Raw genomic sequence first — 72089 nt, forward strand, 5'->3', positions numbered from 1 at the left:
TTCAGGCATTCAGAACATATAGCACGTTGCTGTAAGCAAGCACATTCTCATTCATAGTTGCAAGTTACTATGTAGGAACATGTTTGTATAGGTATTTCAAAGATGCCCAGAACTGAGCTAAACGTTATATGTCTCAAACTCCTAGAAATAACTTCATGCCATATCTCCCTTACTTCCAGCTAGTAAGGATCACATAATTCCTAACAAAGTTTTGACACAGATTCCCAATTCGGGCATTGAGAACATATAGCACGTTGCTGTAAGCAAGCACATTCTCATTCAAAGTTGCAAGTTACTATGTAGGAACAAGTTTGTATAGGTATTTCAAAGATGCCCAGAACTGATCTAACTTGGTATGTCTCCAACTCCTAGAAATAACTACATGCCCCATCTCCCTTACTTCCAGCTAGTAAGGATCACATAATTCCTAACAAAGTTTTGACACAGAATCCCAATTCGGGCATTCAGAACATATAGCACGTTGCTGTAAGCAAGCACATTCTCATTCAATGTTGCAAGTTACTATGTAGGAACAAGTTTGTATAGGTATTTCAAAGATGCCCAGAACTGAGCTAAACGTTGTATGTCTCCAACTCCTAGAAATAACTACATGCCCCATCTCCCTTACTTCCAGCTAGTCAGGATCACATAATTCCTAACAAAGTTTTGACACAGATTACCTATTCGGGCATTGAGAACATATAGCACGTTGCTGTAAGCAAGCACATTCTGATTCAAAGTTGCAAGTTACTATGTAGGAACAAGTTTTTATAGGAATTTCAAAGATGCCCAGAACTGAGCTAAACGTTGTATGTCTCCAACTCCTAGAAATAACTTCATGCCCCATTTCCCTTACTTCCAGCTAGTAAGGATCACATAATTCCTAACAAAGTTTTGACACAGATTCCCAATTCGGGCATTCAGAACATATAGCACGTTGCTGTAAGCAAGCACATTCTCATTCAAAGTTGCAAGTTACTATGTAGGAACAAGTTTGTATAGGTATTTCAAAGATGCCCAGAGCTGAGCTAAACTTGGTATATCTCCTACTCCTAGAAATAACTTCATGCCCCATCTCCCTTACTTCCAGCTAGTAAGGATCACATTATTCCTAACAATGTTGTGACACAGATTCCCAATTCGGGCATTCAGAACATATAGCACGTTGCTGTAAGCAAGCACATTCTCATTCAAAGTTGCAAGTTACTATGTAGGAACAAGTTTGTATAGGTATTTCAAAGATGCCCAGAACTGAGCTAAACTTGGTATGTGTCCAACCTCTAGAAACAACTTCATGCCGCAACTCCATTACTTCCAGCTAGTAAGGATCACATAATTCCTAACAAAGTTTTGACACAGATTCCCAATTCGGGCATTTAGAACATATAGCACGTTGCTGTAAGCAAGCACATTCTGATTCAAAGTTGCAAGTTACTATGAAGGAACAAGTTTGTATAGGTATTTCAAAGATGCCCAGAACTGAGCTAAACGTTGTATGTCTCCAACTCCTAGAAATAACTTCATGCCCCATCTCCATTACTTCCAGCTAGTAAGGATCACATAATTCCTAACAAAGTTTTGACACAGATTCCCAATTCGGGCATTCAGAACATATAGCATGTTGCTGTAAGCAAGCACATTCTCATTCAAAGTTGCAAGTTACTATGTAGGAACAAGTTTGTATAGGTATGTCAAAGATGCCGAAAACTGAGTTAAACGTTGTGTGTCTGCTCTCCTAGAAATAACTTCATGCCCCATCTCTCTTACTTCCAGCTAATAAGGATCACATAATTCCTAACAAAGTTTTGACACAGATTCCCAATTCGGGCATTCAGATCATATAGCACATTGCTGTAAGCAAGCACATTCTCATTCAAAGTTGCAAGTTACTATGTAGGAACAAGTTTGTATAGGTATTTCAAAGATGCCCAGAACTGAGCTAAACGTTGTATGTCTCCAACTCCTAGAAATAACTTCATGCCCCATCTCCCTTACTTCCAGCTAGTAAGGATCACATAATTCCTAACAAAGTTTTGACACAGATTCCCAATTCGGGCCTTCAGAACATATAGCACGTTGCTGTAAGCAAGCACATTCTCATTCAAAGTTGCAAGTTACTATGTAGGAACAAGTTTGTATAGGTATTTCAAAGATGCCCAGAACTGAGCTAAGCATTGTATGTCTCCAACTCCTAGAAATAACTTCATGCCCCAACTCCCTTACTTCCAGCTAGTAAGAATCACATAATTCCTAACAAAGTTTTGACACAGATTCCCAATTTGGGCATTCAGAACATATAGCACGTTGCTGTAAGCAAGCACATTCTCATTCAAAGTTGCAAGTTACTATGTAGGAACAAGTTTGTATAGGTATGTCAAAGATGCCCAGAACTGAGCTAAACTTGGTATGTGTCCAACTCCTAGAAATAACTTCATGCCCCAACTCCCTTACTTCCAGCTAGTAAGGATCACATAATTCCTAACAAAGTTTTGACACAGATTCCCAATTCGGGAATTCAGAACATATAGAACGTTGCTGTAAGCAAGCACATTCTGATTCAAAGTTACAAGTTACTATGTAGGAACAAGTTTGTATAGGACTTTCAAAGATGCCCAGAACTGAGCTAAACGTTGTATGTCTCCAACTCCTAGAAATAACTTCATGCCCCAACTCCCTTACTTCCAGCTAGTAAGGATCACACAATTCCTAACAAAGTTTTGACACAGATTCCCAATTCGGGCATTTAGAACATATAGCACGTTGCTGTAAGCAAGCACATTCTCATTCAAAGTTGCAAGTTACTATGTAGGAACAAGTTTGTATAGGTGTTTCAAAGATGCCCAGAACTGAGCTAAACTTGGTATGTCTCCAACTCCTAGAAATAACTTCATGCCCCATCTCCCTTACTTCCATCTAGTAAGGATCACATAATTCCTAACAAAGTTTTGACACAGATTACCAATTCGGGCATTCAGAACATATAGAACGTTGCTGTAAGCAAGCACATTCTGATTCAAAGTTGCAAGTTACTATGTAGGAACAAGTTTGTATAGGTATTTCAAAGATGCCCAGAACTGAGCTAAACGTTGTATGTCTCCAACTCCTAGAAATAACTTCATGCCCCAACTCCCTTACTTCCAGCTAGTAAGGATCACACAATTCCTAACAAACTTTTGACACAGATTCCCAATTCGGGCATTCAGAACATATAGCACGTTGCTGTAAGCAAGCACATTCTCATTCAAAGTTGCAAGTTACTATGTAGGAACAAGTTTGTATAGGTATTTCAAAGATGCCCAGAACTGAGCTAAACTTGGTATGTCTCCAACTCCTAGAAATAACTTCATGCCCCATCTCCCTTACTTCCAGCTAGTAAGGATCACATAATTCCTAACAAAGATTTGACACAGATTCCCAACTCGGGCATTCAGAACATATAGCACGTTGCTGTAAGCAAGCACATTCTCATTCAAAGTTGGAAGTTACTATGTAGGAACAAGTTTGTATAGGTATTTCAAAGATGCCCAGAACTGAGCTAAACGTTGTATGTCTCCAACTCCTAGAAATAACTTCATGCCCCAACTCCCTTACTTCCAGCTAATAAGGATCACATAATTCCTAACAAAGTTTTGACACAGATTCCCAATTCGGGCCTTCAGAACATATAGCACGTTGCTGTAAGCAAGCACATTCTCATTCAAAGTTGCAAGTTACTATGTAGGAACAAGTTTGTATAGGTATTTCAAAGATGCCCAGAACTGAGCTAAGCATTGTATGTCTCCAACTCCTAGAAATAACTTCATGCCCCAACTCCCTTACTTCCAGCTAGTAAGAATCACATAATTCCTAACAAAGTTTTGACACAGATTCCCAATTCGGGCATTGAGAACATATAGCACGTTGCTGTAAGCAAGCACATTCTCATTCAAAGTTGCAAGTTACTATGTAGGAACAAGTTTGTATAGGTATGTCAAAGATGCCCAGAACTGAGCTAAACTTGGTATGTGTCCAACTCCTAGAAATAACTTCATGCCCCAACTCCCTTACTTCCAGCTAGTAAGGATCACATAATTCCTAACAAAGTTTTGACACAGATTCCCAATTCGGGCATTCAGAACATATAGCACGTTGCTGTAAGCAAGCACATTCTCATTCAAAGTTGCAAGTTACTATGTAGGAACAAGTTTGTATAGGTATTTCAAAGATGCCCAGAACTGAGCTAAACGTTGTATGTCTGCAACTCCTAGAAATAACTTCAAGCCCCATCTCCCTTACTTCCAGCTAATAAGGATCACATAATTCCTAACAAAGTTTTGACACAGATTCCCAATTCGGGCATTCAGAACATATAGCACGTTGCTGTAAGCAAGCACATTCTCATTCAAAGTTGCAAGTTACTATGTAGGAACAAGTTTGTATAGGTATTTCAAAGATGCCCAGAACTGAGCTAAACGTTGTATGTCTCCAACTCCTAGAAATAACTTCATGCCCCATCTCCCTTACTTCCATCTAGTAAGGATCACATAATTCCTAACAAAGATTTGACACAGATTACCAATTCGGGAATTCAGAACATATAGAACGTTGCTGTAAGCAAGCACATTCTGATTCAAAGTTACAAGTTACTATGTAGGAACAAGTTTGTATAGGACTTTCAAAGATGCCCAGAACTGAGCTAAACGTTGTATGTCTCCAACTCCTAGAAATAACTTCATGCCCCAACTCCCTTACTTCCAGCTAGTAAGGATCACACAATTCCTAACAAAGTTTTGACACAGATTCCCAATTCGGGCATTTAGAACATATAGCACGTTGCTGTAAGCAAGCACATTCTCATTCAAAGTTGCAAGTTACTATGTAGGAACAAGTTTGTATAGGTGTTTCAAAGATGCCCAGAACTGAGCTAAACTTGGTATGTCTCCAACTCCTAGAAATAACTTCATGCCCCATCTCCCTTACTTCCATCTAGTAAGGATCACATAATTCCTAACAAAGTTTTGACACAGATTACCAATTCGGGCATTCAGAACATATAGAACGTTGCTGTAAGCAAGCACATTCTGATTCAAAATTGCAAGTTACTATGTAGGAACAAGTTTGTATAGGTATTTCAAAGATGCCCAGAACTGAGCTAAACGTTGTATGTCTCCAACTCCTAGAAATAACTTCATGCCCCAACTCCCTTACTTCCAGCTAGTAAGGATCACACAATTCCTAACAAACTTTTGACACAGATTCCCAATTCGGGCATTCAGAACATATAGCACGTTGCTGTAAGCAAGCACATTCTCATTCAAAGTTGCAAGTTACTATGTAGGAACAAGTTTGTATAGGTATTTCAAAGATGCCCAGAACTGAGCTAAACTTGGTATGTCTCCAACTCCTAGAAATAACTTCATGCCCCATCTCCCTTACTTCCAGCTAGTAAGGATCACATAATTCCTAACAAAGATTTGACACAGATTCCCAACTCGGGCATTCAGAACATATAGCACGTTGCTGTAAGCAAGCACATTCTCATTCAAAGTTGCAAGTTACTATGTAGGAACAAGTTTGTATAGGTATGTCAAAGATGCCCAGAACTGAGCTAAACTTGGTATGTGTCCAACTCCTAGAAATAACTTCATGCCCCAACTCCCTTACTTCCAGCTAGTAAGGATCACATAATTCCTAACAAAGTTTTGACACAGATTCCCAATTCGGGAATTCAGAACATATAGAACGTTGCTGTAAGCAAGCACATTCTGATTCAAAGTTACAAGTTACTATGTAGGAACAAGTTTGTATAGGACTTTCAAAGATGCCCAGAACTGAGCTAAACGTTGTATGTCTCCAACTCCTAGAAATAACTTCATGCCCCAACTCCCTTACTTCCAGCTAGTAAGGATCACACAATTCCTAACAAAGTTTTGACACAGATTCCCAATTCGGGCATTTAGAACATATAGCACGTTGCTGTAAGCAAGCACATTCTCATTCAAAGTTGCAAGTTACTATGTAGGAACAAGTTTGTATAGGTGTTTCAAAGATGCCCAGAACTGAGCTAAACTTGGTATGTCTCCAACTCCTAGAAATAACTTCATGCCCCATCTCCCTTACTTCCATCTAGTAAGGATCACATAATTCCTAACAAAGTTTTGACACAGATTACCAATTCGGGCATTCAGAACATATAGAACGTTGCTGTAAGCAAGCACATTCTGATTCAAAGTTGCAAGTTACTATGTAGGAACAAGTTTGTATAGGTATTTCAAAGATGCCCAGAACTGAGCTAAACGTTGTATGTCTCCAACTCCTAGAAATAACTTCATGCCCCAACTCCCTTACTTCCAGCTAGTAAGGATCACACAATTCCTAACAAACTTTTGACACAGATTCCCAATTCGGGCATTCAGAACATATAGCACGTTGCTGTAAGCAAGCACATTCTCATTCAAAGTTGCAAGTTACTATGTAGGAACAAGTTTGTATAGGTATTTCAAAGATGCCCAGAACTGAGCTAAACTTGGTATGTCTCCAACTCCTAGAAATAACTTCATGCCCCATCTCCCTTACTTCCAGCTAGTAAGGATCACATAATTCCTAACAAAGATTTGACACAGATTCCCAACTCGGGCATTCAGAACATATAGCACGTTGCTGTAAGCAAGCACATTCTCATTCAAAGTTGCAAGTTACTATGTAGGAACAAGTTTGTATAGGTATTTCAAAGATGCCCAGAACTGAGCTAAACGTTGTATGTCTCCAACTCCTAGAAATAACTTCATGCCCCAACTCCCTTACTTCCAGCTAGTAAGGATCACATAATTCCTAACAAAGTTTTGACACAGATTCCCAATTCGGGAATTCAGAACATATAGAACGTTGCTGTAAGCAAGCACATTCTGATTCAAAGTTACAAGTTACTATGTAGGAACAAGTTTGTATAGGACTTTCAAAGATGCCCAGAACTGAGCTAAACGTTGTATGTCTCCAACTCCTAGAAATAACTTCATGCCCCAACTCCCTTACTTCCAGCTAGTAAGGATCACACAATTCCTAACAAAGTTTTGACACAGATTCCCAATTCGGGCATTTAGAACATATAGCACGTTGCTGTAAGCAAGCACATTCTCATTCAAAGTTGCAAGTTACTATGTAGGAACAAGTTTGTATAGGTGTTTCAAAGATGCCCAGAACTGAGCTAAACTTGGTATGTCTCCAACTCCTAGAAATAACTTCATGCCCCATCTCCCTTACTTCCATCTAGTAATGATCACATAATTCCTAACAAAGTTTTGACACAGATTACCAATTCGGGCATTCAGAACATATAGAACGTTGCTGTAAGCAAGCACATTCTGATTCAAAGTTGCAAGTTACTATGTAGGAACAAGTTTGTATAGGTATTTCAAAGATGCCCAGAACTGAGCTAAACGTTGTATGTCTCCAACTCCTAGAAATAACTTCATGCCCCAACTCCCTTACTTCCAGCTAGTAAGGATCACACAATTCCTAACAAACTTTTGACACAGATTCCCAATTCGGGCATTCAGAACATATAGCACGTTGCTGTAAGCAAGCACATTCTCATTCAAAGTTGCAAGTTACTATGTAGGAACAAGTTTGTATAGGTATTTCAAAGATGCCCAGAACTGAGCTAAACTTGGTATGTCTCCAACTCCTAGAAATAACTTCATGCCCCATCTCCCTTACTTCCAGCTAGTAAGGATCACATAATTCCTAACAAAGATTTGACACAGATTCCCAACTCGGGCCTTCAGAACATATAGCACGTTGCTGTAAGCAAGCACATTCTCATTCAAAGTTGCAAGTTACTATGTAGGAACAAGTTTGTATAGGTATTTCAAAGATGCCCAGAACTGAGCTAAACGTTGTATGTCTCCAACTCCTAGAAATAACTTCATGCCCCAACTCCCTTACTTCCAGCTAATAAGGATCACATAATTCCTAACAAAGTTTTGACACAGATTCCCAATTCGGGCCTTCAGAACATATAGCACGTTGCTGTAAGCAAGCACATTCTCATTCAAAGTTGCAAGTTACTATGTAGGAACAAGTTTGTATAGGTATTTCAAAGATGCCCAGAACTGAGCTAAGCATTGTATGTCTCCAACTCCTAGAAATAACTTCATGCCCCAACTCCCTTACTTCCAGCTAGTAAGAATCACATAATTCCTAACAAAGTTTTGACACAGATTCCCAATTCGGGCATTGAGAACATATAGCACGTTGCTGTAAGCAAGCACATTCTCATTCAAAGTTGCAAGTTACTATGTAGGAACAAGTTTGTATAGGTATGTCAAAGATGCCCAGAACTGAGCTAAACTTGGTATGTGTCCAACTCCTAGAAATAACTTCATGCCCCAACTCCCTTACTTCCAGCTAGTAAGGATCACATAATTCCTAACAAAGTTTTGACACAGATTCCCAATTCGGGCATTCAGAACATATAGCACGTTGCTGTAAGCAAGCACATTCTCATTCAAAGTTGCAAGTTACTATGTAGGAACAAGTTTGTATAGGTATTTCAAAGATGCCCAGAACTGAGCTAAACGTTGTATGTCTGCAACTCCTAGAAATAACTTCATGCCCCATCTCCCTTACTTCCAGCTAATAAGGATCACATAATTCCTAACAAAGTTTTGACACAGATTCCCAATTCGGGCATTCAGAACATATAGCACGTTGCTGTAAGCAAGCACATTCTCATTCAAAGTTGCAAGTTACTATGTAGGAACAAGTTTGTATAGGTATTTCAAAGATGCCCAGAACTGAGCTAAACGTTGTATGTCTCCAACTCCTAGAAATAACTTCATGCCCCATCTCCCTTACTTCCATCTAGTAAGGATCACATAATTCCTAACAAAGATTTGACACAGATTACCAATTCGGGAATTCAGAACATATAGAACGTTGCTGTAAGCAAGCACATTCTGATTCAAAGTTACAAGTTACTATGTAGGAACAAGTTTGTATAGGACTTTCAAAGATGCCCAGAACTGAGCTAAACGTTGTATGTCTCCAACTCCTAGAAATAACTTCATGCCCCAACTCCCTTACTTCCAGCTAGTAAGGATCACACAATTCCTAACAAAGTTTTGACACAGATTCCCAATTCGGGCATTTAGAACATATAGCACGTTGCTGTAAGCAAGCACATTCTCATTCAAAGTTGCAAGTTACTATGTAGGAACAAGTTTGTATAGGTGTTTCAAAGATGCCCAGAACTGAGCTAAACTTGGTATGTCTCCAACTCCTAGAAATAACTTCATGCCCCATCTCCCTTACTTCCATCTAGTAAGGATCACATAATTCCTAACAAAGTTTTGACACAGATTACCAATTCGGGCATTCAGAACATATAGAACGTTGCTGTAAGCAAGCACATTCTGATTCAAAATTGCAAGTTACTATGTAGGAACAAGTTTGTATAGGTATTTCAAAGATGCCCAGAACTGAGCTAAACGTTGTATGTCTCCAACTCCTAGAAATAACTTCATGCCCCAACTCCCTTACTTCCAGCTAGTAAGGATCACACAATTCCTAACAAACTTTTGACACAGATTCCCAATTCGGGCATTCAGAACATATAGCACGTTGCTGTAAGCAAGCACATTCTCATTCAAAGTTGCAAGTTACTATGTAGGAACAAGTTTGTATAGGTATTTCAAAGATGCCCAGAACTGAGCTAAACTTGGTATGTCTCCAACTCCTAGAAATAACTTCATGCCCCATCTCCCTTACTTCCAGCTAGTAAGGATCACATAATTCCTAACAAAGATTTGACACAGATTCCCAACTCGGGCATTCAGAACATATAGCACGTTGCTGTAAGCAAGCACATTCTCATTCAAAGTTGCAAGTTACTATGTAGGAACAAGTTTGTATAGGTATTTCAAAGATGCCCAGAACTGAGCTAAACGTTGTATGTCTCCAACTCCTAGAAATAACTTCATGCCCCAACTCCCTTACTTCCAGCTAATAAGGATCACATAATTCCTAACAAAGTTTTGACACAGATTCCCAATTCGGGCATTCAGAACATATAGCACGTTGCTGTAAGCAAGCACATTCTCATTCAAAGTTGCAAGTTACTATGTAGGAACAAGTTTGTATAGGACTTTGAAAGATGCCCAGAACTGAGCTGAAGTTTGTATGTCTCCAACTCCTAGAAATAACTTCATGCCCCATCTCACTTACTTCCAGCTAGTGAGGATCACATAATTCCTAACAAAGTTTTGACACAGATTCCCAATTCGGGAATTCAGAACATATAGCACGTTGCTGTAAGCAAGCACATTCTCATTCAAAGTTGCAAGTTACTATATAGGAACAAGTTTGTCTAGGTATTTCAAAGATGACCAGAACTGAGCTGAACTTGGTATGTGTCCAAGCTCTAGAAATAACTTCATGCCCCAACTACCTTACTTCCAGCTAGTAAGGATCACATAATTCCTAACAAAGTTTTGACACAGATTCCCAATTCGGGCATTCAGAACATATAGCACGTTGCTGTAAGCAAGCACATTCTCATTCAAAGTTGCAAGTTACTATGTAGGAACAAGTTTGTATAGGTATGTCAAAGATGCCGAAAACTGAGTTAAACGTTGTGTGTCTGCTCTCCTAGAAATAACTTCATGCCCCATCTCTCTTACTTCCAGCTAATAAGGATCACATAATTCCTAACAAAGTTTTGACACAGATTCCCAATTCGGGCATTCAGATCATATAGCACATTGCTGTAAGCAAGCACATTCTCATTCAAAGTTGCAAGTTACTATGTAGGAACAAGTTTGTATAGGTATTTCAAAGATGTCCAGAACTGAGCTAAACTTGGTATGTCTCCAACTCCTAGAAATAACTTCATGCCCCATCTCCCTTACTTCCAGCTAGTAAGGATCACATAATTCCTAACAAAGTTTTGACACAGATTCCCAATTCGGGCCTTCAGAACATATAGCACGTTGCTGTAAGCAAGCACATTCTCATTCAAAGTTGCAAGTTACTATGTAGGAACAAGTTTGTATAGGTATTTCAAAGATGCCCAGAACTGAGCTAAGCATTGTATGTCTCCAACTCCTAGAAATAACTTCATGCCCCAACTCCCTTACTTCCAGCTAGTAAGAATCACATAATTCCTAACAAAGTTTTGACACAGATTCCCAATTCGGGCATTCAGAACATATAGCACGTTGCTGTAAGCAAGCACATTCTCATTCAAAGTTGCAAGTTACTATGTAGGAACAAGTTTGTATAGGTATGTCAAAGATGCCCAGAACTGAGCTAAACTTGGTATGTGTCCAACTCCTAGAAATAACTTCATGCCCCAACTCCCTTACTTCCAGCTAGTAAGGATCACATAATTCCTAACAAAGTTTTGACACAGATTCCCAATTCGGGCATTAAGAACATATAGCACGTTGCTGTAAGCAAGCACATTCTCATTCAAAGTTGCAAGTTACTATGTAGGAACAAGTTTGTATAGGTATTTCAAAGATGCCCAGAACTGAGCTAAACGTTGTATGTCTGCAACTCCTAGAAATAACTTCATGCCCCATCTCCCTTACTTCCAGCTAATAAGGATCACATAATTCCTAACAAAGTTTTGACACAGATTCCCAATTCGGGCATTCAGAACATATAGCACGTTGCTGTAAGCAAGCACATTCTCATTCAAAGTTGCAAGTTACTATGTAGGAACAAGTTTGTATAGGTATTTCAAAGATGCCCAGAACTGAGCTAAACGTTGTATGTCTCCAACTCCTAGAAATAACTTCATGCCCCATCTCCCTTACTTCCATCTAGTAAGGATCACATAATTCCTAACAAAGTTTTGACACAGATTACCAATTCGGGAATTCAGAACATATAGAACGTTGCTGTAAGCAAGCACATTCTGATTCAAAGTTACAAGTTACTATGTAGGAACAAGTTTGTATAGGACTTTCAAAGATGCCCAGAACTGAGCTAAGCGTTGTATGTCTCCAACTCCTAGAAATAACTTCATGCCCCAACTCCCTTACTTCCAGCTAGTAAGGATCACACAATTCCTAACAAAGTTTTGACACAGATTCCCAATTCGGGCATTTAGAACATATAGCACGTTGCTGTAAGCAAGCACATTCTCATTCAAAGTTGCAAGTTACTATGTAGGAACAAGTTTGTATAGGTATGTCAAAGATGCCGAAAACTGAGTTAAACGTTGTGTGTCTGCTCTCCTAGAAATAACTTCATGCCCCATCTCTCTTACTTCCAGCTAATAAGGATCACATAATTCCTAACAAAGTTTTGACACAGATTCCCAATTCGGGCATTCAGATCATATAGCACATTGCTGTAAGCAAGCACATTCTCATTCAAAGTTGCAAGTTACTATGTAGGAACAAGTTTGTATAGGTATTTCAAAGATGTCCAGAACTGAGCTAAACTTGGTATGTCTCCAACTCCTAGAAATAACTTCATGCCCCATCTCCCTTACTTCCAGCTAGTAAGGATCACATAATTCCTAACAAAGTTTTGACACAGATTCCCAATTCGGGCCTTCAGAACATATAGCACGTTGCTGTAAGCAAGCACATTCTCATTCAAAGTTGCAAGTTACTATGTAGGAACAAGTTTGTATAGGTATTTCAAAGATGCCCAGAACTGAGCTAAGCATTGTATGTCTCCAACTCCTAGAAATAACTTCATGCCCCAACTCCCTTACTTCCAGCTAGTAAGAATCACATAATTCCTAACAAAGTTTTGACACAGATTCCCAATTCGGGCATTCAGAACATATAGCACGTTGCTGTAAGCAAGCACATTCTCATTCAAAGTTGCAAGTTACTATGTAGGAACAAGTTTGTATAGGTATGTCAAAGATGCCCAGAACTGAGCTAAACTTGGTATGTGTCCAACTCCTAGAAATAACTTCATGCCCCAACTCCCTTACTTCCAGCTAGTAAGGATCACATAATTCCTAACAAAGTTTTGACACAGATTCCCAATTCGGGCATTAAGAACATATAGCACGTTGCTGTAAGCAAGCACATTCTCATTCAAAGTTGCAAGTTACTATGTAGGAACAAGTTTGTATAGGTATTTCAAAGATGCCCAGAACTGAGCTAAACGTTGTATGTCTGCAACTCCTAGAAATAACTTCATGCCCCATCTCCCTTACTTCCAGCTAATAAGGATCACATAATTCCTAACAAAGTTTTGACACAGATTCCCAATTCGGGCATTCAGAACATATAGCACGTTGCTGTAAGCAAGCACATTCTCATTCAAAGTTGCAAGTTACTATGTAGGAACAAGTTTGTATAGGTATTTCAAAGATGCCCAGAACTGAGCTAAACGTTGTATGTCTCCAACTCCTAGAAATAACTTCATGCCCCATCTCCCTTACTTCCATCTAGTAAGGATCACATAATTCCTAACAAAGTTTTGACACAGATTACCAATTCGGGAATTCAGAACATATAGAACGTTGCTGTAAGCAAGCACATTCTGATTCAAAGTTACAAGTTACTATGTAGGAACAAGTTTGTATAGGACTTTCAAAGATGCCCAGAACTGAGCTAAGCGTTGTATGTCTCCAACTCCTAGAAATAACTTCATGCCCCAACTCCCTTACTTCCAGCTAGTAAGGATCACACAATTCCTAACAAAGTTTTGACACAGATTCCCAATTCGGGCATTTAGAACATATAGCACGTTGCTGTAAGCAAGCACATTCTCATTCAAAGTTGCAAGTTACTATGTAGGAACAAGTTTGTATAGGTGTTTCAAAGATGCCCAGAACTGAGCTAAACTTGGTATGTCTCCAACTCCTAGAAATAACTTCATGCCCCATCTCCCTTACTTCCATCTAGTAAGGATCACATAATTCCTAACAAAGTTTTGACACAGATTACCAATTCGGGCATTCAGAACATATAGAACGTTGCTGTAAGCAAGCACATTCTGATTCAAAGTTGCAAGTTACTATGTAGGAACAAGTTTGTATAGGTATTTCAAAGATGCCCAGAACTGAGCTAAACGTTGTATGTCTCCAACTCCTAGAAATAACTTCATGCCCCAACTCCCTTACTTCCAGCTAGTAAGGATCACACAATTCCTAACAAACTTTTGACACAGATTCCCAATTCGGGCATTCAGAACATATAGCACGTTGCTGTAAGCAAGCACATTCTCATTCAAAGTTGCAAGTTACTATGTAGGAACAAGTTTGTATAGGTATTTCAAAGATGCCCAGAACTGAGCTAAACTTGGTATGTCTCCAACTCCTAGAAATAACTTCATGCCCCATCTCCCTTACTTCCAGCTAGTAAGGATCACATAATTCCTAACAAAGATTTGACACAGATTCCCAATTCGGGCATTCAGAACATATAGCACGTTGCTGTAAGCAAGCACATTCTCATTCAAAGTTGCAAGTTACTATGTAGGAACAAGTTTGTATAGGTATTTCAAAGATGCCCAGAACTGAGCTAAACGTTGTATGTCTCCAACTCCTAGAAATAACTTCATGCCCCAACTCCCTTACTTCCAGCTAATAAGGATCACATAATTCCTAACAAAGTTTTGACACAGATTCCCAATTCGGGCATTCAGAACATATAGCACGTTGCTGTAAGCAAGCACATTCTCATTCAAAGTTGCAAGTTACTATGTAGGAACAAGTTTGTATAGGACTTTGAAAGATGCCCAGAACTGAGCTGAAGTTTGTATGTCTCCAACTCCTAGAAATAACTTCATGCCCCATCTCACTTACTTCCAGCTAGTGAGGATCACATAATTCCTAACAAAGTTTTGACACAGATTCCCAATTCGGGCATTCAGAACCTGTAGCACGTTGCTGTAAGCAAGCACATTCAATACAAAGTTGCAAGTTACTACGTAGGAACAAGTTTGTATAGGTATTTCAAAGATGCCCAGAATTGAGCTAAACTTGGTATGTCTCCAACTCCTAGAAATAACTTCATGCCCCATCTCCCTTACTTCCATCTAGTAAGGATCACATAATTCCTAACAAAGTTTTGACACAGATTCCCAATTCGGGCATTCAGAACATAAAGCACGTTGCTGTAAGCAAGCACATTCTCATTCAAAGTTGCAAGTTACTAAGAGGGAACAAGTTTGTAAAGGTATTTCAAAGATGCCCAGAACTGAGCTAAACTTGGTATGTCTCCAACTCCTAGAAATAACTTCATGCCCCATCTCCCTTATCACCAGCTAGTAAGGATCACATAATTCCTAACAAAGTTTTGACACAGATTCCCAATTCGGGCATTCAGAACATGTAGCACGTTGCTGTAAGCAAGCACATTCTCATTCAAAGTTGCAAGTTACTATGTAGGAACAAGTTTGTATAGGTATTTCAAAGATTCCCAGAACTGAGCTAAACTTGGTATGTGTCCAACCTCTAGAAACAACTTCATGCCCCAACTCCCCTACTTCCAGCTAGTAAGGATCACATAATTCCTAACAAAGATTTGACACAGATTCCCAATTCGGGCATTCAGAACATATAGCAAGTTGCTGTAAGCAAGAACATTCTCATTCAAAGTTGCAAGTTACTATGTAGGAACAAGTGTGTATAGGTATTTCAAAGATGCCCAGAACTGACCTATACGTTTTATGTCTGCAACTCCTAGAAATAACTTCATGCCCCATCTCACTTACTTCCAGCTAGTAAGGATCACATAATTTCGAACAAAGTTTTGACACAGATTCCCAATTCGGGCATTCAGAACATATAGCACGTTGCTGTAAGCAAGCACATTCTCATTCAAATTTGCAAGTTACTATGTAGGAACAAGTTTGTATAGGAAGTTCAATGATGCCCAGAACTGAGCTAAACGTTGTATTTCTCCAACTCCAAGAAATAACTTCATGCCCCATCTCCCTTACTTCCAGCTAGTAAGGATCACATAATTCCTAACAACGTTTTGACACAGATTCCCAATTCGGGCATTCAGTACATATAGCACGTTGCTGTAAGCAAGCACATTCTCATTCAAAGTTGCAAGTTACTATGTAGGAACAAGTTTGTCTAGGTATTTCAAAGATGACCAGAACTGAGCTGTACTTGGTATGTGTCCAAGCTCTAGAAATAACTTCATGCCCCAACTACCTTACTTCCAGCTAGTAAGGATCACATAATTCCTAACAAAGTTTTGACACAGATTCGCAATTCGGGCATTCAGAACATATAGCACGTTGCTGTAAGCAAGCACATTCTCATTCAAATTTGCAAGTTACTATGGAGGAACAAGTTTGTATAGGTATGTCAAAGATGCCGAAAACTGAGTTAAACGTTGTGTGTCTGCTCTCCTAGAAATAACTTTATGCCCCATCTCTCTTACTTCCAGCTAATAAGGATCACATAATTCCTAACAAAGTTTTGACACAGATTCCCAATTCGGGCATTCAGATCATATAGCACATTGCTGTAAGCAAGCACATTCTCATTCAAAGTTGCAAGTTATTATGTAGGAACAAGTTTGTATAGGTATTTCAAAGATGCCCAGAACTGAGCTAAACGTTGTATGTCTCCAACTCCTAGAAATAACTTCATGCCCCAACTCCCTTACTTCCAGCTAGTAAGGATCACACAATTCCTAACAAAGTTTTGACACAGATTCCCAATTCGGGCATTCAGAACATATAGCACGTTGCTGTAAGCAAGCACATTCTCATTCAAAGTTGCAAGTTACTATGTAGGAACAAGTTTGTATAGGTGTTTCAAAGATGCCCAGAACTGAGCTAAACTTGGTATGTCTCCAACTCCTAGAAATAACTTCATGCCCCATCTCCCTTACTTCCATCTAGTAAGGATCACATATTTCCTAACAAAGTTTTGACACAGATTACCAATTCGGGCATTCAGAACATATAGAACGTTGCTGTAAGCAAGCACATTCTGATTCAAAGTTGCAAGTTACTATGTAGGAACAAGTTTGTATAGGTATTTCAAAGATGCCCAGAACTGAGCTAAACGTTGTATGTCTCCAACTCCTAGAAATAACTTCATGCCCCAACTCCCTTACTTCCAGCTAGTAAGGATCACACAATTCCTAACAAACTTTTGACACAGATTCCCAATTCGGGCATTCAGAACATATAGCACGTTGCTGTAAGCAAGCACATTCTCATTCAAAGTTGCAAGTTACTATGTAGGAACAAGTTTGTATAGGTATTTCAAAGATGCCCAGAACTGAGCTAAACTTGGTATGTCTCCAACTCCTAGAAATACCTTCATGCCCCATCTCCCTTACTTCCAGCTAGTAAGGATCACATAATTCCTAACAAAGATTTGACACAGATTCCCAATTCGGGCATTCAGAACATATAGCACGTTGCTGTAAGCAAGCACATTCTCATTCAAAGTTGCAAGTTACTATGTAGGAACAAGTTTGTATAGGTATTTCAAAGATGCCCAGAACTGAGCTAAACGTTGTATGTCTCCAACTCCTAGAAATAACTTCATGCCCCAACTCCCTTACTTCCAGCTAATAAGGATCACATAATTCCTAACAAAGTTTTGACACAGATTCCCAATTCCGGCATTCAGAACCTGTAGCACGTTGCTGTAAGCAAGCACATTCAATACAAAGTTGCAAGTTACTACGTAGGAACAAGTTTGTATAGGTATTTCAAAGATGCCCAGAATTGAGCTAAACTTGGTATGTCTCCAAATCCTAGAAATAACTTCATGCCCCATCTCCCTTACTTCCAGCTAGTAAGGATCACATAATTCCTAACAAAGTTTTGACACAGATTCCCAATTCGGGCATTCAGAACATATAGCACGTTGCTGTAAGCAAGCACATTCTCATTCAAAGTTGCAAGTTACTATGTAGGAACAAGTTTGTATAGGTATGTCAAAGATGCCCAGAACTGAGCTAAGCATTGTATGTCTCCAACTCCTAGAAATAACTTCATGCCCCAACTCCCTTACTTCCAGCTATTAAGAATCACATAATTCCTAACAAAGTTTTGACACAGATTCCCAATTCGGGCATTCAGAACATATAGCACGTTGCTGTAAGCAAGCACATTCTCATTCAAAGTTGCAAGTTACTATGTAGGAACAAGTTTGTATAGGTATGTCAAAGATGCCCAGAACTGAGCTAAACTTGGTATGTGTCCAAGCTCTAGAAATAACTTCATGCCCCAACTCCCTTACTTCCAGCTAGTAAGGATCACATAATTCCTAACAAAGTTTTGACACAGATTCCCAATTCGGGCATTCAGAACATATAGCACGTTGCTGTAAGCAAGCACATTCTCATTCAAAGTTGCAAGTTACTATGTAGGAACAAGTTTGTATAGGTATTTCAAAGATGCCCAGAACTGAGCTAAACGTTGTATGTCTGCAACTCCTAGAAATAACTTCATGCCCCATCTCCCTTACTTCCAGCTAATAAGGATCACATAATTCCTAACAAAGTTTTGACACAGATTCCCAATTCGGGCGTTCAGAACATATAGCACGTTGTTGTAAGCAAGCACATTCTCATTCAAAGTTGCAAGTTACTATGTAGGAACAAGTTTGTATAGGTATTTCAAAGATGCCCAGAACTGAGCTAAACGTTGTATGTCTCCAACTCCTAGAAATAACTTCATGCCCCATCTCCCTTACTTCCATCTAGTAAGGATCACATAATTCCTAACAAAGTTTTGACACAGATTACCAATTCGTGCATTCAGAACATATAGAACGTTGCTGTAAGCAAGCACATTCTGATTCAAAGTTGCAAGTTACTATGTAGGAACAAGTTTGTATAGGTATTTCAAAGATGCCCAGAACTGAGCTAAACGTTGTATGTCTCCAACTCCTAGAAATAACTTCATGCCCCAACTCCCTTACTTCCAGCTAGTAAGGATCACACAATTCCTAACAAAGTTTTGACACAGATTCCCAATTCGGGCATTCAGAACATATAGCACGTTGCTGTAAGCAAGCACATTCTCATTCAAAGTTGCAAGTAACTATGTAGGAACAAGTTTGTATAGGACTTTGAAAGATGCCCAGAACTGAGCTGAAGTTTGTATGTCTCCAACTCCTAGAAATAACTTCATGCCCCATCTCCCTTACTTCCACCTAGTGAGGATCACATAATTCCTAACAAAGTTTTGACACAGATTCCCAATTCGGGCCTTCAGAACATGTAGCACGTTGCTGTAAGCAAGAACATTCAATAAAATGTTGCAAGTTACTATGTAGGAACAAGTTTGTATAGGTATTTCAAAGATGCCCAGAATTGAGCTAAACTTGGTATGTCTCCAACTCCTAGAAATAACTTCATGCCCCATCTCCCTTACTTCCATCTAGTAAGGATCACATAATTCCTAACAAAGTTTTGACACAGATTCCCAATTCGGGCATTCAGAACATATAGCACGTTGCTCTAAGCAAGCACATTCTCATTCAAAGTTGCAAGTTACTAAGTAGGAACAAGTTTGTAAAGGTATTTCAAAGATGCCAAGAACTGAGCTAAACTTGGTATGTCTCCAACTCCTAGAAATAACTTCATGCCCCATCACCCTTACTACCAGCTAGTAAGGATCACATAATTCCTAACAAAGTTTTGACACAGATTCCCAATTCGGGCATTCAGAACATGTAGCACGTTGCTGTAAGCAAGCACATTCTCATTCAAAGTTGCAAGTTACTATGTAGGAACAAGTTTGTATAGGTATTTCAAAGATGCCCAGAACTGAGCTAAACTTGGTATGTGTCCAACCTCTAGAAACAACTTCATGCCCCAACTCCCTTACTTCCAGCTAGTAAGGATCACATAATTCCTAACAAAGATTTGACACAGATTCCCAATTCGGGCATTCAGAACATATAGCAAGTTGCTGTAAGCAAGCACATTCTCATTCAAAGTTGCAAGTTACTATGTAGGAACAAGTTTGTATAGGTATTTCAAAGATGCCCAGAACTGAGCTAAACGTTGTATGTCTCCAACTCCTAGAAATAACTTCATGCCCCATCACCCTTACTTCCATCTAGTAAGGATCACATAATTCCTAACAAAGTTTTGACACAGATTCCCAATTCGGGCATTCAGAACATATAGCACGTTGCTGTAAGCAAGCACATTCTCATTCAAAGTTGCAAGTTACTATGTAGGAACAAGTTTGTATAGGTATTTCAAAGATGCCCAGAACTGAGCTAAACTTGGTATGTGTCCAACCTCTAGAAATAACTTCATGACCGAACTCCCTTACTTCCAGCTAGTAAGGATCACATAATTCCTAAAAAAGTTTTGACACAGATTCCCAATTCGGGCATTCAGAACATATAGCACGTTGCTGTAAGCAAGCACATTCTCATTCAAAGTTGCAAGTTACTATGAAGGAACAAGTTTGTATAGGTATTTCAAAGATGCCCAGAACTGAGCTAAACTTGGTATGTCTCCAACTCCTAGAAATAACTTCATGCCCCATCTCCCTTACTTCCAGCTAGTAAGGATCACATAATTCCTAACAAAGATTTGACACAGATTCCCAATTCGGGCATTCAGAACATATAGCACGTTGCTGTAAGCAAGCACATTCTCATTCAAAGTTGCAAGTTACTATGTAGGAACAAGTTTGTATAGGTATTTCAAAGATGCCCAGAACTGAGCTAAACGTTGTATGTCTCCAACTCCTAGAAATATCTTCATGCCCCAACTCCCTTACTTCCAGCTAATAAGGATCACATAATTCCTAACAAAGTTTTGACACAGATTCCCAATTCGGGCATTCAGAACATATAGCACGTTGCTGTAAGCAAGCACATTCTCATTCAAAGTTGCAAGTTACTATGTAGGAACAAGTTTGTATAGGACTTTGAATGATGCCCAGAACTGAGCTGAAGTTTGTATGTCTACAACTCCTAGAAATAACTTCATGCCCCATCTCACTTACTTCCAGCTAGTGAGGATCACATAATTCCTAACAAAGTTTTGACACAGATTCCCAATTCGGGCATTCAGAACCTGTAGCACGTTGCTGTAAGCAAGCACATTCTCATTCTAAGAAGCAAGTTACTATGTAGGAACAAGTTTGTATAGGTATTTCAAAGATGCCCAGAATTGAGCTAAACTTGGTATGTCTCCAACTCCTAGAAATAACTTCATGCCCAATCTCCCTTACTTCCAGCTAGTAAGAATCACATAATTCCTAACAAAGTTTTGACCCAGATTCCCAATTCGGGCATTTAGAACATATAGCACGTTGCTGTAAGCAAGCACATTCTCATTCAAAGTTGCAAGTTACTATGTAGGAAGAAGTTTGTATAGGTTTTTCAAAGATGCCCAGAACTGAGCTAAACGTTGTATGTCTCCAACTCCTAGAAATAACTTCATGCCCCATCTCCCTTACTTCCAGCTAGTAAGGATCACATAATTCCTAACAAAGTTTTGACAGAGATTCCCAATTCGGGCATTCAGAACATATAGCACGTTGCTGTAAGCAAGCACATTCTGATTCAAAGTTGCAAGTAACTATGTAGGAACAAGTTTGTATAGGACTTTGAAAGATGCCCAGAACTGAGCTGAAGTTTGTATGTCTCCAACTCCTAGAAATAACTTCATGCCCCATCTCCCTTACTTCCACCTAGTGAGGATCACATAATTCCTAACAAAGTTTTGACACAGATTCCCAATTCGGGCCTTCAGAACATGTAGCACGTTGCTGTAAGCAAGAACATTCAATAAAATGTTGCAAGTTACTATGTAGGAACAAGTTTGTATAGGTATTTCAAAGATGCCCAGAATTGAGCTAAACTTGGTATGTCTCCAACTCCTAGAAATAACTTCATGCCCCATCTCCCTTACTTCCATCTAGTAAGGATCACATAATTCCTAACAAAGTTTTGACACAGATTCCCAATTCGGGCATTCAGAACATATAGCACGTTGCTGTAAGCAAGCACATTCTCATTCAAAGTTGCAAGTTACTAAGTAGGAACAAGTTTGTAAAGTTATTTCAAAGATGCCAAGAACTGAGCTAAACTTGGTATGTCTCCAACTCCTAGAAATAACTTCATGCCCCATCACCCTTACTACCAGCTAGTAAGGATCACATAATTCCTAACAAAGTTTTGACACAGATTCCCAATTCGGGCATTCAGAACATGTAGCACGTTGCTGTAAGCAAGCACATTCTCATTCAAAGTTGCAAGTTACTATGTAGGAACAAGTTTGTATAGGTATTTCAAAGATGCCCAGAACTGAGCTAAACTTGGTATGTGTCCAACCTCTAGAAACAACTTCATGCCCCAACTCCCTTACTTCCAGCTAGTAAGGATCACATAATTCCTAACAAAGATTTGACACAGATTCCCAATTCGGGCATTCAGAACATATAGCAAGTTGCTGTAAGCAAGCACATTCTCATTCAAAGTTGCAAGTTACTATGTAGGAACAAGTTTGTATAGGTATTTCAAAGATGCCCAGAACTGAGCTAAACGTTGTATGTCTCCAACTCCTAGAAATAACTTCATGCCCCATCACCCTTACTTCCATCTAGTAAGGATCACATAATTCCTAACAAAGTTTTGACACAGATTCCCAATTCGGGCATTCAGAACATATAGCACGTTGCTGTAAGCAAGCACATTCTCATTCAAAGTTGCAAGTTACTATGTAGGAACAAGTTTGTATAGGTATTTCAAAGATGCCCAGAACTGAGCTAAACTTGGTATGTGTCCAACCTCTAGAAATAACTTCATGACCGAACTCCCTTACTTCCAGCTAGTAAGGATCACATAATTCCTAAAAAAGTTTTGACACAGATTCCCAATTCGGGCATTCAGAACATATAGCACGTTGCTGTAAGCAAGCAAATTCTCATTCAAAGTTGCAAGTACTATGTAGGAACAAGTTTGTATAGGTATTTCAAAGATGCCCAGAACTGAGCTAAACTTGGTATGTCTCCAACTCCTAGAAATAACTTCATGCCCCATCTCACTTACTTCCAGCTAGTAAGGATCACATAATTTCTAACAAACTTTTGACACAGATTCCCAAATCGGGCATTCAGAACATATAGCACGTTGCTGTAAGCAAGCACATTCTCATTCAAAGTTGCAAGTTCCTATGTAGGAACAAGTTTGTATAGGTATTTCAAAGATGCCTAGAACTGAGCTAAACTTCGTATGTGTCCCACTCCTAGAAATAACTTCATGCCCCATCTCCCTTACTTCCACCTAGTAAGGATCACATAATTCCTAACAAAGATTTGACACAGATTCCCAATTCGGGCATTAAGAACATATAGCACGTTTCTGTAAGCAAGCACATTCTCATTCAAAGTTGCAAGTTACTATGTAGGAACAAGTTTGTATAGGTATTTCAAAGATGCCCAGAACTGTGCTAAACTTGGTATGTGTCCCACTCCTAGAAATAACTTCATGCCCCATTTCCCTTACTTCCAGCTAGTAAGGATCACATAATTCCTAAAAAAGATTTGACACAGATTCCCAATTCGGGCATTCAGAACATGTAGCACGTTGCTGTAAGCAAGCACATTCTCATTCCAAGTTGCAAGTTACCATGTAGGAACAAGTTTGTATAGGTATTTCAAAGATGCCCAGAACTGAGCTAAACGTTGTATGTCTCCAACTCCTAGAAATATCTTCAGGCCCCATCTCACTTACTTACAGCTAGTAAGGATCACATAATTTCTAACAAAGTTTTGACACAGATTCCCAATTCGGGCATTCAGAACATATAGCACGTTGCTGTAAGCAAGCACATTCTCATTCAAAGTTGCAAGTTACTATGTAGGAACAAGTTTGTATAGGTATTTCAAAGATGCCCAGAACTGAGCTAAACTTGGTATGTCTCCAACTCCTAGAAATAACTTCATGCCCCATCTCCCTTACTTCCAGCTAGTAAGGATCACATAATTCCTAACAAAGTTTTGACACAGATTCCCAATTCGGGCATTCAGCACATATAGCACGTTGCTGTAAGCAAGCACATTCTCATTCAAAGTTGCAAGTTACTATGTAGGAACAAGTTTGTATAGGTATTTCAAAGATGCCCAGAATTGAGCTAAACTTGGTATGTGTCCAACACCTCGAAATAACTTCAGGCCCCATCTCCCTTACTTCCAGCTAGTAAGGATCACATAATTCCTAACAAAGTTTTGACACAGATTCCCAATTCGGGCATTCAGAACATATGGCACGTTGCTGTAAGCAAGCACATTCTCATTCAAAGTTGCAAGTTACTAAGTAGGAACAAGTTTGTAAAGCTTTTTCAAAGAGGCCCAGAACTGAGCTAAACTTGGTATGTCTCGAACTCCTAGAAATAACTTCATGCCCCATCACCCTTACTTCCAGCTAGTAAGGATCACATAATTCCTAACAAAGTTTTGACACAGATTCCCAATTCAGGCATTCATAACATATAGCACGTTGCTGTAAGCAAGCACATTCTCATTCAAAGTTGCAAGTTACTATGTAGAAACAAGTTTGTATAGGTATTTCAAAGATGCCCAGAACTGAGCTAAACGTTGTATGTCTCCAACTCCTACAAATAACTTCATGCCCCAACTCCGTTACTTCCAGCTAGTAAGGATCACGTAATTCCTAACAAAGTTTTGACACAGATTCCCAATTCGGGCATTCAGATCATATAGCAAGTTGCTGTAAGCAAGCACATTCTCATTCAAAGTTGCAAGTTACTATGTAGGAACAAGTTTGTATAGGTATTTCAAAGATGCCCAGAACTGACCTAAACGTTGTATGTCTCCAACTCCCAGAAAAAACTTCATGCCCCATCTCCCTTACTTCCAGCTAGTAAGGATCACATAATTCCTAACAAAGTATTGACACAGATTCCCAATTCGGGCATTCAGAACATATAGCACGTTGATGTAAGCAAGAACATTCTCATTCAAAGTTGCAAGTTACTATGTAGGAACAAGTTTGTATAGGTATTTCAAAGATGCCCAGAACTGAGCTAAACTTGGTATGTGTCCAAGCTCTAGAAATAACTTCATGCCCCATCTCCCTTACTTCCAGCTAGTAAGGATCACATAATTCCTAACAAAGTTTTGACACAGAATCCCAATTCGGTCATTCAGAACATATAGCACGTTGCTGTAAGCAAGCACATTCTCATTCAAAGTTGCAAGTTACTATGTAGGAAAAAGTTTGTATAGGTATTTCAAAGATGCCCAGAACTGAGCTAAACTTGGTATGTGTCCAACTCCTCGAAATAACTTCATGCCCCAACTCCCTAACTTCCAGCTAGTAAGGATCACATAATTCCTAACAAAGTTTTGACACAGATTCCCAATTCGGGCATTCAGAACATATAGCACGTTGCTGTAAGCTAGCACATTCTCATTCAAAGTTGCAAGTTACTATGTAGGAACAAGTTTGTATAGGTATTTCAAAGATGCCCAGAACTGAGCTAAACTTGGTATGTGTCCAACTCCTAGAAATACCTTCATACCCCATCTCCCTTACTTCCAGCTATTAAGGATCACATAATTCCTAACAAAATATGACACAGATTCCCAATTCGGGCATTAAGAACATATAGCACGTTTCTGTAAGCAATCAAATTCTCATTCAAAGTTGCAAGTTACTATGTAGGAACAAGTTTGTATAGGTATTTCAAAGATGCCCAGAACTGAGCTAAACTTGGTATGTGTCCCACTCCTAGAAATAACTTCATGCCCCATTTCCCTTACTTCCAGCTAGTATTGATCACATAATTCCTAACAAAGTTTTGACACAGATTCCCAATTCGGGCATTCAGAACATGTAGCACGTTGCTGTAAGCAAGCACATTGTCATTCAAAGTTGCAAGTTACTATGTAGGAACAAGTTTGTATAGGTATTTCAAAGATGCCCAGAACTGAGCTAAACGTTGTATGTCTCCAACTCCTAGAAATATCTTCAGGCCCCATCTCACTTACTTACAGCTAGTAAGGATCACATAATTTCTAACAAAGTTTTGACACAGATACCCAATTCGGGCATTCAGAACATATAGCACGTTGCTGTAAGCAAGCACATTCTCATTCAAAGTTGCAAGTTACTATGTAGGAACAAGTTTGTATAGGTATTTCAAAGATGCCCAGAACTGAGCTAAACTTGGTATGTCTCCAACTCCTAGAAATAACTTCATGCCCCATCTCCCTTACTTCCAGCTAGTAAGGATCACATAATTCCTAACAAAGTTTTGACACAGATTCCCAATTCGGGCATTCAGAACATATAGCACGTTGCTGTAAGCAAGCACATTCTCATTCAAAGTTGCAAGTTACTATGTAGGAACAAGTTTGTATAGGTATTTCAAAGATGCCCAGAATTGAGCTAAACTTGGTATGTGTCCAACACCTCGAAATAACTTCAGGCCTCATCTCCCTTACTTCCAGCTAGTAAGGATCACATAATTCCTAACAAAGTTTTGACACAGATTCCCAATTCGGGCATTCAGAACATATGGCACGTTGCTGTAAGCAAGCACATTCTCATTCAAAGTTGCAAGTTACTAAGTAGGAACAAGTTTGTAAAGCTATTTCAAAGAGGCCCAGAACTGAGCAAAACTTGGTATGTCTCCAACTCCTAGAAATAACTTCATGCCCCATCACCCTTACTTCCAGCTAGTAAGGATCACATAATTCCTAACAAAGTTTTGACACAGATTCCCAATTCAGGCATTCAGAACATATAGCACGTTGCTTTAAGCAAGCACATTCTCATTCAAAGTTGCAAGTTACTATGTAGAAACAAGTTTGTATAGGTATTTCAAAGATGCCCAGAACTGAGCTAAACGTTGTATGTCTCCAACTCCTAGAAATAACTTCATGCCCCAACTCCCTTACTTCCAGCTAGTAAGGATCACATAATTCCTAACAAAGTTTTGACACAGATTCCCAATTCGGGCATTCAGATCATATAGCAAGTTGCTGTAAGCAAGCACATTCTCATTCAAAGTTGCAAGTTACTATGTAGGAACAAGTTTGTATAGGTATTTCAAAGATGCCCAGAACTGACCTAAACGTTGTATGTCTCCAACTCCTAGAAAAAACTTCATGCCCCATCTCCCTTACTTCCAGCTAGTAAGGATCACATAATTCCTAACAAAGTATTGACACAGATTCCCAATTCGGGCATTCAGAACATATAGCACGTTGCTGTAAGGAAGCACATTCTCATTCAAAGTTGCAAGTTACTATGTAGGAACAAGTTTGTATAGGTATTTCAAAGATGCCCAGAACTGAGCTAAACGTTGTATGTCTCCAACTCCTAGAAATAACTTCATGCCCCATCTCCCTTACTTCCAGCTAGTAAGGATCACATAATTCCTAACAAAGATTTGACACAGATTCCCAATTCGGTCATTCAGAACATATAGCACGTTGCTGTAAGCAAGCGCATTCTCATTCAAAGTTGCAAGTTACTATGTAGGAACAAGTTTGTATAGGTATTTCAAAGATGCCCAGAACTGAGCTAATCTTGGTATGTGTCCATCACCTCGAAATAACTTCATGCCCCATCACCCTTACTTCCAGCTAGTAAGGATCACATCATTCCTAACAAAGTTTTGACACAGATTCCCAATTCGGGCATTCAGAACATATAGCACGTTGCTGTAAGCAAGCACATTCTCATTCAAAGTTGCAAGTTACTATGTAGGAACAAGTTTGTAGAGGTATTTCAAAGATGCCCAGAACTGAGCTAAACTTCGTATGTGTCCAACTCCTAGAAATACCTTCATACCACATCTCCCTTACTTCCAGCTAGTAAGGATCACATAAATCCTAACAAAATTTGACACAGATTCCCAATTCGGGCATTCAGAACATATAGCACGTTGCTGTAAGCAATCACATTCTCATTCAAAGTTGCAAGTTACTATGTAGGAACAAGTTTGTATAGGTATTTCAAACATGCCCAGAACTGACCTAAACGTTGTATGTCTCCAACTCCTAGAAATAACTTCATGCCCCATCTCCCTTACTTCCATCTAGTAAGGATCACATAATTCCTAAAAGTGTTTTGACACAGATTCCCAATTCGGGCATTCAGAACATATAGCACGTTGCTGTAAGCAAGCACATTCTCATTCAAAGTTGCAAGTTACTATGTAGGAACAAGTTTGTATAGGTATTTCAAAGATGCCCAGAATTGAGCTAAACTTGGTATGTGTCCAACCTCTAGAAATAACATCATGCCCCAACTCCCTTACTTCCAGCTAGTAAGGATCACATAATTCCTAACAAAGTTTTGACACAGATTCCCAATTCGGGCATTCAGAACATATAGAACGTTGCTGTAAGCAAGCACATTCTCATTCATAGTTGCAAGTTACTATGTAGGAACAAGTTTGTATAGGTATTTCAAAGATGCCCAGAACTGAGCTAAACTTCGTGTGTGTCCAACTCCTAGAAATACCTTCATACCACATCTCCCTTACTTCCAGCTAGTAAGGATCACATAATTCCTAAAAGTGTTTTGACACAGATTCCCAATTCGGGCATTCAGAACATATAGCACGTTGCTGTAAGCAATCACATTCTCATTCAAAGTTGCAAGTTACTATGTAGGAACAAGTTTGTATAGGTATTTCAAAGATGCCCAGAACTGACCTAAACTTGGTATGTGTCCAACTCCTAGAAATAACTTCATGCCCCAACTCCCTTACTTCCAGCTAGTAAGGATCACATAATTCCTAACAAAGTTTTTACACAGATTCCCAATTCGGGCATTCAGAACATGTAGCACGTTGCTGTAAGCAAGCACATTCTCATTCAAAGTTGCAAGTTACTACGTAGGAACAAGTTTGTATAGGTATTTCAAAGATGCCCAGAACTGAGCTAAACGTTGTATGTCTCCAACTCCTAGAAATAACTTCATGCCCCATCTCACTTACTTCCAGCTAGTAAGGATCACATAATTTCTAACAAAGTTTTGACACAGATTCCCAATTCGGGCATTCAGAACATATAGCACGTTGCTGTAAGCAAGCACATTCTCATTCAAAGTTGCAAGTTACTATGTAGGAACAAGTTTGTATAGGTATTTCAAAGATGCCGAGAACTGAGCTAAACTTGGTATGTGTGCAACCTCTACAAATAACTTCATGCCCCAACTCACTTACTTCCAGCTAGTAAGGATCACATAATTCCTAACAAAGTTTTGACACAGATTCCCAATTCGGGCATTCAGAACATATAGCACGTTGCTGTAAGCAAGCACATTCTCATTCAAAGTTGCAAGTTACTATGTAGGAACAAGTTTGTATAGGTATTTCAAAGATGCCCAGAACTGAGCTAAACTTCGTATGTGTCCAACTCCTAGAAATACCTTCATACCCCATCTCCCTTACTTCCAGCTAGTAAGGATCACATAATTCCTAACAAAATTTGACACAGATTCCCAATTCGGGCATTCAGAACATATAGCACGTTGCTGTAAGCAATCACATTCTCATTCAAAGTTGCAAGTTAATATGTAGGAACAAGTTTGTATAGGTATTTCAAAGATACCCAGAACTGAGCTAAACTTGGTATGTGTCCAACTCCTAGAAATTATTTCATGCCCCATCACCCTTACTTCCAGCTAGTAAGGATCACATAATTCCTAACAAAGTTTTGACACACATTCCCAATTCGGGCATTCAGAAGATGTAGCACGTTGCTGTAAGCAAGCACATTCTCATTCAAAGTTGCAAGTTACTATGTAGGAACAAGTTTGTATAGGTATTTCAAAGATGCCCAGAATTGAGCTAAACTTGGTATGTCTCCAACTCCTAGAAATAACTTCATGCCCCATCTCCCTTACTTCCATCTAGTAAGGATCACATAATTCCTAACAAAGTTTTGACACAGATTCCCAATTCGGGCATTCAGAACATATAGCACGTTGCTGTAAGCAAGCACATTCTCATTCAAAGTTGCAAGTTACTAAGTAGGAATAAGTTTGTAAAGGTATTTCAAAGATGCCCAGAACTGAGCTAAACTTGCTATGTCTCCAACTCCTAGAAATAACTTCATGCCCCATCTCCCTTACTTCCAGCTAGTAAGGATCACATAATTCCTAACAAAGTTTTGACACAGATTCCCAATTCGGGCATTCAGAACATATAGCACGTTGCTGTAAGCAAGCACATTCTCATTCAAAGTTGCAAGTTACTATGTAGGAATAAGTTTGTATAGGTATTTCAAAGATGCCCAGAACTGAGCTAAACTTGGTATTTGTCCAACCTCTAGAAATAACTTCATGCCCCAACTCCCTTACATTCAGCTAGTAAGGATCACATAATTCCTAACAAAGTTTTGACACAGATTCCCAATTCGGGCATTCAGAACATATAGCACGTTGCAGTAAGCAAGCACATTCTCATTCAAAGTTGCAAGTTACTATGTAGGAACAAGTTTGTAAAGGTATTTCAAAGATGCCCAGAACTGAGCTAAACTTGGTATGTCTCCAACTCCTAGAAATATCTTCATGCCCCATCACCCTTACTTCCAGCTAGTAAGGATCACATAATTCCTAACAAATTTTTGACACAGATTCACAATTCGGGCATTCAGAGCATATAGCACGTTGCTGTAAGCAAGCACATTCTCATTCAAAGTTGCAAGTTACTATGTAGGAACAAGTTTGTATAGGTATTTGAAAGATGCCCAGAACTGAGCTAAACTTCGTATGTGTCCAACTCCTAGAAATACCTTCATACCCCATCTCCCTTACTTCCAGCTAGTAAGGATCACATAATTCCTAACAAAATTTGACACAGATTCCCAATTCGGGCATTCAGAACATATAGCACGTTGCTGTAAGCAATCACATTCTCATTCAAAGTTGCAAGTTACTATGTAGGAACAAGTTTGTATAGGTATTTCAAAGATGCCCAGAACTGAGCTAAACTTGGTATGTGTCCAACCTCTAGAAATAACTTCATGTCCCAACTCCCTTACTTCCAGCTAGTAAGGATCACATAATTCCTAACAAAGTTTTTACACAGATTCTCAATTCGGGCATTCAGAACATGTAGCACGTTGCTGTAAGCAAGCACATTCTCATTCAAAGTTGCAAGTTACTATGTAGGAACAAGTTTGTATAGGTATTTCAAAGATGCCCAGAACTGAGTTAAATGTTGTATGTCTCCAACTCCTAGAAATAACTTCATGCCCCATCTCACTTACTTCCAGCTAGTAAGGATCACATAATTTCTAACAAAGTTTTGACACAGATTCCCAATTCGGGCATTCAGAACATGTAGCACGTTGCTGTAAGCAAGCACATTCTCATTCAAAGTTGCAAGTTACTATGTAGGAACAAGTTTGTATAGGTATTTCAAAGATGCCCAGAACTGAGCTAAACTTCGTATGTCTCCAACTCCTAGAAATAACTTCATGCCCCATCTCACTTACTTCCAGCTAGTAAGGATCACATAATTTCTAACAAAGTTTTGACACAGATTCCCACTTCGGGCATTCAGAACATACAGCACGTTGCTGTAAGCAAGCACATTCTCATTCAAAGTTGCAAGTTACTATGTAGGAACAAGTTTGTATAGGTATTTCAAAGATGCCCAGAACTGACCTAAACGTTGTATGTCTCCAACTCCTAGAAATAACTTCATGCCCAATCTCCCTTACTTTCAGCTAGTAAGAATCACACAATTTCTAACAAAGTTTTGACACAGATTCCCAATTCGGGCATTCAGAACATATAGCACGTTGCTGTAAGCAAGCACATTCTCATTCAAAGTTGCAAGTTACTATGTAGGAACAAGTTTGTATAGGTATTTCAAAGATGCCCAGAACTGAGCTAAACTTGGTATGTCTCCAACTCATAGAAATAACTTCATGCCACATCTCCCTTACTTCCAGCTAGTAAGGATCACATAATTCCTAACAAAGTTTTGACACAGATTCCCAATTCGGGCATTCAGAACATATAGCACGTTGCTGTAAGCAAGCACATTCTCATTCAAAGTTGCAAGTTACTATGTAGGAACAAGTTTGTATAGGTATTTCAAAGATGCCCAGAACTGAGCTAAACGTTGTATGTCTCCAACTCCTAGAAATAACTTCATGCCCCATCTCACTTACTTCCAGCTAGTAAGGATCACGTAATTCCTAACAAAGTTTTGACACAGATTCCCAATTCGGGCATTCAGATCATATAGCAAGTTGCTGTAAGCAAGCACATTCTCATTCAAAGTTGCAAGTTACTATGTAGGAAAAAGTTTGTATAGGTATTTCAAAGATGCCCAGAAATGACCTAAACGTTGTATGTCTCCAACTCCCAGAAAAAACATCATGCCCCATCTCCCTTACTTCCAGCTAGAAAGGATCACATAATTCCTAACAAAGTATTGACACAGATTCCCAATTCGGGCATTCAGAACATATAGCACGTTGATGTAAGCAAGAACATTCTCATTCAAAGTTGCAAGTTACTATGTAGGAACAAGTTTGTATAGGTATTTCAAAGATGCCCAGAACTGAGCTAAACTTGGTATGTGTCCAAGCTCTAGAAATAACTTCATGCCCCATCTCCCTTACTTCCAGCTAGTAAGGATCACATAATTCCTAACAAAGTTTTGACACAGAATCCCAATTCGGTCATTCAGAACATATAGCACGTTGCTGTAAGCAAGCACATTCTCATTCAAAGTTGCAAGTTACTATGTAGGAAAAAGTTTGTATAGGTATTTCAAAGATGCCCAGAAATGAGCTAAACTTGGTATGTGTCCAACTCCTCGAAATAACTTCATGCCCCAACTCCCTAACTTCCAGCTAGTAAGGATCACATAATTCCTAACAAAGTTTTGACACAGATTCCCAATTCGGGCATTCAGAACATATAGCACGTTGCTGTAAGCAAGCACATTCTCATTCAAAGTTGCAAGTTACTATGTAGGAACAAGTTTGTATAGGTATTTCAAAGATGCCCAGAACTGAGCTAAACTTGGTATGTGTCCATCTCCTAGAAATACCTTCATACCCCATCTCCCTTACTTCCAGCTATTAAGGATCACATAATTCCTAACAAAATATGACACAGATTCCCAATTCGGGCATTAAGAACATATAGCACGTTTCTGTAAGCAATCAAATTCTCATTCAAAGTTGCAAGTTACTATGTAGGAACAAGTTTGTATAGGTATTTCAAAGATGCCCAGAACTGAGCTAAACTTGGTATGTGTCCCACTCCTAGAAATAACTTCATGCCCCATTTCCCTTACTTCCAGCTAGTAAGGATCACATAATTCCTAACAAAGTTTTGACACAGATTCCCAATTCGGGCATTCAGAACATGTAGCACGTTGCTGTAAGCAAGCACATTCTCATTCAAAGTTGCAAGTTACTATGTAGGAACAAGTTTGTATAGGTATTTCAAAGATGCCCAGAACTGAGCTAAACGTTGTATGTCTCCAACTCCTAGAAATATCTTCAGGCCCCATCTCACTTACTTCCAGCTAGTAAGGATCACATAATTTCTAACAAAGTTTTGACACAGATTCCCAATTCGGGCATTCAGAACATATAGCACGTTGCTGTAAGCAAGCACATTCTCATTCAAAGTTGCAAGTTACTATGTAGGAACAAGTTTGTATAGGTATTTCAAAGATGCCCAGAACTGAGCTAAACTTGGTATGTCTCCAACTCCTAGAAATAACTTCATGCCCCATCTCCCTTACTTCCAGCTAGTAAGGATCACATAATTCCTAACAAAGTTTTCACACAGATTCCCAATTAAGGCATTCAGAACATATAGCACGTTGCTGTAAGCAAGCACATTCTCATTCAAAGTTGCAAGTTACTATGTAGGAACAAGTTTGTATAGGTATTTCAAAGATGCCCAGAATTGAGCTAAACTTGGTATGTGTCCAACACCTCGAAATAACTTCAGGCCCCATCTCCCTTACTTCCAGCTAGTAAGGATCACATAATTCCTAACAAAGTTTTGACACAGATTCCAAATTCGGGCATTCAGAACATATGGCACGTTGCTGTAAGCAAGCACATTCTCATTCAAAGTTGCAAGTTACTAAGTAGGAACAAGTTTGTAAAGCTATTTCAAAGAGGCCCAGAACTGAGCTAAACTTGGTATGTCTCCAACTCCTAGAAATAACTTCATGCCCCATCACCCTTACTTCCAGCTAGTATGGATCACATAATTCCTAACAAAGTTTTGACACAGATTCCCATTTCAGGCATTCAGAACATATAGCACGTTGCTGTAAGCAAGCACATTCTCATTCAAAGTTGCAAGTTACTATGTAGAAACAAGTTTGTATAGGTATTTCAAAGATGCCCAGAACTGAGCTAAACGTTGTATGTCTCCAACTCCTAGAAATAACTTCATGCCCCAACTCCCTTACTTCCAGCTAGTAAGGATCACATAATTCCTAACAAAGTTTTGACACAGATTCCCAATTCGGGCATTCAGATCATATAGCAAGTTGCTGTAAGCAAGCACATTCTCATTCAAAGTTGCATGTTACTATGTAGGAACAAGTTTGTATAGGTATTTCAAAGATGCCCAGAACTGACCTAAACGTTGTATGTCTCCAACTCCTAGAAAAAACTTCATGCCCCATCTCCCTTACTTCCAGCTAGTAAGGATCACATCATTCCTAACAAAGTTTTGACACAGATTCCCAATTCGGGCATTCAGAACATATAGCACGTTGCTGTAAGCAAGCACATTCTCATTCAAAGTTGCAAGTTACTATGTAGGAACAAGTTTGTAGAGGTATTTCAAAGATGCCCAGAACTGAGCTAAACTTCGTATGTGTCCAACTCCTAGAAATACCTTCATACCACATCTCCCTTACTTCCAGCTAGTAAGGATCACATAAATCCTAACAAAATTTGACACAGATTCCCAATTCGGGCATTCAGAACATATAGCACGTTGCTGTAAGCAATCACATTCTCATTCAAAGTTGCAAGTTACTATGTAGGAACAAGTTTGTATAGGTATTTCAAAGATGCCCAGAACTGAGCTAAACGTTGTATGTCTCCAACTCCTAGAAATAACTTCATGCCCCATCTCCCTTACTCCATCTAGTAAGGATCACATAATTCCTAAAAGTGTTTTGACACAGATTCCCAATTCGGGCATTCAGAACATATAGCACGTTGCTGTAAGCAAGCACATTCTCATTCAAAGTTGCAAGTTACTATGTAGGAACAAGTTTGTATAGGTATTTCAAAGATGCCCAGAACTGAGCTAAACTTGGTATGTGTCCAACCTCTAGAAATAACTTCATGCCCCAACTCCCTTACTTCCAGCTAGTAAGGATCACATAATTCCTAACAAAGATTTGACACAGATTCCCAATTTGGGCATTCAGAACATATAGCACGTTGCTGTAAGCAAGCACATTCTCATTCAAAGTTGCAAGTTACTATGTAGGAACAAGTTTGTATAGGTATTTCAAAGATGCCCAGAACTGAGCTAAACGTTGTATGTCTCCAACTCCTAGAAATAACTTCATGCCCCATCTCACTTACTTCCAGCTAGTAAGGATCACATAATTTCTAACAAAGTTTTGACACAGATTCCCAATTCGGGCATTCAGAACATATAGCACGTTGCTGTAAGCAAGCACATTCTCATTCAAAGTTGCAAGTTACTATGTAGGAACAAGTTTGTATAGGTATTTCAAAGATGCCCAGAACTGAGCTAAACGTTGTATGTCTCCAACTCCTAGAAATAACTTCATGCCCCATCTCCCTTACTTCCAGCTAGTAAGGATCACATAATTCCTAACAAAGTTTGACACAGATTCCCAATTCGGGCATTCAGAACATGTAGCAAGTTGCTGTAAGCAAGCACATTCAATTCAATGTTGCAAGTTACTATGTAGGAACAAGTTTGTATGGGTATTTCAAAGATGCCCAGAATTGAGCTAAACTGGGTATGTCTCCAACTCCTAGAAATAACTTCATGCCCCATCTCCCTTACTTCCAGCTAGTAAGGATCACATAATTCCTAACAAAGTTTTGACACAGATTCCCAATTCGGGCATTCAGAACATATAGCACGTTGCTGTAAGCAAGCACATTCTCATTCAAAGTTGCAAGTTACTATGTAGGAACAAGTTTGTATAGGTATTTCAAAGATGCCCAGAATTGAGCTAAACTTGGTATGTGTCCAACACCTCGAAATAACTTCAGGCCCCATCTCCCTTACTTCCAGCTAGTAAGGATCACATAATTCCTAACAAAGTTTTGACACAGATTCCCAATTCGGGCATTCAGAACATATGGCACGTTGCTGTAAGCAAGCACATTCTCATTCAAAGTTGCAAGTTACTAAGTAGGAACAAGTTTGTAAAGCTATTTCAAAGAGGCCCAGAACTGAGCTAAACTTGGTATGTCTCCAACTCCTAGAAATAACTTCATGCCCCATCACCCTTACTTCCAGCTAGTAAGGATCACATAATTCCTAACAAAGTTTTGACACAGATTCCCAATTCAGGCATTCAGAACATATAGCACGTTGCTGTAAGCAAGCATATTCTCATTCAAAGTTGCAAGTTACTATGTAGAAACAAGTTTGTATAGGTATTTCAAAGATGCCCAGAACTGAGCTAAACGTTGTATGTCTCCAACTCCTAGAAATAACTTCATGCCCCAACTCCCTTACTTCCAGCTAGTAAGGATCACATAATTCCTAACAAAGTTTTGACACAGATTCCCAATTCGGGCATTTAGATCATATAGCAAGTTGCTGTAAGCAAGCACATTCTCATTCAAAGTTGCAAGTTACTATGTAGGAACAAGTTTGTATAGGTATTTCAAAGATGACCAGAACTGAGCTAAACGTTGTATGTCTCCAACTCCTAGAAATAACTTCATGCCCCATCTCACTTACTTCCAGCTATTAAGGATCACATAATTTCTAACAAATTTTGACACAGATTCCCAATTCGGGCATTCAGAACATATAGCACGTTGCTGTAAGCAAGCACATTCTCATTCAAAGTTGCAAGTTACTATGTAGGAACAAGTTTGTATAGGTATTTCAAAGATGCCCAGAACTGACCTAAAGGTTGTATGTCTCCAACTCCTAGAAATAACTTCATGCCCCATCTCCCTTACTTCCAGCTAGTAAGGATCACATAATTCCTAACAAAGTTTTGACACAGATTCCCAATTCGGGCATTCAGAACATATAGCACGTTGCTGTAAGCAAGCACATTCTCATTCAAAGTTGCAAGTTACTATGTAGGAACAAGTTTGTATAGGTATTTCAAAGATGCCCAGAACTGAGCTAAACTTGGTATGTGTGCAACCTCTACAAATAACTTCATGCCCCAACTCACTTACTTCCAGCTAGTAAGGATCACATAATTCCTAACAAAGTTTTGACACAGATTCCCAATTCGGGCATTCAGAACATACAGCACGTTGCTGTAAGCAAGCACATTCTCATTCAAAGTTGCAAGTTACTATGTAGGAACAAGTTTCTATAGGTATTTCAAAGATGCCCAGAACTGAGCTAAACTTCGTATGTGTCCAACTCCTAGAAATACCTTCATACCCCATCTCCCTTACTTCCAGCTAGTAAGGATCACATAATTCCTAACAAAATTTGACACAGATTCCCAATTCGGGCATTCAGAACATATAGCACGTTGCTGTAAGCAATCACATTCTCATTCAAAGTTGCAAGTTACTATGTAGGAACAAGTTTGTATAGGTATTTCAAAGATACCCAGAACTGAGCTAAACTTGGTATGTGTCCAACTCCTAGAAATTATTTCATGCCCCATCACCCTTACTTCCAGCTAGTAAGGATCACATAATTCCTAACAAAGTTTTGACACACATTCCCAATTCTGGCATTCAGAAGATGTAGCACGTTGCTGTAAGCAAGCACATTCTCATTCAAAGTTGCAAGTTACTATGTATAACAAGTTTGTATAGGTATTTCAAAGATGCCCAGAATTGAGCTAAACTTGGTATGTCTCCAACTCCTAGAAATAACTTCATGCCCCATCTCCCTTACTTCCATCTAGTAAGGATCACATAATTCCTAACAAAGATTTGACACAGATTCCCAGTTCGGGCATTCAGAACATATAGCACGTTGCTGTAAGCAAGCACATTCTCATTCAAAGTTGCAAGTTACTAAGTAGGAATAAGTTTGTAAAGGTATTTCAAAGATGCCCAGAACTGAGCTAAACTTGCTATGTCTCCAACTCCTAGAAATAACTTCATGCCCCATCTCCCTTACTTCCAGCTAGTAAGGATCACATAATTCCTAACAAAGTTTTGACACAGATTCCCAATTCGGGCATTCAGAACATATAGCACGTTGCTGTAAGCAAGCACATTCTCATTCAAAGTTGCAAGTTACTATGTAGGAACAAGTTTGTATAGGTATTTCAAAGATGCCCAGAACTGAGCTAAACTTGGTATTTGTCCAACCTCTAGAAATAACTTCATGCCCCAACTCCCTTACATTCAGCTAGTAAGGATCACATAATTCCTAACAAAGTTTTGACACAGATTCCCAATTCGGGCATTCAGAACATATAGCACGTTGCTGTAAGCAAGCACATTCTCATTCAAAGTTGCAAGTTACTATGTAGGAACAAGTTTGTAAAGGTATTTCAAAGATGCCCAGAACTGAGCTAAACTTGGTATGTCTCCAACTCCTAGAAATAACTTCATGCCCCATCACCCTTACTTCCAGCTAGTAAGGATCACATAATTTCTAACAAAGTTTTGACACAGATTCCCAATTCGGGCATTCAGAACATATAGCACGTTGCTGTAAGCAAGCACATTCTCATTCAAAGTTGCAAGTTACTATGTAGGAACAAGTTTGTATAGGTATTTCAAAGATGCCCAGAACTGAGCTAAACGTTGTATGTCTCCAACTCCTAGAAATAACTTCATGCCCCATCTGCCTTACTTCCAGCTAGTAAGGATCACATAATTCCTAACAAAGTTTTGACACAGATTCCCAATTCGGGCATTCAGAACATGTAGCAAGTTGCTGTAAGCAAGCACATTCAATTCAATGTTGCAAGTTACTATGTAGGAACAAGTTTTTATGGGTATTTCAAAGATGCCCAGAATTGAGCTAAACTGGGTATGTCTCCAACTCCTAGAAATAACTTCATGCCCCATCTCCCTTACTTCCATCTAGTAAGGATCACATAATTCCTAACAAAGTTTTGACACAGATTCCCAATTCGGGCATTCAGAACATATAGCACGTTGCTGCAAGCAAGCACATTCTCATTCAAAGTTGCAAGTTACTATATAGGAACAATTTTGTATAGGTATTTCAAAGATGCCCAGAACTGAGCTAAACTTGGTATGTGTCCCACTCCTAGAAATAACTTCATGCCCCATCTCCCTTACTTCCAGCTAGTAAGGATCACATAATTCCTAACAAAGTTTTGACACAGATTCCCAATTCGGGCATTCAGAACATGTAGCAGGTTGCTGTAAGCAAGCACATTCTCATTCAAAGTTGCAAGTTACTATGTAGGAACAAGTTTGTATAGGTATTTCAAAGATGCCCAGAACTAAGCTAAACGTTGTATGTCTCCAACTCCTAGAAATAACTTCATGCCCCATCTCCCTTACTTCCATCTAGTAAGGATCACATAATTCCTAAGTGTTTTGACACAGATTCCCAATTCGGGCATTCAGAACATATAGCACGTTGCTGTAAGCAAGCACATTCTCATTCAAAGTTGCAAGTTACTATGTAGGAACAAGTTTGTAAAGGTATTTCAAAGATGCCCAGAACTGAGCTAAATTTGGTATGTCTCCAACCTCTAGAAATAACTTCATGCCCCATCACCCTTACTTCCAGCTAGTAAGGATCACATAATTCCTAACAAAGTTTTTACACAGATTCCCAATTCGGGCATTCAGAACATGTAGCACGTTGCTGTAAGCAAGCACATTCTCATTCAAAGTTGCAAGTTACTATGTAGGAACAAGTTTGTATAGGTATTTCAAAGATGACCAGAACTGAGCTAAACGTTGTATGTCTCCAACTCCTAGAAATAACTTCATGCCCCATCTCACTTACTTCCAGCTAGTAAGGATCACATAATTTCTAACAAATTTTGACACAGATTCCCAATTCGGGCATTCAGAACATATAGCACGTTGCTGTAAGCAAGCACATTCTCATTCAAAGTTGCAAGTTACTATGTAGGAACAAGTTTGTATAGGTATTTCAAAGATGCCCAGAACTGAGCTAAACGTTGTATGTCTCCAACTCCTAGAAATAACTTCATGCCCCATCTCCCTTACTTCCAGCTAGTAAGGATCACATAATTCCTAACAAAGTTTTGACACAGATTCCCAATTCGGGCATTCAGAACATATAGCACGTTGCTGTAAGCAAGCACATTCTCATTCAAAGTTGCAAGTTACTATGTAGGAACAAGTTTGTATAGGTATTTCAAAGATGCCCAGAACTGAGCTAAACTTGGTATGTGTGCAACCTCTACAAATAACTTCATGCCCCAACTCACTTACTTCCAGCTAGTAAGGATCACATAATTCCTAACAAAGTTTTGACACAGATTCCCAATTCGGGCATTCAGAACATATAGCACGTTGCTGTAAGCAAGCACATTCTCATTCAAAGTTGCAAGTTACTATGTAGGAACAAGTTTGTATAGGTATTTCAAAGATGCCCAGAACTGAGCTAAACTTGGTATGTGTCCAACTCCTAGAAATTATTTCATGCCCCATCACCCTTACTTCCAGCTAGTAAGGATCACATAATTCCTAACAAAGTTTTGAAACACATTCCCAATTCTGGCATTCAGAAGATGTAGCACGTTGCTGTAAGCAAGCACATTCTCATTCAAAGTTGCAAGTTACTATGTAGGAACAAGTTTGTATAGGTATTTCAAAGATGCCCAGAACTGAGCTAAACTTGGTATTTGTCCAACCTCTAGAAATAACTTCATGCCCCAACTCCCTTACATTCAGCTAGTAAGGATCACATAATTCCTAACAAAGTTTTGACACAGATTCCCAATTCGGGCATTCAGAACATATAGCACGTTGCTGTAAGCAAGCACATTCTCATTCAAAGTTGCAAGTTACTATGTAGGAACAAGTTTGTAAAGGTATTTCAAAGATGCCCAGAACTGAGCTAAACTTGGTATGTCTCCAACTCCTAGAAATAACTTCATGCCCCATCACCCTTACTTCCAGCTAGTAAGGATCACATAATTCCTAACAAAGTTTTGACACAGATTCACAATTCGGGCATTCAGAGCATATAGCACATTGCTGTAAGCAAGCACATTCTCATTCAAAGTTGCAAGTTACTATGTAGGAACAAGTTTGTATAGGTATTTCAAAGATGCCCAGAACTGAGCTAAACTTGGTATGTGTCCAACCTCTAGAAATAACTTCATGCCCCAACTCCCTTACTTCCAGCTAGTAAGGATCACATAATTCCTAACAAAGATTTGACACAGATTCCCAATTCGGGCATTCAGAACATATAGCACGTTGCTGTAAGCAAGCACATTCTCATTCAAAGTTGCAAGTTACTATGTAGGAACAAGTTTGTATAGGTATTTCAAAGATGCCCAGAACTGAGCTAAACGTTGTATGTCTCCAACTCCTAGAAATAACTTCATGCCCCATCTCACTTACTTCCAGCTAGTAAGGATCACATAATTTCTAACAAAGTTTTGACACAGATTCCCAATTCGGGCATTCAGAACATATAGCACGTTGCTGTAAGCAAGCACATTCTCATTCAAAGTTGCAAGTTACTATGTAGGAACAAGTTTGTATAGGTATTTCAAAGATGCCCAGAACTGAGCTAAACGTTGTATGTCTCCAACTCCTAGAAATAACTTCATGCCCCATCTCGCTTACTTCCAGCTAGTAAGGATCACATAATTCCTAACAAAGTTTTGACACAGATTCCCAATTCGGGCATTCAGAACATGTAGCAAGTTGCTGTAAGCAAGCACATTCAATTCAATGTTGCAAGTTACTATGTTGGAACAAGTTTTTATGGGTATTTCAAAGATGCCCAGAATTGAGCTAAACTGGGTATGTCTCCAACTCCTAGAAATAACTTCATGCCCCATCTCCCTTACTTCCATCTAGTAAGGATCACATAATTCCTAACAAAGTTTTGACACAGATTCCCAATTCGGGAATTCAGAACATATAGCACGTTGCTGTAAGCAAGCACATTCTCATTCAAAGTTGCAAGTTACTATGTAGGAACAAGTTTGTAAAGGTATTTCAAAGATGCCCAGAACTGAGCTAAACTTGGTATGTCTCCAACTCCTAGAAATAACTTCATGCCCCATCACCCTTACTTCCAGCTAGTAAGGATCACATAATTCCTAACAAAGTTTTGACACAGATTCACAATTCGGGCATTCAGAGCATATAGCACATTGCTGTAAGCAAGCACATTCTCATTCAAAGTTGCAAGTTACTATGTAGGAACAAGTTTGTATAGGTATTTCAAAGATGCCCAGAACTGAGCTAAACTTGGTATGTGTCCAACCTCTAGAAATAACTTCATGCCCCAACTCCCTTACATTCAGCTAGTAAGGATCACATAATTCCTAACAAAGTTTTGACACAGATTCCCAATTCGGGCATTCAGAACATATAGCACGTTGCTGTAAGCAAGCACATTCTCATTCAAAGTTGCAAGTTACTATGTAGGAACAAGTTTGTAAAGGTATTTCAAAGATGCCCAGAACTGAGCTAAACTTGGTATGTCTCCAACTCCTAGAAATAACTTCATGCCCCATCACCCTTACTTCCAGCTAGTAAGGATCACATAATTCCTAACAAAGTTTTGACACAGATTCACAATTCGGGCATTCAGAGCATATAGCACATTGCTGTAAGCAAGCACATTCTCATTCAAAGTTGCAAGTTACTATGTAGGAACAAGTTTGTATAGGTATTTCAAAGATGCCCAGAACTGAGCTAAACTTGGTATGTGTCCAACCTCTAGAAATAACTTCATGCCCCAACTCCCTTAATTCCAGCTAGTAAGGATCACATAATTCCTAACAAAGATTTGACACAGATTCCCAATTCGGGCATTCAGAACATATAGCACGTTGTTGTAAGCAAGCACATTCTCATTCAAAGTTGCAAGTTACTATGTAGGAACAAGTTTGTATAGGTATTTCAAAGATGCCCAGAACTGAGCTAAACGTTGTATGTCTCCAACTCCTAGAAATAACTTCATGCCCCATCTCACTTACTTCCAGCTAGTAAGGATCACATAATTTCTAACAAAGTTTTGACACAGATTCCCAATTCGGGCATTCAGAACATATAGCACGTTGCTGTAAGCAAGCACATTCTCATTCAAAGTTGCAAGTTACTATGTAGGAACAAGTTTGTATAGGTATTTCAAAGATGCCCAGAACTGAGCTAAACGTTGTATGTCTCCAACTCCTAGAAATAACTTCATGCCCCATCTCCCTTACTTCCAGCTAGTAAGGATCACATAATTCCTAACAAAGTTTTGACACAGATTCCCAATTCGGGCATTCAGAACATGTAGCAAGTTGCTGTAAGCAAGCACATTCAATTCAATGTTGCAAGTTACTATGTAGGAACAAGTTTGTATGGGTATTTCAAAGATGCCCAGAACTGAGCTAAACTTGGTATGTGTGCAACCTCTACAAATAACTTCATGCCCCAACTCACTTACTTCCAGCTAGTAAGGATCACATAATTCCTAACAAAGTTTTGACACAGATTCCCAATTCGGGCATTCAGAACATATAGCACGTTGCTGTAAGCAAGCACATTCTCATTCAAAGTTGCAAGTTACTATGTAGGAACAAGTTTGTATAGGTATTTCAAAGATGCCCAGAACTGAGCTAAACTTCGTATGTGTCCAACTCCTAGAAATACCTTCATACCCCATCTCCCTTACTTCCAGCTAGTAAGGATCACATAATTCCTAACAAAATTTGACACAGATTCCCAATTCGGGCATTCAGAACATATAGCACGTTGCTGTAAGCAATCACATTCTCATTCAAAGTTGCAAGTTACTATGTAGGAACAAGTTTGTACAGGTATTTCAAAGATACCCAGAACTGAGCTAAACTTGGTATGTGTCCAACTCCTAGAAATTACTTCATGCCCCATCACCCTTACTTCCAGCTAGTAAGGATCACATAATTCCTAACAAAGTTTTGACACACATTCCAAAATCTGGCATTCAGAAGATGTAGCACGTTGCTGTAAGCAAGCACATTCTCATTCAAAGTTGCAAGTTACTATGTAGGAACAAGTTTGTATAAGTATTTCAAAGATGCCCAGAATTGAGCTAAACTTGGTATGTCTCCAACTCCTAGAAATAACTTCATGCCCCATCTCACTTACTTCCATCTAGTAAGGATCACATAATTCCTAACAAAGTTTTGACACAGATTCCCAATTCGGGCATTCAGAACATATAGCACGTTGCTGTAAGCAAGCACATTCTCATTCAAAGTTGCAAGTTACTATATAGGAACAATTTTGTATAGGTATTTCAAAGATGCCCAGAACTGAGCTAAACTTGGTATGTGTCCCACTCCTAGAAATAACTTCATGCCCCATCTCCCTTACTTCCAGCTAGTAAGGATAACATAATTCCTAACAAAGTTTTGACACAGATTCCCAATTCGGGCATTCAGAACATGTAGCAGGTTGCTGTAAGCAAGCACATTCTCATTCAAAGTTGCAAGTTACTATGTAGGAACAAGTTTGTATAGGTATTTCAAAGATGCCCAGAACTAAGCTAAAAGTTTTATGTCTCCAACTCCTAGAAATAACTTCGTGCCCCATCTCCCTTACTTCCATCTAGTAAGGATCACATAATTCCTAAGTGTTTTGACACAGATTCCCAATTAGGGCATTCAGAACATATAGCACGTTGCTGTAAGCAAGCACATTCTCATTCAAAGTTGCAAGTTAATATGTAGGAACAAGTTTGTAAAGGTATTTCAAAGATGCCCAGAACTGAGCTAAACTTGGTATGTCTCCAACCTCTAGAAATAACTTCATGCCCCATCTCACTTACTTCCAGCTAGTAAGGATCACATAATTTCTAACAAAGTTTTGACACAGATTCCCAATTCGGGCATTCAGAACATATAGCACGTTGCTGTAAGCAAGCACATTCTCATTCAAAGTTGCAAGTTACTATGTAGGAACAAGTTTGTATAGGTATTTCAAAGATGCCCAGAACTGAGCTAAACGTTGTATGTCTCCAACTCCTAGAAATAACTTCATGCCCCATCTGCCTTACTTCCAGCTAGTAAGGATCACATAATTCCTAACAAAGTTTTGACACAGATTCCCAATTCGGGCATTCAGAACATGTAGCAAGTTGCTGTAAGCAAGCACATTCAATTCAATGTTGCAAGTTACTATGTAGGAACAAGTTTTTATGGGTATTTCAAAGATGCCCAGAATTGAGCTAAACTGGGTATGTCTCCAACTCCTAGAAATAACTTCATGCCCCATCTCCCTTACTTCCATCTAGTAAGGATCACATAATTCCTAACAAAGTTTTGACACAGATTCCCAATTCGGGCATTCAGAACATATAGCACGTTGCTGCAAGCAAGCACATTCTCATTCAAAGTTGCAAGTTACAATATAGGAACAATTTTGTATAGGTATTTCAAAGATGCCCAGAACTGAGCTAAACTTGGTATGTGTCCCACTCCTAGAAATAACTTCATGCCCCATCTCCCTTACTTCCAGCTAGTAAGGATCACATAATTCCTAACAAAGTTTTGACACAGATTCCCAATTCGGGCATTCAGAACATGTAGCAGGTTGCTGTAAGCAAGCACATTCTCATTCAAAGTTGCAAGTTACTATGTAGGAACAAGTTTCTATAGGTATTTCAAAGATGCCCAGAACTAAGCTAAACGTTGTATGTCTCCAACTCCTAGAAATAACTTCATGCCCCATCTCCCTTACTTCCATCTAGTAAGGATCACATAATTCCTAAGTGTTTTGACACAGATTCCCAATTCGGGCATTCAGAACATATAGCACGTTGCTGTAAGCAAGCACATTCTCATTCAAAGTTGCAAGTTACTATGTAGGAACAAGTTTGTAAAGGTATTTCAAAGATGCCCAGAACTGAGCTAAATTTGGTATGTCTCCAACCTCTAGAAATAACTTCATGCCCCATCACCCTTACTTCCAGCTAGTAAGGATCACATAATTCCTAACAAAGTTTTTACACAGATTCCCAATTCGGGCATTCAGAACATGTAGCACGTTGCTGTAAGCAAGCACATTCTCATTCAAAGTTGCAAGTTACTATGTAGGAACAAGTTTGTATAGGTATTTCAAAGATGACCAGAACTGAGCTAAAAGTTGTATGTCTCCAACTCCTAGAAATAACTTCATGCCCCATCTCACTTACTTCCAGCTAGTAAGGATCACATAATTTCTAACAAATTTTGACACAGATTCCCAATTCGGGCATTCAGAACATATAGCACGTTGCTGTAAGCAAGCACATTCTCATTCAAAGTTGCAAGTTACTATGTAGGAACAAGTTTGTATAGGTATTTCAAAGATGCCCAGAACTGAGCTAAACGTTGTATGTCTCCAACTCCTAGAAATAACTTCATGCCCCATCTCCCTTACTTCCAGCTAGTAAGGATCACATAATTCCTAACAAAGTTTTGACACAGATTCCCAATTCGGGCATTCAGAACATATAGCACGTTGCTGTAAGCAAGCACATTCTCATTCAAAGTTGCAAGTTACTATGTAGGAACAAGTTTGTATAGGTATTTCAAAGATGCCCAGAACTGAGCTAAACTTGGTATGTGTGCAACCTCTACAAATAACTTCATGCCCCAACTCACTTACTTCCAGCTAGTAAGGATCACATAATTCCTAACAAAGTTTTGACACAGATTCCCAATTCGGGCATTCAGAACATATAGCACGTTGCTGTAAGCAAGCACATTCTCATTCAAAGTTGCAAGTTACTATGTAGGAACAAGTTTGTATAGGTATTTCAAAGATGCCCAGAAATGAGCTAAACTTGGTATGTGTCCAACTCCTAGAAATTATTTCATGCCCCATCACCCTTACTTCCAGCTAGTAAGGATCACATAATTCCTAACAAAGTTTTGAAACACATTCCCAATTCTGGCATTCAGAAGATGTAGCACGTTGCTGTAAGCAAGCACATTCTCATTCAAAGTTGCAAGTTACTATGTAGGAACAAGTTTGTATAGGTATTTCAAAGATGCCCAGAATTGAGCTAAACTTGGTATGTCTCCAACTCCTAGAAATAACTTCATGCCCCATCTCCCTTACTTCCATCTAGTAAGGATCACATAATTCCTAACAAAGATTTGACACAGATTCCCAGTTCGGGCATTCAGAACATATAGCACGTTGCTGTTAGCAAGCACATTCTCATTCAAAGTTGCAAGTTACTAAGTAGGAATAAGTTTGTAAAGGTATTTCAAAGATGCCCAGAACTGAGCTAAACTTGCTATGTCTCCAACTCCTAGAAATAACTTCATGCCCCATCTCCCTTACTTCCAGCTAGTAAGGATCACATAATTCCTAACAAAGTTTTGACACAGATTCCCAATTCGGGCATTCAGAACATATAGCACGTTGCTGTAAGCAAGCACATTCTCATTCAAAGTTGCAAGTTACTATGTAGGAACAAGTTTGTATAGGTATTTCAAAGATGCCCAGAACTGAGCTAAACTTGGTATTTGTCCAACCTCTAGAAATAACTTCATGCCCCAACTCCCTTACATTCAGCTAGTAAGGATCACATAATTCCTAACAAAGTTTTGACACAGATTCCCAATTCGGGCATTCAGAACATATAGCACGTTGCTGTAAGCAAGCACATTCTCATTCAAAGTTGCAAGTTACTATGTAGGAACAAGTTTGTAAAGGTATTTCAAAGATGCCCAGAACTGAGCTAAACTTGGTATGTCTCCAACTCCTAGAAATAACTTCATGCCCCATCACCCTTACTTCCAGCTAGTAGGATCACATAATTCCTAACAAAGTTTTGACACAGATTCACAATTCGGGCATTCAGAGCATATAGCACATTGCTGTAAGCAAGCACATTCTCATTCAAAGTTGCAAGTTACTATGTAGGAACAAGTTTGTATAGGTATTTCAAAGATGCCCAGAACTGAGCTAAACTTGGTATGTGTCCAACCTCTAGAAATAACTTCATGCCCCAACTCCCTTACTTCCAGCTAGTAAGGATCACATAATTCCTAACAAAGATTTGACACAGATTCCCAATTCGGGCATTCAGAACATATAGCACGTTGCTGTAAGCAAGCACATTCTCATTCAAAGTTGCAAGTTACTATGTAGGAACAAGTTTGTATAGGTATTTCAAAGATGCCCAGAACTGAGCTAAACGTTGTATGTCTCCAACTCCTAGAAATAACTTCATGCCCCATCTCGCTTACTTCCAGCTAGTAAGGATCACATAATTCCTAACAAAGTTTTGACACAGATTCCCAATTCGGGCATTCAGAACATGTAGCAAGTTGCTGTAAGCAAGCACATTCAATTCAATGTTGCAAGTTACTATGTTGGAACAAGTTTTTATGGGTATTTCAAAGATGCCCAGAATTGAGCTAAACTGGGTATGTCTCCAACTCCTAGAAATAACTTCATGCCCCATCTCCCTTACTTCCATCTAGTAAGGATCACATAATTCCTAACAAAGTTTTGACACAGATTCCCAATTCGGGAATTCAGAACATATAGCACGTTGCTGTAAGCAAGCACATTCTCATTCAATGTTGCAAGTTACTATGTAGGAACAAGTTTGTATAGGTATTTCAAAGATGCCCAGAACTGAGCTAAACTTGGTATTTGTCCAACCTCTAGAAATAACTTCATGCCCCAACTCCCTTACATTCAGCTAGTAAGGATCACATAATTCCTAACAAAGTTTTGACACAGATTCCCAATTCGGGCATTCAGAACATATAGCACGTTGCTGTAAGCAAGCACATTCTCATTCAAAGTTGCAAGTTACTATGTAGGAACAAGTTTGTAAAGGTATTTCAAAGATGCCCAGAACTGAGCTAAACTTGGTATGTCTCCAACTCCTAGAAATAACTTCATGCCCCATCACCCTTACTTCCAGCTAGTAAGGATCACATAATTCCTAACAAAGTTTTGACACAGATTCACAATTCGGGCATTCAGAGCATATAGCACATTGCTGTAAGCAAGCACATTCTCATTCAAAGTTGCAAGTTACTATGTAGGAACAAGTTTGTATAGGTATTTCAAAGATGCCCAGAACTGAGCTAAACTTGGTATGTGTCCAACCTCTAGAAATAACTTCATGCCCCAACTCCCTTAATTCCAGCTAGTAAGGATCACATAATTCCTAACAAAGATTTGACACAGATTCCCAATTCGGGCATTCAGAACATATAGCACGTTGTTGTAAGCAAGCACATTCTCATTCAAAGTTGCAAGTTACTATGTAGGAATAAGTTTGTATAGGTATTTCAAAGATGCCCAGAACTGAGCTAAACGTTGTATGTCTCCAACTCCTAGAAATAACTTCATGCCCCATCTCACTTACTTCCAGCTAGTAAGGATCACATAATTTCTAACAAAGTTTTGACACAGATTCCCAATTCGGGCATTCAGAACATATAGCACGTTGCTGTAAGCAAGCACATTCTCATTCAAAGTTGCAAGTTACTATGTAGGAACAAGTTTGTATAGGTATTTCAAAGATGCCCAGAACTGAGCTAAACGTTGTATGTCTCCAACTCCTAGAAATAACTTCATGCCCCATCTCCCTTACTTCCAGCTAGTAAGGATCACATAATTCCTAACAAAGTTTTGACACAGATTCCCAATTCGGGCATTCAGAACATGTAGCAAGTTGCTGTAAGCAAGCACATTCAATTCAATGTTGCAAGTTACTATGTAGGAACAAGTTTGTATGGGTATTTCAAAGATGCCCAGAACTGAGCTAAACTTGGTATGTGTGCAACCTCTACAAATAACTTCATGCCCCAACTCACTTACTTCCAGCTAGTAAGGATCACATAATTCCTAACAAAGTTTTGACACAGATTCCCAATTCGGGCATTCAGAACATATAGCACGTTGCTGTAAGCAAGCACATTCTCATTCAAAGTTGCAAGTTACTATGTAGGAACAAGTTTGTATAGGTATTTCAAAGATGCCCAGAACTGAGCTAAACTTCGTATGTGTCCAACCTCTAGAAATAACTTCATGCCCCAACTCCCTTACTTCCAGCTAGTAAGGATCACATAATTCCTAACAAAGATTTGACACAGATTCCCAATTCGGGCATTCAGAACATATAGCACGTTGCTGTAAGCAAGCACATTCTCATTCAAAGTTGCAAGTTACTATGTAGGAACAAGTTTGTATAGGTATTTCAAAGATGCCCAGAACTGAGCTAAACGTTGTATGTCTCCAACTCCTAGAAATAACTTCATGCCCCATCTCACTTACTTCCAGCTAGTAAGGATCACATAATTTCTAACAAAGTTTTGACACAGATTCCCAATTCGGGCATTCAGAACATATAGCACGTTGCTGTAAGCAAGCACATTCTCATTCAAAGTTGCAAGTTACTATGTAGGAACAAGTTTGTATAGGTATTTCAAAGATGCCCAGAACTGAGCTAAACGTTGTATGTCTCCAACTCCTAGAAATAACTTCATGCCCCATCTCCCTTACTTCCAGCTAGTAAGGATCACATAATTCCTAACAAAGTTTTGACACAGATTCCCAATTCGGGCATTCAGAACATGTAGCAAGTTGCTGTAAGCAAGCACATTCAATTCAATGTTGCAAGTTACTATGTAGGAACAAGTTTGTATGGGTATTTCAAAGATGCCCAGAACTGAGCTAAACTTGGTATGTGTGCAACCTCTACAAATAACTTCATGCCCCAACTCACTTACTTCCAGCTAGTAAGGATCACATAATTCCTAACAAAGTTTTGACACAGATTCCCAATTCGGGCATTCAGAACATATAGCACGTTGCTGTAAGCAAGCACATTCTCATTCAAAGTTGCAAGTTACTATGTAGGAACAAGTTTGTATAGGTATTTCAAAGATGCCCAGAACTGAGCTAAACTTGGTATGTGTCCAACCTCTAGAAATAACTTCATGCCCCAACTCCCTTACTTCCAGCTAGTAAGGATCACATAATTCCTAACAAAGATTTGACACAGATTCCCAATTCGGGCATTCAGAACATATAGCACGTTGCTGTAAGCAAGCACATTCTCATTCAAAGTTGCAAGTTACTATGTAGGAACAAGTTTGTATAGGTATTTCAAAGATGCCCAGAACTGAGCTAAACGTTGTATGTCTCCAACTCCTAGAAATAACTTCATGCCCCATCTCACTTACTTCCAGCTAGTAAGGATCACATAATTTCTAACAAAGTTTTGACACAGATTCCCAATTCGGGCATTCAGAACATATAGCACGTTGCTGTAAGCAAGCACATTCTCATTCAAAGTTGCAAGTTACTATGTAGGAACAAGTTTGTATAGGTATTTCAAAGATGCCCAGAACTGAGCTAAACTTGGTATGTCTCCAACTCCTAGAAATAACTTCATGCCCCATCTCGCTTACTTCCAGCTAGTAAGGATCACATAATTCCTAACAAAGTTTTGACACAGATTCCCAATTCGGGCATTCAGAACATGTAGCAAGTTGCTGTAAGCAAGCACATTCAATTCAATGTTGCAAGTTACTATGTTGGAACAAGTTTTTATGGGTATTTCAAAGATGCCCAGAATTGAGCTAAACTGGGTATGTCTCCAACTCCTAGAAATAACTTCATGCCCCATCTCCCTTACTTCCATCTAGTAAGGATCACATAATTCCTAACAAAGTTTTGACACAGATTCCCAATTCGGGAATTCAGAACATATAGCACGTTGCTGTAAGCAAGCACATTCTCATTCAATGTTGCAAGTTACTATGTAGGAACAAGTTTGTATAGGTATTTCAAAGATGCCCAGAACTGAGCTAAACTTGGTATTTGTCCAACCTCTAGAAATAACTTCATGCCCCAACTCCCTTACATTCAGCTAGTAAGGATCACATAATTCCTAACAAAGTTTTGACACAGATTCCCAATTCGGGCATTCAGAACATATAGCACGTTGCTGTAAGCAAGCACATTCTCATTCAAAGTTGCAAGTTACTATGTAGGAACAAGTTTGTAAAGGTATTTCAAAGATGCCCAGAACTGAGCTAAACTTGGTATGTCTCCAACTCCTAGAAATAACTTCATGCCCCATCACCCTTACTTCCAGCTAGTAAGGATCACATAATTCCTAACAAAGTTTTGACACAGATTCACAATTCGGGCATTCAGAGCATATAGCACATTGCTGTAAGCAAGCACATTCTCATTCAAAGTTGCAAGTTACTATGTAGGAACAAGTTTGTATAGGTATTTCAAAGATGCCCAGAACTGAGCTAAACTTGGTATGTGTCCAACCTCTAGAAATAACTTCATGCCCCAACTCCCTTAATTCCAGCTAGTAAGGATCACATAATTCCTAACAAAGATTTGACACAGATTCCCAATTCGGGCATTCAGAACATATAGCACGTTGTTGTAAGCAAGCACATTCTCATTCAAAGTTGCAAGTTACTATGTAGGAACAAGTTTGTATAGGTATTTCAAAGATGCCCAGAACTGAGCTAAACGTTGTATGTCTCCAACTCCTAGAAATAACTTCATGCCCCATCTCACTTACTTCCAGTTAGTAAGGATCACATAATTTCTAACAAAGTTTTGACACAGATTCCCAATTCGGGCATTCAGAACATATAGCACGTTGCTGTAAGCAAGCACATTCTCATTCAAAGTTGCAAGTTACTATGTAGGAACAAGTTTGTATAGGTATTTCAAAGATGCCCAGAACTGAGCTAAACGTTGTATGTCTCCAACTCCTAGAAATAACTTCATGCCCCATCTCCCTTACTTCCAGCTAGTAAGGATCACATAATTCCTAACAAAGTTTTGACACAGATTCCCAATTCGGGCATTCAGAACATGTAGCAAGTTGCTGTAAGCAAGCACATTCAATTCAATGTTGCAAGTTACTATGTAGGAACAAGTTTGTATGGGTATTTCAAAGATGCCCAGAACTGAGCTAAACTTGGTATGTGTGCAACCTCTACAAATAACTTCATGCCCCAACTCACTTACTTCCAGCTAGTAAGGATCACATAATTCCTAACAAAGTTTTGACACAGATTCCCAATTCGGGCATTCAGAACATATAGCACGTTGCTGTAAGCAAGCACATTCTCATTCAAAGTTGCAAGTTACTATGTAGGAACAAGTTTGTATAGGTATTTCAAAGATGCCCAGAACTGAGCTAAACTTCGTATGTGTCCAACTCCTAGAAATACCTTCATACCCCATCTCCCTTACTTCCAGCTAGTAAGGATCACATAATTCCTAACAAAATTTGACACAGATTCCCAATTCGGGCATTCAGAACATATAGCACGTTGCTGTAAGCAATCACATTCTCATTCAAAGTTGCAAGTTACTATGTAGGAACAAGTTTGTACAGGTATTTCAAAGATACCCAGAACTGAGCTAAACTTGGTATGTGTCCAACTCCTAGAAATTACTTCATGCCCCATCACCCTTACTTCCAGCTAGTAAGGATCACATAATTCCTAACAAAGTTTTGACACACATTCCAAAATCTGGCATTCAGAAGATGTAGCACGTTGCTGTAAGCAAGCACATTCTCATTCAAAGTTGCAAGTTACTATGTAGGAACAAGTTTGTATAAGTATTTCAAAGATGCCCAGAATTGAGCTAAACTTGGTATGTCTCCAACTCCTAGAAATAACTTCATGCCCCATCTCACTTACTTCCATCTAGTAAGGATCACATAATTCCTAACAAAGTTTTGACACAGATTCCCAATTCGGGCATTCAGAACATATAGCACGTTGCTGTAAGCAAGCACATTCTCATTCAAAGTTGCAAGTTACTATATAGGAACAATTTTGTATAGGTATTTCAAAGATGCCCAGAACTGAGCTAAACTTGGTATGTGTCCCACTCCTAGAAATAACTTCATGCCCCATCTCCCTTACTTCCAGCTAGTAAGGATAACATAATTCCTAACAAAGTTTTGACACAGATTCCCAATTCGGGCATTCAGAACATGTAGCAGGTTGCTGTAAGCAAGCACATTCTCATTCAAAGTTGCAAGTTACTATGTAGGAACAAGTTTGTATAGGTATTTCAAAGATGCCCAGAACTAAGCTAAAAGTTTTATGTCTCCAACTCCTAGAAATAACTTCGTGCCCCATCTCCCTTACTTCCATCTAGTAAGGATCACATAATTCCTAAGTGTTTTGACACAGATTCCCAATTAGGGCATTCAGAACATATAGCACGTTGCTGTAAGCAAGCACATTCTCATTCAAAGTTGCAAGTTAATATGTAGGAACAAGTTTGTAAAGGTATTTCAAAGATGCCCAGAACTGAGCTAAACTTGGTATGTCTCCAACCTCTAGAAATAACTTCATGCCCCATCTCACTTACTTCCAGCTAGTAAGGATCACATAATTTCTAACAAAGTTTTGACACAGATTCCCAATTCGGGCATTCAGAACATATAGCACGTTGCTGTAAGCAAGCACATTCTCATTCAAAGTTGCAAGTTACTATGTAGGAACAAGTTTGTATAGGTATTTCAAAGATGCCCAGAACTGAGCTAAACGTTGTATGTCTCCAACTCCTAGAAATAACTTCATGCCCCATCTGCCTTACTTCCAGCTAGTAAGGATCACATAATTCCTAACAAAGTTTTGACACAGATTCCCAATTCGGGCATTCAGAACATGTAGCAAGTTGCTGTAAGCAAGCACATTCAATTCAATGTTGCAAGTTACTATGTAGGAACAAGTTTTTATGGGTATTTCAAAGATGCCCAGAATTGAGCTAAACTGGGTATGTCTCCAACTCCTAGAAATAACTTCATGCCCCATCTCCCTTACTTCCATCTAGTAAGGATCACATAATTCCTAACAAAGTTTTGACACAGATTCCCAATTCGGGCATTCAGAACATATAGCACGTTGCTGCAAGCAAGCACATTCTCATTCAAAGTTGCAAGTTACAATATAGGAACAATTTTGTATAGGTATTTCAAAGATGCCCAGAACTGAGCTAAACTTGGTATGTGTCCCACTCCTAGAAATAACTTCATGCCCCATCTCCCTTACTTCCAGCTAGTAAGGATCACATAATTCCTAACAAAGTTTGACACAGATTCCCAATTCGGGCATTCAGAACATGTAGCAGGTTGCTGTAAGCAAGCACATTCTCATTCAAAGTTGCAAGTTACTATGTAGGAACAAGTTTGTATAGGTATTTCAAAGATGCCCAGAACTAAGCTAAACGTTGTATGTCTCCAACTCCTAGAAATAACTTCATGCCCCATCTCCCTTACTTCCATCTAGTAAGGATCACATAATTCCTAAGTGTTTTGACACAGATTCCCAATTCGGGCATTCAGAACATATAGCACGTTGCTGTAAGCAAGCACATTCTCATTCAAAGTTGCAAGTTACTATGTAGGAACAAGTTTGTAAAGGTATTTCAAAGATGCCCAGAACTGAGCTAAATTTGGTATGTCTCCAACCTCTAGAAATAACTTCATGCCCCATCACCCTTACTTCCAGCTAGTAAGGATCACATAATTCCTAACAAAGTTTTTACACAGATTCCCAATTCGGGCATTCAGAACATGTAGCACGTTGCTGTAAGCAAGCACATTCTCATTCAAAGTTGCAAGTTACTATGTAGGAACAAGTTTGTATAGGTATTTCAAAGATGACCAGAACTGAGCTAAACGTTGTATGTCTCCAACTCCTAGAAATAACTTCATGCCCCATCTCACTTACTTCCAGCTAGTAAGGATCACATAATTTCTAACAAATTTTGACACAGATTCCCAATTCGGGCATTCAGAACATATAGCACGTTGCTGTAAGCAAGCACATTCTCATTCAAAGTTGCAAGTTACTATGTAGGAACAAGTTTGTATAGGTATTTCAAAGATGCCCAGAACTGAGCTAAACGTTGTATGTCTCCAACTCCTAGAAATAACTTCATGCCCCATCTCCCTTACTTCCAGCTAGTAAGGATCACATAATTCCTAACAAAGTTTTGACACAGATTCCCAATTCGGGCATTCAGAACATATAGCACGTTGCTGTAAGCAAGCACATTCTCATTCAAAGTTGCAAGTTACTATGTAGGAACAAGTTTGTATAGGTATTTCAAAGATGCCCAGAACTGAGCTAAACTTGGTATGTGTGCAACCTCTACAAATAACTTCATGCCCCAACTCACTTACTTCCAGCTAGTAAGGATCACATAATTCCTAACAAAGTTTTGACACAGATTCCCAATTCGGGCATTCAGAACATATAGCACGTTGCTGTAAGCAAGCACATTCTCATTCAAAGTTGCAAGTTACTATGTAGGAACAAGTTTGTATAGGTATTTCAAAGATGCCCAGAAATGAGCTAAACTTGGTATGTGTCCAACTCCTAGAAATTATTTCATGCCCCATCACCCTTACTTCCAGCTAGTAAGGATCACATAATTCCTAACAAAGTTTTGAAACACATTCCCAATTCTGGCATTCAGAAGATGTAGCACGTTGCTGTAAGCAAGCACATTCTCATTCAAAGTTGCAAGTTACTATGTAGGAACAAGTTTGTATAGGTATTTCAAAGATGCCCAGAATTGAGCTAAACTTGGTATGTCTCCAACTCCTAGAAATAACTTCATGCCCCATCTCCCTTACTTCCATCTAGTAAGGATCACATAATTCCTAACAAAGATTTGACACAGATTCCCAGTTCGGGCATTCAGAACATATAGCACGTTGCTGTTAGCAAGCACATTCTCATTCAAAGTTGCAAGTTACTAAGTAGGAATAAGTTTGTAAAGGTATTTCAAAGATGCCCAGAACTGAGCTAAACTTGCTATGTCTCCAACTCCTAGAAATAACTTCATGCCCCATCTCCCTTACTTCCATCTAGTAAGGATCACATAATTCCTAACAAAGTTTTGACACAGATTCCCAATTCGGGCATTCAGAACATATAGCACGTTGCTGTAAGCAAGCACATTCTCATTCAAAGTTGCAAGTTACTATGTAGGAACAAGTTTGTATAGGTATTTCAAAGATGCCCAGAACTGAGCTAAGCTTGGTATTTGTCCAACCTCTAGAAATAACTTCATGCCCCAACTCCCTTACATTCAGCTAGTAAGGATCACATAATTCCTAACAAAGTTTTGACACAGATTCCCAATTCGGGCATTCAGAACATATAGCACGTTGCTGTAAGCAAGCACATTCTCATTCAAAGTTGCAAGTTACTATGTAGGAACAAGTTTGTAAAGGTATTTCAAAGATGCCCAGAACTGAGCTAAACTTGGTATGTCTCCAACTCCTAGAAATAACTTCATGCCCCATCACCCTTACTTCCTGCTAGTAAGGATCACATAATTCCTAACAAAGTTTTGACACAGATTCACAATTCGGGCATTCAGAGCATATAGCACATTGCTGTAAGCAAGCACATTCTCATTCAAAGTTGCAAGTTACTATGTAGGAACAAGTTTGTATAGGTATTTCAAAGATGCCCAGAACTGAGCTAAACTTGGTATGTGTCCAACCTCTAGAAATAACTTCATGCCCCAACTCCCTTACTTCCAGCTAGTAAGGATCACATAATTCCTAACAAAGATTTGACACAGATTCCCAATTCGGGCATTCAGAACATATAGCACGTTGCTGTAAGCAAGCACATTCTCATTCAAAGTTGCAAGTTACTATGTAGGAACAAGTTTGTATAGGTATTTCAAAGATGCCCAGAACTGAGCTAAACGTTGTATGTCTCCAACTCCTAGAAATAACTTCATGCCCCATCTCGCTTACTTCCAGCTAGTAAGGATCACATAATTCCTAACAAAGTTTTGACACAGATTCCCAATTCGGGCATTCAGAACATGTAGCAAGTTGCTGTAAGCAAGCACATTCAATTCAATGTTGCAAGTTACTATGTTGGAACAAGTTTTTATGGGTATTTCAAAGATGCCCAGAATTGAGCTAAACTGGGTATGTCTCCAACTCCTAGAAATAACTTCATGCCCCATCTCCCTTACTTCCATCTAGTAAGGATCACATAATTCCTAACAAAGTTTTGACACAGATTCCCAATTCGGGAATTCAGAACATATAGCACGTTGCTGTAAGCAAGCACATTCTCATTCAATGTTGCAAGTTACTATGTAGGAACAAGTTTGTATAGGTATTTCAAAGATGCCCAGAACTGAGCTAAACTTGGTATTTGTCCAACCTCTAGAAATAACTTCATGCCCCAACTCCCTTACATTCAGCTAGTAAGGATCACATAATTCCTAACAAAGTTTTGACACAGATTCCCAATTCGGGCATTCAGAACATATAGCACGTTGCTGTAAGCAAGCACATTCTCATTCAAAGTTGCAAGTTACTATGTAGGAACAAGTTTGTAAAGGTATTTCAAAGATGCCCAGAACTGAGCTAAACTTGGTATGTCTCCAACTCCTAGAAATAACTTCATGCCCCATCACCCTTACTTCCAGCTAGTAAGGATCACATAATTCCTAACAAAGTTTTGACACAGATTCACAATTCGGGCATTCAGAGCATATAGCACATTGCTGTAAGCAAGCACATTCTCATTCAAAGTTGCAAGTTACTATGTAGGAACAAGTTTGTATAGGTATTTCAAAGATGCCCAGAACTGAGCTAAACTTGGTATGTGTCCAACCTCTAGAAATAACTTCATGCCCCAACTCCCTTAATTCCAGCTAGTAAGGATCACATAATTCCTAACAAAGATTTGACACAGATTCCCAATTCGGGCATTCAGAACATATAGCACGTTGTTGTAAGCAAGCACATTCTCATTCAAAGTTGCAAGTTACTATGTAGGAATAAGTTTGTATAGGTATTTCAAAGATGCCCAGAACTGAGCTAAACGTTGTATGTCTCCAACTCCTAGAAATAACTTCATGCCCCATCTCACTTACTTCCAGCTAGTAAGGATCACATAATTTCTAACAAAGTTTTGACACAGATTCCCAATTCGGGCATTCAGAACATATAGCACGTTGCTGTAAGCAAGCACATTCTCATTCAAAGTTGCAAGTTACTATGTAGGAACAAGTTTGTATAGGTATTTCAAAGATGCCCAGAACTGAGCTAAACGTTGTATGTCTCCAACTCCTAGAAATAACTTCATGCCCCATCTCCCTTACTTCCAGCTAGTAAGGATCACATAATTCCTAACAAAGTTTTGACACAGATTCCCAATTCGGGCATTCAGAACATGTAGCAAGTTGCTGTAAGCAAGCACATTCAATTCAATGTTGCAAGTTACTATGTAGGAACAAGTTTGTATGGGTATTTCAAAGATGCCCAGAACTGAGCTAAACTTGGTATGTGTGCAACCTCTACAAATAACTTCATGCCCCAACTCACTTACTTCCAGCTAGTAAGGATCACATAATTCCTAACAAAGTTTTGACACAGATTCCCAATTCGGGCATTCAGAACATATAGCACGTTGCTGTAAGCAAGCACATTCTCATTCAAAGTTGCAAGTTACTATGTAGGAACAAGTTTGTATAGGTATTTCAAAGATGCCCAGAACTGAGCTAAACTTCGTATGTGTCCAACTCCTAGAAATACCTTCATACCCCATCTCCCTTACTTCCAGCTAGTAAGGATCACATAATTCCTAACAAAATTTGACACAGATTCCCAATTCGGGCATTCAGAACATATAGCACGTTGCTGTAAGCAATCACATTCTCATTCAAAGTTGCAAGTTACTATGTAGGAACAAGTTTGTACAGGTATTTCAAAGATACCCAGAACTGAGCTAAACTTGGTATGTGTCCAACTCCTAGAAATTACTTCATGCCCCATCACCCTTACTTCCAGCTAGTAAGGATCACATAATTCCTAACAAAGTTTTGACACACATTCCAAAATCTGGCATTCAGAAGATGTAGCACGTTGCTGTAAGCAAGCACATTCTCATTCAAAGTTGCAAGTTACTATGTAGGAACAAGTTTGTATAGGTATTTCAAAGATGCCCAGAATTGAGCTAAACTTGGTATGTCTCCAACTCCTAGAAATAACTTCATGCCCCATCTCCCTTACTTCCATCTAGTAAGGATCACATAATTCCTAACAAAGTTTTGACACAGATTCCCAATTCGGGCATTCAGAACATATAGCACGTTGCTGTAAGCAAGCACATTCTCATTCAAAGTTGCAAGTTACTATATAGGAACAATTTTGTATAGGTATTTCAAAGATGCCCAGAACTGAGCTAAACTTGGTATGTGTCCCACTCCTAGAAATAACTTCATGCCCCATCTCCCTTACTTCCAGCTAGTAAGGATAACATAATTCCTAACAAAGTTTTGACACAGATTCCCAATTCGGGCATTCAGAACATGTAGCAGGTTGCTGTAAGCAAGCACATTCTCATTCAAAGTTGCAAGTTACTATGTAGGAACAAGTTTGTATAGGTATTTCAAAGATGCCCAGAACTAAGCTAAAAGTTTTATGTCTCCAACTCCTAGAAATAACTTCGTGCCCCATCTCCCTTACTTCCATCTAGTAAGGATCACATAATTCCTAAGTGTTTTGACACAGATTCCCAATTAGGGCATTCAGAACATATAGCACGTTGCTGTAAGCAAGCACATTCTCATTCAAAGTTGCAAGTTAATATGTAGGAACAAGTTTGTAAAGGTATTTCAAAGATGCCCAGAACTGAGCTAAACTTGGTATGTCTCCAACCTCTAGAAATAACTTCATGCCCCATCTCCCTTACTTCCAGCTAGTAAGGATCACATAATTCCTAACAAAGTTTTGACACAGAATCCCAATTCGGTCATTCAGAACATATAGCACGTTGCTGTAAGCAAGCACATTCTCATTCAAAGTTGCAAGTTACTATGTAGGAAAAAGTTTGTATAGGTATTTCAAAGATGCCCAGAACTGAGCTAAACTTGGTATGTGTCCAACTCCTCGAAATAACTTCATGCCCCAACTCCCTAACTTCCAGCTAGTAAGGATCACATAATTCCTAACAAAGTTTTGACACAGATTCCCAATTCGGGCATTCAGAACATATAGCACGTTGCTGTAAGCAAGCACATTCTCATTCAAAGTTGCAAGTTACTATGTAGGAACAAGTTTGTATAGGTATTTCAAAGATGCCCAGAACTCAGCTAAACTTGGTATGTGTCCAACTCCTAGAAATACCTTCATACCCCATCTCCCTTACTTCCAGCTATTAAGGATCACATAATTCCTAACAAAATATGACACAGATTCCCAATTCGGGCATTAAGAACATATAGCACGTTTCTGTAAGCAATCAAATTCTCATTCAAAGTTGCAAGTTACTATGTAGGAACAAGTTTGTATAGGTATTTCAAAGATGCCCAGAACTGAGCTAAACTTGGTATGTGTCCCACTCCTAGAAATAACTTCATGCCCCATCTCACTTACTTCCAGCTAGTAAGGATCACATAATTTCTAACAAAGTTTTGACACAGATTCCCAATTCGGGCATTCAGAACATATAGCACGTTGCTGTAAGCAAGCACATTCTCATTCAAAGTTGCAAGTTACTATGTAGGAACAAGTTTGTATAGGTATTTCAAAGATGCCCAGAACTGAGCTAAACGTTGTATGTCTCCAACTCCTAGAAATAACTTCATGCCCCATCTCGCTTACTTCCAGCTAGTAAGGATCACATAATTCCTAACAAAGTTTTGACACAGATTCCCAATTCGGGCATTCAGAACATGTAGCAAGTTGCTGTAAGCAAGCACATTCAATTCAATGTTGCAAGTTACTATGTTGGAACAAGTTTTTATGGGTATTTCAAAGATGCCCAGAATTGAGCTAAACTGGGTATGTCTCCAACTCCTAGAAATAACTTCATGCCCCATCTCCCTTACTTCCATCTAGTAAGGATCACATAATTCCTAACAAAGTTTTGACACAGATTCCCAATTCGGGAATTCAGAACATATAGCACGTTGCTGTAAGCAAGCACATTCTCATTCAATGTTGCAAGTTACTATGTAGGAACAAGTTTGTATTGGTATTTCAAAGATGCCCAGAACTGAGCTAAACTTGGTATTTGTCCAACCTCTAGAAATAACTTCATGCCCCAACTCCCTTACATTCAGCTAGTAAGGATCACATAATTCCTAACAAAGTTTTGACACAGATTCCCAATTCGGGCATTCAGAACATATAGCACGTTGCTGTAAGCAAGCACATTCTCATTCAAAGTTGCAAGTTACTATGTAGGAACAAGTTTGTATAGGTATTTCAAAGATGCCCAGAACTGAGCTAAACTTCGTATGTGTCCAACTCCTAGAAATACCTTCATACCCCATCTCCCTTACTTCCAGCTAGTAAGGATCACATAATTCCTAACAAAATTTGACACAGATTCCCAATTCGGGCATTCAGAACATATAGCACGTTGCTGTAAGCAATCACATTCTCATTCAAAGTTGCAAGTTACTATGTAGGAACAAGTTTGTACAGGTATTTCAAAGATACCCAGAACTGAGCTAAACTTGGTATGTGTCCAACTCCTAGAAATTACTTCATGCCCCATCACCCTTACTTCCAGCTAGTAAGGATCACATAATTCCTAACAAAGTTTTGACACACATTCCAAAATCTGGCATTCAGAAGATGTAGCACGTTGCTGTAAGCAAGCACATTCTCATTCAAAGTTGCAAGTTACTATGTAGGAACAAGTTTGTATAGGTATTTCAAAGATGCCCAGAATTGAGCTAAACTTGGTATGTCTCCAACTCCTAGAAATAACTTCATGCCCCATCTCCCTTACTTCCATCTAGTAAGGATCACATAATTCCTAACAAAGTTTTGACACAGATTCCCAATTCGGGCATTCAGAACATATAGCACGTTGCTGTAAGCAAGCACATTCTCATTCAAAGTTGCAAGTTACTATATAGGAACAATTTTGTATAGGTATTTCAAAGATGCCCAGAACTGAGCTAAACTTGGTATGTGTCCCACTCCTAGAAATAACTTCATGCCCCATCTCCCTTACTTCCAGCTAGTAAGGATAACATAATTCCTAACAAAGTTTTGACACAGATTCCCAATTCGGGCATTCAGAACATGTAGCAGGTTGCTGTAAGCAAGCACATTCTCATTCAAAGTTGCAAGTTACTATGTAGGAACAAGTTTGTATAGGTATTTCAAAGATGCCCAGAACTAAGCTAAAAGTTTTATGTCTCCAACTCCTAGAAATAACTTCGTGCCCCATCTCCCTTACTTCCATCTAGTAAGGATCACATAATTCCTAAGTGTTTTGACACAGATTCCCAATTAGGGCATTCAGAACATATAGCACGTTGCTGTAAGCAAGCACATTCTCATTCAAAGTTGCAAGTTAATATGTAGGAACAAGTTTGTAAAGGTATTTCAAAGATGCCCAGAACTGAGCTAAACTTGGTATGTCTCCAACCTCTAGAAATAACTTCATGCCCCATCTCCCTTACTTCCAGCTAGTAAGGATCACATAATTCCTAACAAAGTTTTGACACAGAATCCCAATTCGGTCATTCAGAACATATAGCACGTTGCTGTAAGCAAGCACATTCTCATTCAAAGTTGCAAGATACTATGTAGGAAAAAGTTTGTTTAGGTATTTCAAAGATGCCCAGAACTGAGCTAAACTTGGTATGTGTCCAACTCCTCGAAATAACTTCATGCCCCAACTCCCTAACTTCCAGCTAGTAAGGATCACATAATTCCTAACAAAGTTTTGACACAGATTCCCAATTCGGGCATTCAGAACATATAGCACGTTGCTGCAAGCAAGCACATTCTCATTCAAAGTTGCAAGTTACTATGTAGGAACAAGTTTGTATAGGTATTTCAAAGATGCCCAGAACTGAGCTAAACTTGGTATGTGTCCCACTCCTAGAAATAACTTCATGCCCCATCTCACTTACTTCCAGCTAGTAAGGATCACATAATTTCTAACAAAGTTTTGACACAGATTCCCAATTCGGGCATTCAGAACATATAGCACGTTGCTGTAAGCAAGCACATTCTCATTCAAAGTTGCAAGTTACTATGTAGGAACAAGTTTGTATAGGTATTTCAAAGATGCCCAGAACTGAGCTAAACGTTGTATGTCTCCAACTCCTAGAAATAACTTCATGCCCCATCTCGCTTACTTCCAGCTAGTAAGGATCACATAATTCCTAACAAAGTTTTGACACAGATTCCCAATTCGGGCATTCAGAACATGTAGCAAGTTGCTGTAAGCAAGCACATTCAATTCAATGTTGCAAGTTACTATGTTGGAACAAGTTTTTATGGGTATTTCAAAGATGCCCAGAATTGAGCTAAACTGGGTATGTCTCCAACTCCTAGAAATAACTTCATGCCCCATCTCCCTTACTTCCATCTAGTAAGGATCACATAATTCCTAACAAAGTTTTGACACAGATTCCCAATTCGGGAATTCAGAACATATAGCACGTTGCTGTAAGCAAGCACATTCTCATTCAATGTTGCAAGTTACTATGTAGGAACAAGTTTGTATTGGTATTTCAAAGATGCCCAGAACTGAGCTAAACTTGGTATTTGTCCAACCTCTAGAAATAACTTCATGCCCCAACTCCCTTACATTCAGCTAGTAAGGATCACATAATTCCTAACAAAGTTTTGACACAGATTCCCAATTCGGGCATTCAGAACATATAGCACGTTGCTGTAAGCAAGCACATTCTCATTCAAAGTTGCAAGTTACTATGTAGGAACAAGTTTGTATAGGTATTTCAAAGATGCCCAGAACTGAGCTAAACTTGGTATGTGTCCAACCTCTAGAAATAACTTCATGCCCCAACTCCCTTAATTCCAGCTAGTAAGGATCACATAATTCCTAACAAAGATTTGACACAGATTCCCAATTCGGGCATTCAGAACATATAGCACGTTGTTGTAAGCAAGCACATTCTCATTCAAAGTTGCAAGTTACTATGTAGGAATAAGTTTGTATAGGTATTTCAAAGATGCCCAGAACTGAGCTAAACGTTGTATGTCTCCAACTCCTAGAAATAACTTCATGCCCCATCTCACTTACTTCCAGCTAGTAAGGATCACATAATTTCTAACAAAGTTTTGACACAGATTCCCAATTCGGGCATTCAGAACATATAGCACGTTGCTGTAAGCAAGCACATTCTCATTCAAAGTTGCAAGTTACTATGTAGGAACAAGTTTGTATAGGTATTTCAAAGATGCCCAGAATTGAGCTAAACTTGGTATGTCTCCAACTCCTAGAAATAACTTCATGCCCCATCTCCCTTACTTCCATCTAGTAAGGATCACATAATTCCTAACAAAGTTTTGACACAGATTCCCAATTCGGGCATTCAGAACATATAGCACGTTGCTGTAAGCAAGCACATTCTCATTCAAAGTTGCAAGTTACTATATAGGAACAATTTTGTATAGGTATTTCAAAGATGCCCAGAACTGAGCTAAACTTGGTATGTGTCCCACTCCTAGAAATAACTTCATGCCCCATCTCCCTTACTTCCAGCTAGTAAGGATAACATAATTCCTAACAAAGTTTTGACACAGATTCCCAATTCGGGCATTCAGAACATGTAGCAGGTTGCTGTAAGCAAGCACATTCTCATTCAAAGTTGCAAGTTACTATGTAGGAACAAGTTTGTATAGGTATTTCAAAGATGCCCAGAACTAAGCTAAAAGTTTTATGTCTCCAACTCCTAGAAATAACTTCGTGCCCCATCTCCCTTACTTCCATCTAGTAAGGATCACATAATTCCTAAGTGTTTTGACACAGATTCCCAATTAGGGCATTCAGAACATATAGCACGTTGCTGTAAGCAAGCACATTCTCATTCAAAGTTGCAAGTTAATATGTAGGAACAAGTTTGTAAAGGTATTTCAAAGATGCCCAGAACTGAGCTAAACTTGGTATGTCTCCAACCTCTAGAAATAACTTCATGCCCCATCTCCCTTACTTCCAGCTAGTAAGGATCACATAACTCCTAACAAAATATGACACAGATTCCCAATTCGGGCATTAAGAACATATAGCACGTTTCTGTAAGCAATCAAATTCTCATTCAAAGTTGCAAGTTACTATGTAGGAACAAGTTTGTATAGGTATTTCAAAGATGCCCAGAACTGAGCTAAACTTGGTATGTGTCCCACTCCTAGAAATAACTTCATGCCCCATTTCCCTTACTTCCAGCTAGTAAGGATCACATAATTCCTAACAAAGTTTTGACACAGATTCCCAATTCGGGCATTCAGAACATGTAGCACGTTGATGTAAGCAAGCACAATCTCATTCAAAGTTGCAAGTTACTATGTAGGAACAAGTTTGTATAGGTATTTCAAAGATGCCCAGAACTGAGCTAAACGTTGTATGTCTCCAACTCCTAGAAATATCTTCAGGCCCCATCTCACATACTTACAGCTAGTAAGGATCACATAATTTCTAACAAAGTTTTGACACAGATACCCAATTCGGGCATTCAGAACATATAGCACGTTGCTGTAAGCAAGCACATTCTCATTCAAAGTTGCAAGTTACTATGTAGGAACAAGTTTGTATAGGTATTTCAAAGATGCCCAGAACTGAGCTAAACTTGGTATGTCTCCAACTCCTAGAAATAACTTCATGCCCCATCTCCCTTACTTCCAGCTAGTAAGGATCACATAATTCCTAACAAAGTTTTGACACAGATTCCCAATTCGGGCATTCAGAACATATAGCACGTTGTTGTAAGCAAGAACATTCTCATTCAAAGTTGCAAGTTACTATGTAGGAACAAGTTTGTATAGGTATTTCAAAGATGCCCAGAATTGAGCTAAACTTGGTATGTGTCCAACACCTCGAAATAACTTCAGGCCCCATCTCCCTTACTTCCAGCTAGTAAGGATCACATAATTCCTAACAAAGTTTTGACACAGATTCCCAATTCGGGCATTCAGAACATATGGCACGTTGCTGTAAGCAAGCACATTCTCATTCAAAGTTGCAAGTTACTAAGTAGGAACAAGTTTGTAAAGCTATTTCAAAGAGGCCCAGAACTGAGCTAAACTTGGTATGTCTCCAACTCCTAGAAATATCTTCATGCCCCATCACCCTTACTTCCAGCTAGTAAGGATCACATAATTCCAAACAAAGTTTTGACACAGATTCCCAATTCAGGCATTCAGAACATATAGCACGTTGCTGTAAGCAAGCACATTCTCATTCAAAGTTGCAAGTTACTATGTAGAAACAAGTTTGTATAGGTATTTCAAAGATGCCCAGAACTGAGCTAAACGTTGTATGTCTCCAACTCCTAGAAATAACTTCATGCCCCAACTCCCTTACTTCCAGCTAGTAAGGATCACATAATTCCTAACAAAGTTTTGACACAGATTCCCAATTCGGGCATTCAGATCATATAGCAAGTTGCTGTAAGCAAGCACATTCTCATTCAAAGTTGCAAGTTACTATGTAGGAACAAGTTTGTATAGGTATTTCAAAGATGCCCAGAACTGAGCTAAACGTTGTATGTCTCCAACTCCTAGAAATAACTTCATGCCCCATCTCCCTTACTTCCAGCTAGTAAGGATCACATAATTCCTAACAAAGTTTTGACACAGATTCACAATTCGGGCATTCAGAACATATAGCACGTTGCTGTAAGCAAGCACATTCTCATTCAAAGTTGCAAGTTACTATGTAGGAACAAGTTTGTATAGGTATTTCAAAGATGCCCAGAACTGAGCTAAACTTGGTATGTCTCCAACTCCTAGAAATAACTTCAAGCCCCATCTCACTTACTTCCAGCTAGTAAGGATCACATAATTCCTAACAAAGTTTTGACACAGATTCCCAATTCGGGCATTCAGAACATGTAGCAAGTTGCTGTAAGCAAGCACATTCAATTCAAAGTTGCAAGTTACTATGTAGGAACAAGTTTGTATGAGTATTTCAAAGATGCCCAGAATTGAGCTAAACTTGGTATGTCTCCAACTCCTAGAAATAACTACATGCCCCATCTCACTTACTTCCATCTAGTAAGGATCACATAATTCCTAACAAAGTTTTGACACAGATTCCCAATTCGGGCATTCAGAACATATAGCACATTGCTGTAAGCAAGCACATTCTCATTCAAAGTTGCAAGTTATTAAGTAGAAACAAATTTGTTAAGGTATTTCAAAGATGCCCAGAACTGAGCTAAACTTGGTATGTCTCCATCTCCTAGAAATTACTTCATGCCCCATCACCCTTACTTCCAGCTAGTAAGGATCACATAATTACTAACAAAGTTTTGACACAGATTCCCAATTCGGGCATTCAGAAGACGTAGCACGTTGCTGTAAGCAAGCACATTCTCCTTCAAAGTTGCAAGTTACTAAGTAGGAACAAGTTTGTAAAGGTTTTTCAAAGATGCCCAGAACTGAGCTAAACTTGGTATGTCTCCAACTCCTAGAAATAACTTCATGCCCCATCACCCTTGCTTCCAGCTAATAAGGATCACATAATTCCTAACAAAGTTTTGACACAGATTCCCAATTCGGACATTCAGAAGATGTAGCACGTTGCTGTAAGCAAGCACATTCTCATTCAAAGTTGCAAGTTACTATGTAGGAACAAGTTTGTATAGGTATTTCAAAGATGCCCAGAACTGAGCTAAACTTGGTATGTCTCCAACTCCTAGAAATAACTTCATGCCCCATCTCCCTTACTTCCAGCTAGTAAGGATCACATAATTCCTAACAAAGTTTTGACACAGATTCCCAATTCGGGCATTCAGAACATGTAGCAAGTTGCTGTAAGCAAGCACATTCAATTCAAAGTTGCAAGTTACTATGTAGGAACAAGTTTGTATAGGTATTTCAAATATGCCCAGAACTGAGCTAAACTTGGTATGTGTCCAACCTCTAGAAATAACTTCATGCCCCAACTCCCTTACTTCCAGCTAGTAAGGATCACATAATTCCTAACAAAGTTTTGACACAGATTCCCAATTCGGGCATTCAGAACATGTAGCAAGTTGCTGTAAGCAAGCACATTCAATTCAAAGTTGCAAGTTACTATGTAGGAACAAGTTTGTATGAGTATTTCAAAGATGCCCAGAATTGAGCTAAACTTGGTATGTCTCCAACTCCTAGAAATAACTACATGCCCCATCTCACTTACTTCCATCTAGTAAGGATCACATAATTCCTAACAAAGTTTTGACACAGATTCCCAATTCGGGCATTCAGAACATATAGCACATTGCTGTAAGCAAGCACATTCTCATTCAAAGTTGCAAGTTATTAAGTAGAAACAAATTTGTTAAGGTATTTCAAAGATGCCCAGAACTGAGCTAAACTTGGTATGTCTCCATCTCCTAGAAATTACTTCATGCCCCATCACCCTTACTTCCAGCTAGTAAGGATCACATAATTACTAACAAAGTTTTGACACAGATTCCCAATTCGGGCATTCAGAAGACGTAGCACGTTGCTGTAAGCAAGCACATTCTCCTTCAAAGTTGCAAGTTACTAAGTAGGAACAAGTTTGTAAAGGTTTTTCAAAGATGCCCAGAACTGAGCTAAACTTGGTATGTCTCCAACTCCTAGAAATAACTTCATGCCCCATCACCCTTGCTTCCAGCTAATAAGGATCACATAATTCCTAACAAAGTTTTGACACAGATTCCCAATTCGGACATTCAGAAGATGTAGCACGTTGCTGTAAGCAAGCACATTCTCATTCAAAGTTGCAAGTTACTATGTAGGAACAAGTTTGTATAGGTATTTCAAAGATGCCCAGAACTGAGCTAAACTTGGTATGTCTCCAACTCCTAGAAATAACTTCATGCCCCATCTCCCTTACTTCCAGCTAGTAAGGATCACATAATTCCTAACAAAGTTTTGACACAGATTCCCAATTCGGGCATTCAGAACATGTAGCAAGTTGCTGTAAGCAAGCACATTCAATTCAAAGTTGCAAGTTACTATGTAGGAACAAGTTTGTATAGGTATTTCAAATATGCCCAGAACTGAGCTAAACTTGGTATGTGTCCAACCTCTAGAAATAACTTCATGCCCCAACTCCCTTACTTCCAGCTAGTAAGGATCACATAATTCCTAACAAAGTTTTGACACAGATTCACAATTCGGGCATTCAGAACATATAGCACGTTGCTGTAAGCAAGCACATTCTCATTCAAAGTTGCAAGTTACTATGTAGGAACAAGTTTGTATAGGTATTTCAAAGATGCCCAGAACTGAGCTAAACGTTGTATGTCTCCAACTCCTAGAAATAACTTCATGCCCCATCTCCCTTACTTCCAGCTAGCAAGGATCACATAATTCCTAACAAAGTTTTGACACAGATTCACAATTCGGGCATTCAGAACATATAGCACGTTGCTGTAAGCAAGCACATTCTCATTCAAAGTTGCAAGTTACTATGTAGGAACAAGTTTGTATAGGTATTTCAAAGATGCCCAGAACTGAGCTAAACTTGGTATGTCTCCAACTCCTAGAAATAACTTCAAGCCCCATCTCCCTTACTTCCAGCTAGTAAGGATCACATAATTCCTAACAAAGTTTTGACACAGATTCCCAATTAGGGCATTCAGAACATGTAGCAAGTTGCTGTAAGCAAGCACATTCAATTCAAAGTTGCAAGTTACTATGTAGGAACAAGTTTGTATGAGTATTTCAAAGATGCCCAGAATTGAGCTAAACTTGGTATGTCTCCAACTCCTAGAAATAACTACATGCCCCATCTCCCTTACTTCCATCTAGTAAGGATCACATAATTCCTAACAAAGTTTTGACACAGATTCCCAATTCGGGCATTCAGAACATATAGCACGTTGCTGTAAGCAAGCACATTCTCATTCAAAGTTGCAAGTTATTAAGTAGAAACAAATTTGTAAAGGTATTTCAAAGATGCCCAGAACTGAGCTAAACTTGGTATGTCTCCAACTCCTAGAAATTACTTCATGCCCCATCACCCTTACTTCCAGCTAGTAAGGATCACATAATTACTAACAAAGTTTTGACACAGATTCACAATTCGGGCATTCAGAAGATGTAGCACGTTGCTGTAAGCAAGCACATTCTCATTCAAAGTTGCAAGTTACTATGTAGGAACAAGTTTGTATAGGTATTTCAAAGATGCACAGAATTGAGCTAAACTTGGTATGTCTCCAACTCCTAGAAATAACTTCATGCCCCATCTCCCTTACTTCCATCTAGTAAGGATCACATAATTCCTAACAAAGTTTTGACACAGATTCCCAATTCGGGCATTCAGAACATATAGCACGTTGCTGTAAGCAAGCACATTCTCCTTCAAAGTTGCAAGTTACTAAGTAGGAACAAGTTTGTAAAGGTATTTCAAAAATGCCCAGAACTGAGCTAAACTTGTTATGTCTCAAACTCCTAGAAATAACTTAATGCCCCATCACCCTTACTTCCAGCTAGTAAGGATCACATAATTCCTAACAAAGATTTGACACAGATTCCCAATTCGGGCATTCAGAACATATAGCACGTTGCTGTAAGCAAGCACATTCTCATTCAAAGTTGCAAGTTACTATGTAGGAACAAGTTTGTATAGGTATTTCAAAGATGCCCAGGACTGAGCTAAACTTGGTATGTGTCCAACCTCTAGAAATAACTTCATGCCCCAACTCCCTTACTTCCAGCTAGTAAGGATCACATAATTCCTAACAAAGTTTTGACACAGATTCCCAATTTGGGCATTCAGAACATATAGCAAGTTGCTGTAAGCAAGCACATTCTCATTCAAAGTTGCAAGTTACTATGTAGGAACAAGTTTGTATAGGTATTTCAAAGATGCCCA

This window comes from Diceros bicornis, chromosome 6 (assembly GCF_020826845.1).
Source record: "Diceros bicornis minor isolate mBicDic1 chromosome 6, mDicBic1.mat.cur, whole genome shotgun sequence".
In the NCBI taxonomy this organism is placed as follows: domain Eukaryota; kingdom Metazoa; phylum Chordata; class Mammalia; order Perissodactyla; family Rhinocerotidae; genus Diceros; species Diceros bicornis.